Here is a 72,089-nt window from a genome sequence, read left to right on the forward strand (position 1 = left end):
AGGGAGATTTGTGTAGCCACAGTGAAGTTACAGCAGTACTTACTGCTTACTCTTTAATGAACACACCATGCTTGGTGACTCGGGGAGTCAGAAATGAGATGATGACCTCAGAAGCTGCTTCTTTGGTGCCATAACACACGGAGGGAAGTAGCTCCAGAGAAATTAAAATGGAACCATAGTGCTTAGAAGTTCTTTGAATTAATTATTAGAAGGAAGAGAAAGTCATTGGTTAACATCTGCCTTCTACTGCTTTGTGTCTCCTTATGAGAATCAGGTCAAGCTCAGCAGGAAAGTCAAACATGAGAGAGAGATTTTTTTTTTTAATAGTTCTTGGGCCTGACATGAAAATAAACTTGAGCTGATTTTGGTTTTGTATCAGCAACTGAACTGTGTGTTGTACACTAATTAGAAGCGATACGAGCACTCAGCAAATATTTACAAAACTGCTACTTGAAGGCATTGTACAAGGCACCAGTAACCCACAAGGTAATTGTGACCCTGGATTTAGGGCCTCTTGTCCCCGTCATGGCTGTGCCCATCATGTATTTCTAACTTTCTCTTTGTTCATTCTTTGTGTGTTTCACATCATGCATCTCAGTCAGTCCTTCATGTTCTAGACGGATCCTTTATGACTACTCTACCGTCATTCAAACTGAGTGGCTGCTTCCTCACCACCATGTGTCAGTCTCTTTCCCACCACTGCACTGACATTTCTGCACCATTTGCCCCGTGTCTCCGAGACACTAGTTACCTTCTAACTTCTTGTTTTCATTAACCCATTAATTATCTTCTAATATAAGTATTTTATTATTTATTTTGCCTAATTTACCCACCAAAGTTGAGTGGAAAATAATGTATTTTGGATAATTGAATAACTGAAATATCCAATTATCAGGCCACAAGATGCAAAGGTACTGTGCAGTACAATGGGACTTCTGTCCACTTCTGGTGGTGGTGTTAAATAGTGCAGCCATTGTGAAAATCTGTGTAAATATTTTATAAAAAGCATCTACACATATACATATATACGTATATATATACATATATATGAGAGAGTGACAGAGCTACCAGATGACCCAGCTGTGCCATACTTAAACACACACACACAAACACACACACGCACACACACACAGAACACACACACATACACACGTATAGGAGCCTATACTACTATATAGAAACCTGGCTCTTTATGTTTCTTATTGTTCTATTCAGTATAGTAATTAAATGGAATCAGTCCAGATGTCCATCAACATATGACAATGTAAATAAGACACATAGACAAAGTTGAATTTTATTAAACTATAAAGAAAAATGACTTCCTCCCTCCTAGCATCAACATATAAGAGATCTCCAGATACTAAGCCACCACACTTACAGAGTTCTACTATATTCCAGAACATACAGCTAAGCAGTCCCTAGACCCCCCAATTCTGTTTCAAACTTTCACAATTCTATTAACTGAGTCCCACAAGTAAGCCTCCTATGCAAACTTCCATAATCACCTTAGCTCTAGATGCAAAAATAAAATAAAATAAAATAAAAAATAAAAAGCAAAAGCTAAGATTCCTATGACTCTGAGTCCCTGGACTACACTTCTACGGTTCCCCAAACTTATGGTGTGGAGAAGTAAGTGGTTTTATATTGGGCTACCACCCCAAACTTCAACCATCTTCCCTGATCCTAATTCCAAAGGGAAAGACTTTCCTGCTGTAGGACAATGGTCTTATACCCTGTAAAGAGTTACCACTTTTATTGGTGTAATAAATTGCTGATTGGCCAGGAAGAATAGGCAGCTGACCAGAACAGGGGAATTCTGGGATGAGTAAGGGCTCAGTTTGCAGTCATCACCCAGTCACCGAGAATGTAAGTGAGAATGCCTCACTAATAAAAGGTAGCAAGCCACGTGGCTAACACAGACAAGAATTGTGGGTTAATGTAAGATGTAAGAGCTAATTAATAAGAAGCCTGAGTTAATAGGTCAATCAGTTTATAGTTAACGTAGGCCTCTGTGAGTTTGTTTGGGACTGAATTGTTTCAGGACTGAGCATGACAGAAACCTCTGTCAGCAGTTCCCAAAACTTGAACATTAAGCTCAAACTTTGTCCATCTTTAAATTTCCATCTTCATATTTCACAGAGAGGCAGTGGGTCCCTGGACCCTGATTTCTGACCCACAATTTCATATTTACTTTAGCTCTTGGAGCTATCAGGTAGCTGAAAGCAGATCCTCTCCCTCTGGAACAATTTTCTATTGTTCTCTTAGCACCTAGCAGCAACAGATAAATATTTCATGTCCTTCAGCCCTAAGTTCACCTTTCCATTCAACAATCTCTAGACACACAGTCTCAGTACAGAAGAAAAAGCCTGACAAAACTCAAAATTGACGCATAACATCTAAATATTACTATATCCTATAAAATGACAGTCAAGGACCTTCAATCATAATGACATGGGAGAACTTCCAGACAAAAATGATTAAAACTATGTTCAAAGCAACCTTTAGAAGACATGGATATATTCCAACAGAAGAAAACTAAAACAAAAATTAAATAAGGATGTCAAGACAATATATGAAAATAGAATTCAAAAAATAGAATAACTTAAGAAAAGACAAACTAAAAAAAGTTGAAATATTAAAATGTTTTATGGCAAATAAAACAATCCTTATAATCCTTATAAAGCCTCCAAAATAGAATGGACATGTCTAAAAGAGTATTGGGATGGGAAGACAAGGTAGAGGATGGAGACAACTCAATAAAAACCAATGATAATTTTTTAAATTTATAGATACAGATTGTTAGAGAAGACTTAATCTTTGGATTTTGGAAAAAAAAGAAAATACTATACAAAAGGCATGAACTATATTTTCAACATAATTATTGATAATATATTTCAAACTCAGAGAAAAATGGAAGAGACCCTCTGAACAGGTTATCTCTATGAGTTTTGTTCAGAGAAGACCTAGAGATACCCAAAACAACACAGGTTCTTGGTTGTCCACATTAATTAGATAAGACCATTGATGAAGACATTCCACACCCAAACTGTAAGATATAGAGAAATGAACCTTGAATTTATCAGAAATAATTTTCCTTGTTACCTAACACTCACTGTACTGGTAGGGATTAAATTGGTTTCTATGGGAGAAAAAGGAAGACAATGGTCTTATCTAATTCTGGACCTTGTACAGTGTGATACAGACTTGCCAAGCAAGATAGTTCCATTGCTGCAATTGTGCTAAAATGATTATGGAAGTAAGCAACAACTTTACTTAATGGAGTTGTGGTCTACTCCACAGGAGGGACTCCATGCCCAGTATTGTAAGCCAGGTCAAAACCCAAGGTTATGGAAGTCACAAGCTCTACAGGAGAGCCTGCTGATATTGTTTTGTGAAATAGTCATGTTGTCAAACTGTCAAATTCTCTTTTACATATTTATATATCCATAGATTTGTGCTGATGTCCATCTTAGTGTGACCCATTTCTCATTGTGGTGGGCATTGGTTAATATAGGGACAAATAACTAGTCAAAGTATGTAGAATGAGTGCCTATGTGTGGTATCTTTAGAATATATATATGTGTGTATATATATATATATATATATATATATATATATATATATATATATATCGCTGCTTCTTTCTACCCAGTTCACAGAGAACATGGGGGAAGAGTGGTTGGATGGACAGAATGTAAGGTTTAGGAAACAGGGAGCACTGATGTGAAATGTTGGCCTCTGGACATGTTTGATATGCTTGTTGAACACATGAACTACCTACCAAAAGCTATGTGTGCCTCACAAGATCTGTGTGGTTGTTTGATTGGTAAGTTAAATGTTTTTCCCTATTTGTTGGAACTCTGTGGGAAGGCTTAGGAGGTATGGCTTTCATTAGAAGAGGTGTGTCACTATGGGTGGTATTTGCGGTTTCTAAAGACCACACAATGCCTACTTACCTCTTTCTGCCTTGTGCTTATGGATCAGGATGTAAGTTCTCCACTACTGCTCCAGGGCCATGGCTGCTTCTCTGCTGCCATACTTTCTGCCATGATGATAATGGACTGTAATACTTTAGAACTGTGATCCCCAATATCTTTTTGTTAAATATAAGTTTTCTTGGTCATGGTATATCTTCATAGCAATATTAAAGTAACCAAGACAAATTGGGCAAAGTCAGAGTAGTTAAAAACACAGGATCCTGATGTCTGGCCCCTAACTGAAGAGCTATTGTCAGTTGATGACTGTGTTCTGAGGAAGAGTCACTTTTCCTTGGAGGAAGAGGCCATTGGTGGTTTATTCATGTCTGAGTGGATGACTGTCAAATGCATGGACAAATAGACAGTGATCATTGCACTCAATGACTTACTAAAAAGTAAACATGAATGACATTGGAAAGATTATGTATTTTGGGGCAGCTATAAAGTTGGAGGGAGGTATGGGTATGATGAATACACATTACATTCTGTATGATAGCTTCAAAGAATAAAAAACTAAAAATCTACTAATATAATTTTCAGGGAAATAATGGAACTGGAAAGTATTTCATTAAGTTAGGCCACCTCGTTTCAAAAGATAAATGCTACCTTTTTCTTGTGATTTTTAATTTTTCTGTGAATATATATATATATATATATATTCATATGTGTGTGTGTGTGTGTGTGTGACTCTGTGTAATAGCCAGAAATAAAGAAAATGGCTATGAGAAGAGCTAAAAAGGGATTTAAAGGGGGCAAGGGATGCAGGATAAGAGAATAGACATGTTAGGTTAATAAAAGGGAAGAGAGAAGCTTTTAAGAAGTGATGGGGACCAGAGAGATAGGGGAGAACAGTGAGTTAAAGCAGGGATAACTCAAACTAACTATGTATGAAATATCATAAGGAAATATGATACTTTGCAGGCTAATGGGATGTGACTCGGGTAGAGATTTTGCCAAGCATGCACAAAGACTGGATTCACTTCCAAGCAATGCCAAAAGTAGTATCAAAAAACAAATACATGAAATTTGTGGTTTTTTTTTTTTGGATTTTCAAGACGGGGTTTCTCTGTGGCTTTGGAGCCTGTCCTGGAACTAGCTCTTGTAGACCAGGCTGGTCTCGAACTCACAGAGATCCGCCTGCCTCTGCCTCCCGAGTGCTGGTGAAATTTGTGTTTTAATCATATGTGTTTTAATTATTCATGGAGACTGGAGACAGAACTGAGATGAAATTCAGGTTTGAGGCAAGTGGTGGAAGGAATCCAATGATCAATGGGAATTGCATTTTTACCTGAGGAATGCCTGCCCACAATCCAAACATTAAGGAAAAAATATTTAACTAAATATAAGAAATTGGACATTTTAATTTTTGAGAGAGTATCACCCTATATAGTCCAGGCTCGTCTCAAACTCATAACTGTTCTCCGGTGTCAGTATCACAAGGGCTGGCTTCACAGGCCTGCACCACCACAGTCAACTTCAAGCTGAGATTTCTGACATTTGCAGCAAGGACTATTACTTCCTCAGTTGTCTTTTTCATTATCATCATTGATTTGCCCTTGGGATAAAATGAGCAGACAGAATGAATGGATGCAGAATTGTGCTTTCATTTAGTCAGTCAATAAGCACACATAGAACAGCTATATATCATCACAGCCCTGAGCAACGTGAAGAAACACAGAGCTTAATAAGCTGCTAGCTTTACCCTGTACTGACATCTGTCGTGGTCTTAACACAGCTGTCTGGGCTCCCTGTCTCAGCAATATGTGTCTTGATGTGGATGTTTCGTGGCTTTCCTCGGGTACATTTTGTTTATTAATTTTAAAGTAAACTGGTGATGATGGCCATCGTTCTTGTAGCCCCACCCTCCACTTGCCCTTTCTCCTTCTGAACAGACTTAAGTGATTCCATTTTCACACCTCATTGCTGCAATCCCCCTGTCTCCAGATCTATCACAGATCCAGGTGAGACTCCTGCCTATAACAAGAATTGTCTAATTATGCCATTTTGCAGCCCAATACATTTCTATGAGCCTGTAAGTTTTCACTTTTCAGAACATTTCCTTCCACCTCGCATTGGGTAAGAAGTATAATGGTGTAACCCAGTGTGCTATTACTGTGTAGGAGAGCTTCCACTCTATTATCCGTGAAATCGGGAGCCAGGGAGAATGAAGGGGCAGTGTATGTCATCATGATGGGGCAAATAGAATAAACAGAGGATTCCCAACAATTGGGCTGAAGGGCTACTTGATTGTAAAGCAAGGAACCAGTCTTGAAAGAAAAACAACTCCCAGGAGAGAAGTCAAGGCCATGGCTGTAGTCTCACACTTGTACACTGTCTGACAGGGTGAATCAGATGACTTTCAAGGTCAGATTCCCTGGGTCAGTCTCTGTTACATTCAGAGCACTGGCAGTTAGGTTTGAAAGTGAAAAACAATCCTAGTCTTGGCACAGTGGTACACACCCAGTGTTTGGAATATTAGAAATAGGAGGATCAAGAAGTTCAAAGCTATCATCTGTTCCACAGAGAGTTTAAGGCCAGCCTGGACTACATGAAACCATGCCTCAAAAAAAAATTAAATGATCCAACAAAACCAGAGCAGAGTTATCTTGATATCCAAAGATCATACAAATGGCACAGATAAAGAGGTCCAGGGTACACCGTTAGTCTGACTTCAAAGATAAACTTGGTCATGGGCTACGCTACCACTTGACTAGAGTCAGCATGTCTGGTGGTTCCTACTCAAATAGTCCATGAAATCATGCTTATCTATATCGTAAGAAGTGAGACCTTCAAACAGCAACAGAAAGTGGACTCGGCTGTTTATTCTGTTATTTTATTCTGTTGTTGTGAATGAGGAGCTCCAATGAGTTGAATCCAGTGGATGCTATCTTTCACTGATGGTCTTGTTTTCCCACCTAGTTTTAAGGAAAAAAAATCTTTGAATTATATTTGTAAAGAACGTAAATTCATTTATAAGTGATTTTTAGACTAGCACCAACCTATACACTGCTCCTCCCATATAAGCTGTCTTCATTGGAAGCATTAGATAACTAATTCTTCAATTGATCATTCCTATGGTTCACTTTCATTACCCAGCCTCGTTATTGGTAAAGTACTTCAATCTATGCTACTTTGGTTTTGACGAGAATCATTATCAAATTTACCTCTTATGTTGGTACAACAGGAGGATGAAGGAGAAATAGAGTCTGTGTTTGAAATGGGGTGGCTTTCACCATAGCGCATGTGATTCTCATCCTCAGAAAGCCAGAGTGGTGGTAGTCTGCAGTTCAACAGAAAAGCAATCCTCTCTCCCTCCACTACTCTCGTTTCGGCCATTCCACTTTCTACCCCTTCTGTGTCTGGCTTCCTATCTCCTTATCTGTTTCTACGTATCTATATAATCTACACACATAGATAATCACATGTCTACATGCACAGGTATTTCTCCCTGTCTTCCAGAATGGGAATATTTAAGCTAGCCACGAAGTGACCAGAGCTCCATGGTCAGCTTACAAACACTAAGGGAAGGCGGCCAGGCGGTGGTGGCGCACGCCTTTAATCCCAGCACTGGGGAGGCAGAGGCAGGTGGATCTCTGTGAGTTCGAGACCAGCCTGGTCTACAAGAGCTAGATCCAGGACAGGCTCTAGAAACTACAGGGAAACCCTGTCTCGAAAAACCAAAAAACAACAACAACAACAACAACAAAAAAAAAAAAACACTAAGGGAAGAATGGATCATGCATGATGCCACAGTGATGATTTAGCACCAACCTGAGCTTTGTAAATGAAGCCCCAATTGGTCAGCAGCTTGTTCACAGGCACACAATCATCATGAAGACAGGTTCTTTACGTTCACTTTTTGTATATGCTATCTGGTGTCATGGTAGGTCTTAGCATTACCTTTTTCACTCTTAAAATACATTAATAAATGAGTCAGATTCATCTCATAGTAAGAAAGGAAAACCAGCACTGTTGCCCTGGAGTAATGTGCATTAGCAATTAGAATATTATCCAAGCAGGTCATAAAAAATAACTAGGGAGACATTAAGAGGCAGGAGTGTTATCATTAAAGAGGATGGCCCAGCGGTGGCCCATAAACATCACCCACAGCCAGAGTCCTCCAGTGCCTGATGCAATCATGAGTTCCAAGATTTTATCTCTGAAACTGTCTCTTGAGAGAAATGTTATTGAAGACTTTCTCAGCCATTAAATCCTTCGGCTGTTGGTAGTGATTAGTTTCTCCATATATACAGCCTCTCTGACACAGATAGCATGCATTTTATATATATAAATGAGAATTGGCACTCTACTTTGCAAATGATCCACGCTGTGACATCCTTCTCACGCTTCTACAACACTTCCTGTGTCAGTGCCTTTTACATTCTCTCCAGAATGCCCTGTAGTTCTCTTTGTTGTAACAGGCCAGATTAGTTACTAGAAAGTACAAGAGCTTAAAAGAATTGTCAGTCATTTGATTTTCAATAATAAATTTGTATGCAGTTCAGAAAGAATTACATCATTACAATCTTCTATAGTTAAGACAAATTTTCAAGTTAGCAATAATTTAATTTTTTTTTTGGTTTATATGTATGAAGGCCTTTCCAGCATGTATGTCTGTACATAATGTGAAGGTCTATAGTCTGCAGAGGCCAAAAAGACATCAGCACCCTTTCAAAAGGAGTTACAGAGTGTCATGAGCCACCACATGGGTCTGGAAACAGAGCTAGGGACTCCGAAAGTACATCAAATCTGCTAAATGCTAAGCCATCTCTAAGTTACCAACTTTTAAATTTGGTGAAAAATTGAGCATGATAAAAAATGGTTTTGTTGCTGTCCCCCCTCTCTCTCTTTCTCTCTCTCTCTCTGTCTGTCTCTTAGCACAGTTAACATTTTGAATGTGTGTCCTTTGCATTTATGCTCTCTTGGTGCTGATTAGCAAACTATGAATCACAGGATAAGCACCTATTGGTTCCTGCTTACCTCAGCTTTCCTCATAAGCATTCCTTAATAATCTTCATGGGCAGAATTGAGCCACAACATTCTGGCTGCTGTCTTGAAACAAGCTGATCACTTCCCTGTATCTCTTGTCTCTGCGATCAATACATGAAATGTCATTTAGCCAGAGGAGAGAATATCAGCATTTCATGATTATTCCTTCCTGACCCTGTGTGCTCCTAGGACCCGCTTACATGATGTGATTTTCAGCAGAGCTCTCAAAACTTTCCACTGGAATTTGCACTCATAATTCAAGTCCATAGAGCAATTAACAAATGCCTAGTGTTTACCTTTCTTTCAACAGGTTTAGAGTCTATTTCTATTTAGAGAAACCTGTATATTGTCCCAAACATTGACATGATTATTACTCAAAAGCCATCTGCCTGCATCCTGAATCACATATCCTAAGGCCTCTAATGAATTTTCATTAAAGACCAAGGGAAAGGTGATAATGTAGTTTTCATGATCATCTTGTGGTGTGGGAAGTCCTGTATATGTGTGGCATTTATTGGTTAATAAAGAAGCTGCTTTTGGCCAATGGAATAACAGAATATAGCCAGACTGGAAGAGATATAAATAGAAGAGAGTAGGTGGAGTCAAAGAAATTCCCTATAGCAACCAGAGGGGAAAGATGTGAGCTGTCAGCTGGACCCTTGCAGGTAGGCAATGAGATTTGTGCTAAAATATAAAATAATGGATATATGTTAATTCTAGATGTAAGAGCTAGCTAGTAATATGCTTAAGTGATTGGACAAGCAGTGATTTAAATATATAGTTTCTGTGTGATTTTTCAAGTCTAGGTGGCCAGGAATGAACTAGTGACCTCCACCAACAATCTTGTCAACATTCAATTACTCTCAGAGGTGGAGAGTATTCCCAAAATGGTGCACTAATGCAACTTTATTAGTAAGTACAAAATATTTGTTCATTGTTCATTAATACCTATGAATGATACTTATTTCACTACATTCTACAAAACCAAAGGAAAATATACTCTTCAGTCTATATTTAATGCATAAAAATCAGCATAGTTGAATTATCAGAGCTATAGATTTTTTTCTTTTTCTTTTTTTTATTAAAGATTTCCATCTCCTCCCCCTTCCCTCCCCTCCCTACCACCCATACCCCCACCACTCCACCCCTCTCCAAGACAAAGAGCCATCAGGGTTCCCTTCACTATGTTAAGTCCAAGGTCCTCCCAGCCCCCCCTAAGTCCAGGAAGGTGAGCAACCAAACTGACAAGGCTCACAGTGAGCCTGTCCATGCTGTAGAGGTCATGTTCATTGCAGAGCTATAGATTTTTAAGTCCAAGATGAATCTGACCCATGAACACAAAACTGGATGTGTATACCAACTACATACATAAAGGCGCTGATCTTTGACTCTTCTGCATGGACAGGCTCTGTGGGAGCCGTCTCAGCTTGGTTGATCACCTTCCTGGACCTGGGGGGAGTTGGGAGGACCTTGGTCTTAACATAGAGTAGGGAACCCCGATGGCTCCTTGGCCTGAAAAGGGAGGGAGGGAGGGTATGGGGGGAGGGGAGGGAAGGGAAGGGGGAGGAAGAGGGGAGGAGATGGAAATTTAAAAAAAAAAATGTTAAAAAAAAGAAAACAGCAGTACACAGGCAAATCAGATGCAAAATATAAGAAAACAGAGTACACAAAACACCACAAACATTATAGGGTCACAGGTTCTCTATTTTGAGGCTGAAGGACTGGATGAACTTTTAAGGAACTGTTTTCTCAGATAGTGTTTACTTTCCTAATATCATGCAATTTAAACCAATTTTCTTTTGGTCCTCATCATCCTGTGGCATGAATTTTTGTAGAAAGCTTTCAATTACATTCTTCCTTCAAATATTTTTTTGAAGATCAGGCTCCTGTTATTCATAAATTGTGTAATACTGTATGAAAGCTTTTCTGTTTCTGTCTGTCTTCCCCCACCTGCCCACCCATCTCTCTCTCTCTCTCTCTCTCTCTCTCTCTCTCTCTCTCTCTCTCTCTCTGTGTGTGTGTGTGTGTGTGTGTGTGTCTGTGTGTGTGTGCGTGTGCGTGTGTATGTGTGTGTGTTTAATAGGCAACGGCCACTGAATGTGGCCTTTTATTCTTTTTAAGCCATCGTATAAATGGTGAATTAACAGTGCTTAACTTGAAACATCTTGATTGAAAGAGGAAAATACGAAAGAAGAATGAAAGGGGGAAATAAAGACAACAGGAAGAATAGGAAGGGGAAAGCAGAAGGAAAGTTTAACAGAAATGGGAAAGGAAGAGAGCAGGTGCCAGCCTTTACCCTGGTCCTCCACTGCCACTCCTTCCCAGCACAGTCACTGTCCACTCTCCCTGTCCATCCTGTACATCCCAGAAAACTGTCATGGTGAGGACATCAACCGAGTTTCTTTACTACTTGCCATCTTCTGCCAATGATAAAGTGACCATTTTGTCTTCCCTCTCGTTCCTTGACATGTGACTCCCTTCCCTTGCCTTTTCATTGCATTAAGGATGTGTTCAATTCTTCTTTCCTCTGGATGCTTTCTGGATATTTCTTGGTTCTGTGCTCAGCTACACAGAGCTCAGATGTGTGTATGTGTATGCATGAGTGACTATGATCGAATCACGTAGAGCAGACCTGTCTCTCTTCAGTTACTGAGATTTAGTTTTGCGATCGTTGACTTGGAATCACATCTCAATTCTTTCTTCTCTAAGAGAGCACATCAGATATCGTATAATATTTACCCCTCTTCTCATTCCAATTTTGTCTGTATTCTGCACTTAAGGAAGTGATGGTTCTAGTTATTTGTTTTCATTTGAGAAATCATTTGACCACCATAGTACCGGCCATGCCCACATCATTTAAACAGTTGTATAACATCTTGGATATTCCTATTTCTGTTAACCTTTAAGCTAGCTTTTACTCTATATAGAATGAAATGTATTTATTTACATGAACTGTGAACAGTGTATGTAACAGCTTTTCCCAGACTTTGCAATTAGCTTGCTCGGATACATTCTAGAAAGTGATGTACCTTGCAGAGAAATGTGGCATTATGAAGATGCCTTTGGCAACCTGTGATATCCACACTGTGTGAAGTGCACATATACTGTTTTTTTTTTTTTTGTTTGTTTGTTTGTTTGCTTGTTTGTTTTGCTTTAAAAATTCGGAATTTTTTTGTAACAGATTCAGGAGAGAAAACATACCCTCTGCAAAGCAGGGTGGAGCTCTTTGACAGAACACTTGTGTTTTATACACAACATACAGGGCCCCAACCTCAGCACTGAAAGTTGAAGAACAAAGCACCATGAGAAGAGACATCTGGAACAAACCGCTCCCGACACATACTGCTGAGTGTCTAAACTATGACAAATATCACTCTTGTACTTGAGAGACAATGCAAACAAAACCATCACAAACCCTGGCATATTTTCTTCTTTTCTTCTAATGCAGTACGTTTTACTGAAAATTAAAAGGCAAGTAATCGAAAAGCTGCAACACCTTAGATGAGTTTTTGAGGACTTCTGACAGTTTGTAGCTATGCCCACCAAGCTCCAAGCTTACACATAAATGTTCCATCTTACAGCGAGAATCATTTCTTGGTGTTGCCATTATTTGTGTTTTCCAGCCAGGCTCTTAAATGCCTGGATTATAAATGGCAGCTTTTGCAATGCCTTCTGAACAGCCAGTTTTCGCTTCAGCATTCTTCTTCTTCTTGCTCAAGTCAAGGGCAACTGAGCTGAGCCTGGCTGCATGGCTGAGCAAGCAGACAGGTGGCTCCTCTGCTCCTTTATGATGAGCATCAGCGGGGAAAACAATGCAGCTGCTGGTGCGTTTCCTCTGCCAGCTTACTCAGCGCAGGAAGCAAAAAATGATCCCAGTGCGACAACTGGATAAATACGAAAGACCTTCTGGTAATGTGATGTGTCAAACTTTGAGACTCACATTTTCTTCCAGCTCTATAATTCAGCTTGAGGTCCCAGGCTAAGCTTATCAGAAATAACCATATCTAGTGGCATAAAATATAATGGAAGTATTACCTAAGTAATCCTTGGTTCTGTGCATGCACCCACACCCATGCCTGCCTTGATGAAGCAAAGAGTCGTGCTATGGCCTCACACACATCAGCATCCACAAGCGCCAGGGTGTGGGCTGCTTCCACTTGCTGCTGAAAGTGCTGGGTGACATGATTTTTCCTCTGGTTATTAACCAAGCAATGATGGTCTCTAGATGACAAGGGAATAAAAGTAAAAGCTTCAAAAAAATGTATCAGTCAGAAACTTGGCTTAAGATTTTATTTATTCTCCGCAACTTTCGTTCCTGTCCTGGAACTAGCACTTGTTGACATGCCTGGCTTCGAACTCACAGAGATCTACTTGCCTCTGCCTCCTGAGTGCTGGGATTAAAGGCATGAGCCACCACTAACTTTCAAAATTATATATTTTATTTTATGCATATGAGTCTTTTGTCTGCTTTTATGTCTGTGCATCATGGGCATGACTGATACCTGTCTAAGGCACAAAAGGGTTTCAAATCCCAAAGAACTTTATTTAGGGAAAATTGTGAGCCACTGTGTGTGTCCCAGGAATAAACCCCGATCCTGGAAAAATAAACAGTGATGTTAAAAACTGAGGCATCTCTCTACCACCTGACCTAAGAATTTTAATGCTGGACCAGGCATAGTGACACACTCCTTTAATCCCAGAACTCAAGCAGCAGAGGCAAGTGGAGATCTGTGATTTTGTGAGTTCCAAGCCTTCAAGGCATTCATAGAGAAAGTCTATCAAGAAGGAACAGAAGGAAGAAGGAAGGAGGAGAAAGAGGAAAGAAAAAGAGGAAGAGGAAGAAGAATAAATATAAGAATTTGAATGTTCCTTTCTTTAATCCATTTGAATTCAGTGAACTAGAGATTATGACCCCTTTTGTGAACTAGGAAGCTGACGGTCTCTGTCTGTAAGCAGTTTATATCAGGTAACTTGTAAGATAGCAGTGAAATTCAGAATCCAGCCTTCCGTAAAGGTCAGGCATTTCTGTGCATGGTGTGCTTGGTGTTTCCACCCTCATGCTCTAGAAGCCTCAGAAGAACATGAACATCTGGGTTCTCCATCCTAAAGTCTGTTAAGACAGACTGTGTAACACAACCATTACATTCTGTCTGAGGGTGTCAGACATGACTGATGTCCTAATGAGTGTCTTACAATACCCTGAGGGTCTTGAGCAGTACAATGCTATCCCAAGAATGGGCACAAGCCCATTAGAAAGGAAACAACTTAAAATGCCTACAGCTTCTCAAGCTCTCATGGAGGAGCCAAATCTCACATGATCATAGAATAGTCATTGAAAACTCTTTCATATATGATCCTCCCTGTTTCCTAAATTCCACCTTGAAATTGTTATGATATGATCCTATACTGTGTTTAGACTATGTTATATGATTTTGAGATTATTTACTAATTCATGTCCTTTATTTTCTATTAAGCTTTTGATGGCATAAAGCTGTGTTATGTATTTTAAAATATTTTAATTTATCAATTTATTACATTTTTATTAAATATAAAATCACTTCCCCCTTAACTTTTCTCCATGCAGACATGTTCCTATCCTCGAACCCATCCCATGTCCCTTAAACTCTCAAGCTGATAGCCTTTTGTACTAAGATTATTACTGTTTTTAATATATATATATATATATATGTACATATATGCAGATGTAGATGTGTTCAAAATTAATAAATACAGCCATCTGAGTCTATTTTTGTTGTTGTATGTATATAGCTTTAAGACTGGCAGCTTTATATTCCATAACCAGTCTGGGGATTTGTCCTCGAGAGAAGCTGATTCCTTCTCCCAGCAATCATTAGGTTGCCTTCAGTTCTCTGTCTAGGGAATGTTTTCAATCCCTTTACCTAACATAATGTGTGCTTCAGTGACAAAATGTAGGCCATAGTTTTTTGTTTTTCACAAATATATAAATTTCAAATGTTGAGCATGATTCGTTATGTATCATATGTATCTGTGTGTAGATTTGTACATAGGAGTGCCAGTGCCTATGTAGGCCAGGAGAAGTTGGGTCCTTCGGAGCTTGACTTACAGAGAGTGGTGAGCCAACTGATGAGTGTGTTGAGAATTAGACTCAGTTCCTCTGGAAGAACAGTCCATGCTCTTGTCCCTGAGCCATCTCTCCATCTCAAGTATAATTTTTATTTACTTAATTTTAGTTTGGTAGATAATTTTGTTCCTGTGGAGACAGTGGCTTGCTATCTAACTTAGCCTGACCTATTACTCACTATATGATTCTGGTTAACCTCAAATTACCCCATACCTCCTGACTCATTATCCCAAATGCTAAAATTTATAACTAAAGTTTCCAAATAACTTTTCTATCTTCATACAATTATCTAAGTGTCTATCAATTTATAGGCTTCACATTAACTCAGAGAGTGGTTATAATAGCATAAGAGGGATACATGAACTTTGTCTTGGTGCCAATTCTTACATTAATTAAGGAAGAATCATCATACTTCTCCCCCAAAAGTTTACTCAACTGAAAACAAATATTCATTAGAAATTTCAGAAGAAAATTGGAAGTCTAGAAAACAAAGCAGGCAAATACATTAAAATTATTAAAAGAAAAAATATAAAATACCATGAAGCAGCTTATAAGTCTAACTTTATTTCAACTTACTGTGAACTTAGATTCACCCTTGTGTTCTCATTACTCCAATCCACTTTCTTGCAGAAACAGTCTTGGGTGAAGGTTGGTTAAGTAGACTCAGGAATGGAGAAGAATAACTCTGATGTTTTCTTTATTCACACGGAAATCTACAGTCTGAAAAGTGTGACACAAACAGCATTTCAGATTGATTACTTCAATCTGGCAGAAAGCCACAGCAATGAAAATAATTTGTTTGACTCATAACTAGACCAGCTCAATAATGCTGAACACTGCCCTGGGTATGGCATCGGAGGCTATATTGGTTTTTCTACATCAGGGTAGTGGTGACCCCACAAGTTAATTTTGTCACTCCCCAAACAGAATAAATGTCTACAAAACACATGTGTTCTTCAACTTCTTAGAAAATTATTGATTTTTTTTCTAATTATAGATGGCAGAAATTGTTAAACTACATGGAATTTGTATTGTCTCTTTTCATATTTTTATTGTTTTTATTGAGCTAAATATTTTTCTCTGCTCCCCTCCCTTCCGATCCACTCCCCCTCTGCCCTCTCCCATGATCCCCACAGTCCCTATTTACTCAGGATATCTTGTCTTTTTCTACTTCCCATGTAAATTAGATCCATGTATGTCTCTCTTAGGGTCCTCTTTATTGTCTAGGTTCTTTGGGAATGTGAATTGCAGACTAGTTTTTCTTTGCTTTATGCCTTAAAGCCACTTATGAGTCAGTACATATTATATTTATCTTTCTAGGTGTAGGTTACCTCACTCAGTATGATACTTTCTAGATCCATCAATTTGCCCACATATTTCAAGACGTCATTATTTTTTCTGCTGTGTACTACTCCATTTTATAAATGTACCACATCTCCTCTATTCATTCTTCAGTTGTGGGGCATTTAGGTTGTTTCTGGGTTCTGATTATGAAAAATGATGCTGTTATGAACATAGTTGAGCACATGTTCTTGTGGTATGATTGAGCATCCTTTGGGTATATACCGAAAAGTGGTATTGCTGTGTCTTGTAGGTTTCTTACTACAAGAATTTTCTGAGATATCACCATACTGATTTCCAAAGTAGTTGTACATGTTTGTGCTCCCAGCAGCAATGGAGGAGTGTTCCCCTCAACCACAGCCTTTCCAGCACAGGCTATGATCAGTGATTTTGATCTTGACTATTCTTACAGGTGTAAGATGGAATCTCAGAGTTGTTTTGACTTGTATTTCTCTGATGGATAAGGATGTTGAGTATAAAGGTGAGTTATTCTTCAAAGCCTTAAAGAGCAAGCCCTGTTCTATTTAGTTTTCTTTTTAGAAAAAGTAATAGTTCATTACCTTTTTTAAAATGCAGTGTAGGAACAAATTGGATAACCTTATTTTGAAGTTCTTATTTGAATAATACTATTATTCATTAAATAATTCTGAAACTCCCTTTCCTAGTGCAATATGATTGATTCTCCCAGGGGTCAATAACATCACAGATGTCTCAGCTTCCACCACCCAATCTGGCTGCTTTTTGATCCCAAATGCACCATGATCTTGAACTTTTCCAAGTTTTCTGCTTTGTCTCACTCTCTCTCACTCTATTTTTACTTTGTAATTCACAACATTTCCTGTCACACTTGCAATTATCACACTCTGCTGGATCTTACAGGTATAAATATAGACTTGCCCTGCCTATTATATTTCTCGATGTTTATTTTACATATATCTGTGACTAAATAACATTTGCATCTGTGTCCAACTTAGCTGTCACTTTCATGCTTCTAAGTCTGCTGTTATGGCTTGTTTACACCCTGTGTGTTACAGTCCTTTAATGTAAATACCTGGCCCTTGCAGTACAAGGTCAGTCTGAACAAGAATTCCTTTTGCCTGTACATCCTTTGCTCCCAGGCTTGGACTATGTCTTTAGTTGACTGCCATTATGACCTAGGTCATGGCTGCACTCTGTCTCTGGGATCTGAGAAGGTATAGCACTATGTCACCCTCAGGTTGTAGAGGAACAACACATTGTAACACACAGTACTCTTACGGGAACCTCAGAGTCCCCTAGAAGAGCTTGCTGAATGGTCTAATGAACTTTCCTCTTATGGACAAGAGTTGAGGATCATTAGGTGTCACATGAGATCCACAACCTTTACTGTTCAGAGTCTGATTCTGAACTTCCCAACATCTGCGATCTGCATTTTGTTTCTCTTTTGTTAATATTTATTTTCTTCTATGATTTCATTAAAGGCATTTCCTGTGACTTTGACCCGAGTTTCTTTTCTTTCCTCTCTAGCTATTATTGATAATTGATAATTTTTTTAAAAAATACTTTCCCAGACATGTTGGATGCTTTGTGCCTGGGATATTTTATATTTATCATATTTTTTAACTGAGGTAGCCATTTCTTCTAGTTTGTCCCCAAGACCTGATATCCTGCTTTCTGTCTCACTCAATTAGTAGATGAGGATTTTCTCTGATTTTTTTTTTACTTTGGCTTTCTAAGTTTCTCTTTTTTCTGTATTATTATTATTAATATTAATATTATTATTATTACAAAGTTTCAGCTCTTCCCCTCCTCCCATTTCCCTCCCCCTCCCCCCATACCCCCTTCCCCTCCCTCTCCAGTCCAAAGAGCAGTCAGGGTTCCCTGCCCTGTGGGGTTGACACCATTACTTTCTCTCCTGCTGTTACTGTCAAGAAAAATTATGGCTACAATATCACTGTTGTTTCAATGTTCATTCATTGGGGAATTTTTTGACTTTTCCAATTTTTTTTCTAATTGCAGTTGAATGATTTTTATGTCGACTATGAAGTGTCTATTTTGGTAACAAAGTGTCCATTTCTTAGAATCACCTAAACTTGCCCTCCTTCTTTCTTCAACTACTCAGTAGCACTATGCTTCTCATGCTCCCTCTTGTCTCTGTGTGGTTATGTCAGGTAGTCATGGGTGTTCACTTCTGTACCTGTGCTTCCCTTCGTGTTTTTATGTAGAAGCCAGGGATGGATATTTGTGTCCCTCCTCTAGCTAGTATTTCACCTTATTTTGTCAGTTAGGGTCTCTCACTGCAGATAGAACCTGCAGTCTGGCTAGACTGTCTGGCCAGCAGGGTCACAGGACCTGCTTTTCTCTCCGCCACTCCACCATTCTGACTACAGGTGTGTGCTACTGCTCCCAACTGTTTTTTAACATGGGTGCTGGAGATAAAAACTCCTCATGCCTGAAGGAACATCACATTGCATATTGGCATCTTCCTTTATTTCTTCTTCCAAGATCCTTCACTTCCGATTTTCAAATACTGCCCTGTGTCCCCTTTGGGATATAGGTTTTTAAACTTCAATTGATGTACTAAGTCTACCTGCTAATCCTCTAATTATTTGGGCATCTACACTCTCACTTCAGGCAGAGATTATTTTGAATGAAAGCAGTGTTCCCCTGCAGTACCTGGAGCCTAAGGAGTCTCAGTGCTCTTTCTTTAAAGCCCCTGTCTATATTTTAATCTTCCATGGATTGCTGAATTTTCATCTTTGTTAACATATCTTGCCTAACTCTTAGAATCTAGGAGTTCAGCTGTGAATAATTTTTGCTGTGTTTATTTATTGCTATTTCAATATTTAGCTTTCATATTGGTTACTTGATACATCGACTGAGTGCTATACCCAGACAACTTCTTGAAGTTTGTAGCAGCCTCTAGCTCAGGGAACCTTGAAAGCATCTTTCACCAGAATGTTTAACACTTCAAGTGTCCCATGCAACTAATCATATACTTACTCAAGAGTAATCATATATATAATGTTCCCTCATCTAGTTTGCTACAAATAATAAAAAGTTGTTTTTTTTTTTTTAAAGTAACCGATGCCCTGATCCTAAATACGGGATGGCAATGGGCTAATCCTAGAACAGAAGAACTAAATTTTCCAATTAAGAAAGTCTGAATAAAACTGAGAAACCCCAAACTGAAAATCAAGCCATATATTGTAGAGCAATTCCAGTTTATGAAATCTACTCATCTTTGCAATGAATATTTCAGCCAGAATTCACCCCTTACTTTACGTAAGGATCCATCAGGTCTTGGGAGTAAAGGTCTAGCGTCACCCAGTTAAGTAACAGTCATGATGAAGCTGAAACCTATCTCTTGTGCCCATTACAATAGGCTCACCACTGCTCTAGCTTTTCATGCCAGTGCCTCACTTCTCAGTTCTGGCTGCTTTGAAAAGCCCTAAGTGTGCAGGTTTTCAATCACTATTGCTTACCTATGACAGTAGTAATGGAGACAATGCAGACCCTCACAACCTCACTTGAAAGAGAGAAACCAAGTATTTCATAGCTCTTTTGATAAGGCATGGGCTTAGTTAATTACCTTGGTGCCTGTCTTGATCACACTACCTTGGTAGAACTATTATAGGGAACCCCAGCATTGGGAATCAGGTGACCTGAGGGAAATATTTTCTCAATTTCATAGCTTTCCCCCCAAAGCTTGTCTTATTTATTCATCTAAAAGGAAAATCAAAATGACCCAACCTCTGGCCTCTTTAGCTTCATTGTTTACTTGTGTTGTGTACGACCTTTGTGTCTCCCTATGGGATTCCTAGCTCTCTCCTCTTAGCTCTAGGCCTCCTTCGTTATGATTCTTCCAGCTAGGTCTCTCCTGTCACAATGAATGGAGGCATTGAGGTTATTAGACAGGTCATTCCAGGCAGAAATATCTCTAACTACACTTGGCTGGAATAGCTATATAAGCCCTTTATCATAAGGGAAGCAGAAAGCCATTTTAAATGAAAGCACAATTAGAAACAATGTACTTCAAAGCAAGTGCATTTACATGTAGGCTAATTAAAGGAAGCTTCACGGAATTTAATGTTACATAGAATACACTAAGGCAAATGTATATTTGGGTGTATCTCCCTTTTTCCCACAAAGATAAATTGTACAATAAACGCATCTTCATTATAGAGTACTCGAGTTGTTATGGCAACGAGAATCGTGGGTCACACAGGGAATCTATTATTGCTTTCCTTCCCTAATCCTAGAGAAATTGAGTCTTAATATCTAATACAGTGTTGAGAGCTGTTGAAAAGGAGGAGGTTCGCAGCACTATCTGTGATGTTATGCCTAGCTAGCCTCACCCTGGTGAATTTGCTGGTGCCTTAAAACTTGGTTCCCTTCCTAATACAGTGAAAATAACCAACAGTTTGAGTTGAAGTTTTGTTTTTCTGCTATTTTTCAGAGAACATACCAATTCTTAACTAGTTACTGAGTTGCTGTGCGGTTTCCACCAGCAAAGACTACTTGGAGTTGGGTTCAAGTAAGTGAGTCTTAAGTCTTTATTAGCCAGCTGGTGATTATACTGTGTGTTTGGAACCTGAGTGCAGTTCTGAGCCTTTCTCACGGTGAGCTTTTAAGCACAAAAATGGCATCTTGGGTTGACATCCATCACTTAACGAGAACACTCATCCAGAAGCAGAACTACAGAGGCCCCAAAGCAAGGTTAACACATTTAGGGAATTTCACAGACCTCTGGGTTATGATGGATGAGGTCTTTGTTCGCATTTTGGTAGGCGCTGCTGCCTAAGTTCTGGGTTCCAAAGCCTGAATGGTAGTTCCATCACGGCATCAGTGGTGCTAAGGTCTGGGGATCTACTACAGAGTCATATTAGAAGGAATTGTTCACAACTTGTTTTAAGGTCTCAGGAGTGCCTCATATCAGTTGTTAGGCTGGTTTTAATGAGAGCTGTTCGCTAGAGGCTCTAGTATCTGGATGCTTGGTACCGCGGTGCTCATGGCAGGAGATAGAACTTTTGAAAGGTAGATCCGCATTGGAGGATGTAGTTGCTTTGGGTGGGTTTTGAAACTAATGTTTCACACCTCAGAATTCTACTCTCAACTTGCATTTGAAAATAGCTTGTCTGCCTGTTGCCCTGCCTCTTCATGATGGACACTATCACTATGGAATTAGGGGCCTAAATAAACTCTTCCTTGTTCATTTTTTCTTGGTCATGGCATTTTATCATAACAGCATGAAAATAGCTAATATGATTGCCATATTGAAAATATGGGTCTTATCAAACATGGCCTTGGAGGAAACTATATAAAATAAGAGAGGTATATAATGTAGGAGAAACATGTCATAAAATAGATACTTGTCAGCAGGCATCTTCACATATATTTCCCAAAGGTTTCTTTTCCTTATTCATTCAAAATAATGATGATGCATTCGATAAACACAAATACAAATAAAATGTGAAGTAATAAGACAGGTTGTTTTAAGTACTGTAGCTCACACTGAGAGAAACAATTAATAAATAGCTCCTCCTGAAACTGAGAAGCTTCTGCAAAGCAAAGAATATGGTGAACAAGACAAAGTGGCAGCCTACAGAATGGGAAAAGATATTCACCAACCCCACATTGACAGAGGGCAGATCTCTAAAACATAGAGAGAACTCAAGAAATTAGTCATCAAAAGAACAAATAATCCAATAAAAAATAGGGTACATTCCTAAGCAGAGAACTCTCAATAGATGAATCTAAAAAGGCTAAAATGACGTGTAAGGAAATGCTCAACATTCTTAGTCATTAGAGAAATGCAAATCAAAACAAATCTGAGATTCTATCTTACACCTGTAAGAATGGCCAAGAACACTGATGACAGCTTATGCTGGAGAGGTTGTGTTGTAAAAGGAACACTCCTCCATTTCAGGTGAAAGTGCAAACTGGTATAGCTGCTTTGGAAATCAGTATGGTGACTTCTCAGAATATTAGGAAACAACCTACCTCAAGACCCATTAATATCACTTTTGTGTATATATACAAAGGATGCTAAATCATACCACAAGGATATGTGCTCAACTATGTTCACTGCACATTATTTGTCATAGCCAGAACCTGGAAACAATATAGATTCCCCTCAACTGAAGAATGGATAAAGAAAATGTGGTACATTTACAATGGAGTACTATACAGCTCTAAAAAATGACATCTTGAAGTTTGCTGGTAAATGGATGGATTTAGAAAACATCATATTGAGTGACACAATCCAGTCCCAGAAAGTCAAATATAATATGTACTCACTCATAAGTGGTTTTAGACATAAAGCAAAGAAAAAATAGCCTACAATTTACAATTTTAGAGAACCCAGACAACAAAGAGGACCCTAAGAGTGACATATATGGATCTAATCTACATGGGGAATAGGAACAGACAAGATCTCCTGAGTAAACTGGGAGCGTGGATACCATGAGAAAGGACAGAAGGGGAGTGGGAAGGAAGGGAGGAGATTTAAGGAAAACATATAGCTCAATAAAAACAATTGAGAAAAAAATCGAATGAAAATGGGAGTCTTAATTTGGGGAAGCATTATCTTACATTCAATACAACCAGAGTCTGTCTGATAAGAACTTAGTGGGTAAAAGTACTTGCTGCTCAAGCATGAAGACTTGAGTTCAAACTTCAACATCCACATAGAAAATAAGTAAGAGCAAACATTTTAGTCACACTGGAAACAGCAGTGACGTAGGAAACAGGAGTAGAAGACCAGTGAGACTTGCTGGCTTCCATTCTTGTCCTAAGTTCAGTGAGAGACCTTATCTCTAACATGTACACCAGAACGAAATAGAGTGAACAGTCTCCCTCTACCTCTGCCTGTATACTCACTGACATGCTTGCTCATACAGGCAGGTGTGCATAAACCAGACCTGTACCACAATCATACGCAAAGTCATTTTAAATACAACAGCAGACTCAGCAGCCCCAAGCACCACAACGCATGACTTTCATTAATATTAAGTGAATATTTTCTCCTTTACTTGCTGGACAAGGAAATGCTGAAAATCTGGCAAGACATCTGTGTGATAAGGGTAAAACAACATTGGAAGTTTTACCTAAGCATTCACCTGGAGATAAACTCTCCAGTCAGCCACCAGTTCTTATAGATGCCTGTAGGGTGAACACTCATCCACTACACATTTAACCAGTTACCTCTCTCCTTGCTCCTTCCATTCCTATGGTACCTTGCCCTCACCGTCACATGAATTTCACATCTAGCTCTCAGGACAAACACTGGCAACAGCACTTCTTGTGATGAAGTGGAGAGAACGTCTTCACTTCTTACAAATGCAAACTAAAAACAAACGACATGATATAGCTCTCCTGTCATAGAAAGTAGCATAAGGTGAACGATCCGCTTCACACCAGGAGAAACAAAAGGAGACTTGGTGCCCTGGTCTTCCTCCTCTCCCCATCCTCTAATCATGGCAATATTAAGCATGTTACAAAAGGAGTATTTCACCAGAGGGCTTGGGATCAGGGGTTGTTAATGAGATGTCAAGGTAATAGAGATAAATATTTCAGAGAGGTCTCATTTTCATTAAATTGGTATCAGTTTAGAAGAATAAACTTAATTAGCAGGATAAATTAGCTACAATAATTTAACCTATTGGCCTTAGATATTTCTTTAATTTTAATCTTGAGTTACATTCAGTGCTGTGGACAAATAGGCATTAGCCAGAGTTTTATTACACATCACTCACTTTCAGGTTGATTGCTTTGTTTTTAAGTTACTGCTATTTAAACATTACAGAGACACGTATAGAAAATTTATTTTTGATATTTTCTAGTTCAAAATGAGTATGTTTCTATAATGATAGGTTTAACACTGATGAATGTTAACTACTTAGGAATATTAGTTTATCATTAACATGCTAAATAATATTTTATTGGGAAATGCTAAAATTTCATCTTTGTTCATTTACTAAAAGCAATGTATTTATAGTCTCAAAGAGAAGACATATTTATCTGTGTAAAACTTAGAGGTAATCAGGAAAAATATATGCTTGTCTATGGTATGAGATTGATGAGACAGCTTTTGCCTTACTACCTGGAGTAATCTGGTTTTGCTTTGGCTTATTATTCTCATGTTTCTTCCTTTCTTCTAAATAAGCAGCCAACATATTCCTTTTTATCCTCTCTGTTGAACATCGAGATCTGTGTTGGAGAAAGTAAGAGTAGAAGGTGTTTCCAGGATTACTCTAACCAATGAAACTAGCACACAGAGAAAACGTGGATCAACTGTTCTCATATCAACATGTAGCCATGCCAGTGAAAACGTGGGGATGTGAGAATGCTGTGTGAAGATGCAGTGAACCCTTCTCGGGAACTTTGTTCTTCCGTATTGAAGAAAATCTCAGATTTGTAAAGGGGACAATGTGATGTTGAGATATCAGATGAAGAATATTTGGCATAACACAAAACATTCCTATATTTTTGGATATGATAGCTATATGAATTGTCACACACACACACACACATATATATATACATATATATGTATACACACATGTATATATATACATATATATATATATATATATAGAGAGAGAGAGAGAGAGAGAGAGATTTCAGAAGTATATTACAAAGTTTCATATTCTTTAACAGGCATCAGTAGTGGTGTGGAGTGAACAGGAGCTTTGGAAAGATTAAAAATGAAAATTGCTAATCAACTTTGCAGCTTATCAATAGAACTCCCATTAATATCTCTTTTCGGAGCTTTTTATTCTGTTTTGCATGCTTGAGTATTTTGCTGACATGTGTATCTGTGTGCTGCATGCCGACCTGGTGCCTGCGGAGTTAAGAAAATGGCATTGAACCCTTCGGAACTCAAGTTCTTCTGGTCATGCATTACCATATGGATGCCAGGAATCAAGTCCTGAACCTCTGTATGAACAATTGACCTTAATCATTAAACCATCTTTCCAACTTCTGTCATTAATATTCTTGATTGTTTCCAGCATACTGTGATGAGTCAGAGAAACAATTAAAAATAATTTCAGTAACTCAGAGCAATGAGTATTTTGAAACACAACTTTGGTGGTAAGGCTATAAAGTAGGAAAAAACAGAATAGAAAGAATGAGCAGAGGTTATTCATGGGCTTATATCAGGGTCATGCAAAGGGCTCAGAGTAGTCATATTTCTAACAAGGACAATAATAAAATCAGGTGCCAGGAAAGAAGCATTGTATACATGTGACAGACACACTAATAGGAGACTGGAGCACTGGTTTCTGGTGGGGTGTCCAGGAAAGGAGAAAATAGACATATCTAAAGGTGGACCTTGTAGCAGTAGTCCTGTGTGTGCATTTGAAGACAGAGCACTCAGGCAAGTGGGTATGTCAGTGGGGAAATCAGTGCTCTCTGTTTCAGGGACATTTCTATAGTACTGAAAAGGGAAGAGAACATGGAACAGTCAATGGGACAAGTTGGATATAAGGAAATCAGATCTTGTTATGTTTTACATCTTTATCATGAAGACCACTCTCTCATTAGCATCCAACAATCATTGTATGCCAGAAAAGCAATTTGATGTTTTTATTTTGATCTCAATAAATATGGATAGGGAATTAATGTATTTCCTACTTTACTCATCTGTGATCTGTAAAGTATCTGTAGAGATAGGAAAAGGTGTGTGAACAATTGTCTTTATTTTTCAGAATGCTTCACACATTTTTAAAATATAACTCAGGATGTTCATTAAATGTATTTATAAACCACATGTAATTAAGCTAATTTTTCTAATATAGTCTAAGGAAAGAAGTCCCAAATGAAAGACAGAGGTCATGCATAGTATTGAAATACTATGGAGCATTCATGAGAATGGATCACAGAGGACAGGTATTTGAACACATCATTGTGTTCTAGAACACAATGTTCTATACATTGTTCTAAACAAGCTTTGGTGTCCAAAACAAAGTTGTTTAGAAATTGTTCTAAACCTAGACAATGTCCTAGAGCATTGCTCTAAACAAAATTCTGTCTCTGGAAGTAAGTATCAGTCAAGGGCATTCTAAGAACTGGAAACAGAGAACATTGACATCATGCTATTGAAGGAGATGGAGACAGAGGGAAGGAATGAAACAACCAACCTTACAAGAGAACCTTGGCACCAGGATGCTAATGGAGGTGGAAGAGGAACTCATGGAGTACACTCTCCCTTACAAGGCTCCTTGACTTGTTGTAAGAACATGGAAGTTCTAGAGAGTGACAAAGAAATCATTCAATAGCACATGTCTCACAACCTTTACATGTTGGGTGTACTAGAATTACACCAAGTGCTTTTGGTCCAGCTACGAAAAGCTGAAAAGACATGATTAAAATTAGGGTAAAAAATTATTTGTGCTGTCTTACCAGGTTGTCATTCTGTTATCTTCAGTGTTCTTTCCCAAGTATAAGAAAATGACAATTCTTGTTTTTATTGCTCTAATGATTTGTACCATTCAAAATCTCCTTATAACACATCTAAATAGTTAAGCTAAGCTTTCCATGAGGATACCTACTGTATTCACTTTCTGGAAATGTAAGTGCTTATTAATAGAGTGTAAATTGAATATAAAAAAGCCCATAGTGACTCATATTATCTTCTCCTCACCTGTTCCTGGGTATATGTGTCTGTCTAGTGTAAAGGCTTCCCATTTCAGGAGTGCTTCTCTTTAAAGATTTCATGGGGGTAATATTTAATGTTTACTCCTTGTTCTCATTAGAGTATTTTTACATTTGTTGCTTAATTCATTATATTTAGAAGAATCTTACAAATATATAGATATTACACAGAGATTTATATTTATGAATATATTACAAATATATATTCCAAAACTTCATTTACAATATTGTTAACTGCCATTGGACATCACGTTTCTTTTTTTTTATTTTTCTCATTTTTTTATTAAAGATTTCCATCTCCTCCCCCCCTCCTCCCCCCTCCCCCCCCCCCCCTCCCCCCCTACCCCCACTCCACCCCTCTCCAAAGACAAAGAGCCATCAGGGTTCTCTACACTTGTTAAGTCCAAGGGTCCTCCCAGCTCCCCCTAGTCCAGGAAGGTGAGCAAACCAAACTGACAAGGCTCACAGTGAGCCCGTCCATGCTGTAGAGTTCATGTTCATCGCCATTGTCCTTGGTTTCTCAGTCCTCCTCCACCATCAGCCACATTCAGAGAGTCCGGTTTGGTCCCCTGTTCCATCAGTCCCATTCCGACTGGACTTGGTGGTCTCACCGTTAGATCTATCCCACTGTCTCAATGGTAAAAGCACTCCTCGCGGTCCTGGCTTTCTGCTCATGATCTCCCTCCTTTTGCTCCTCATCAGGACCTTGAGAGCTCAGTCTGGTGCTCCTATGTGGGGCTCTGTCCATTTTCTCCATCCAATGCCAGGTGAAGGTTCTATGGTGATATGCAAGATATTCATGAGTATGACAATAGGATCTGGACATTTCTGGCACCCTCTCCTCAGCTGCCCAAGGAACTAGCTGGGGGCGTCTCCTGGACACCTGGGAACCCCTCTAGAGTCAGTCTCTGCCAACCCTAGAATGGCTCCCTTAACTAAGATATATAATTCCTTGTTCCCATATCCACCCTTCCTATATCCCAACCATCCTATTCCCCAAGCTCTTCCCATCCTCCTCTTCACACTTTTCTTCTCCCTATCCCCCCATCCCCCCATCCCACCCCACCCCCATGTTCCCATTTTTTGTCCGGCAATCTTGTCTACTTCCAATATCCAGGAGGATAACTATATGTTTTTCTTTGGGTTCACCTTCTTATATAACTTCTCTAGGATTTTTTACGAATTATAGGCTCGATGTCCTTTATTTATGGCTAGAAACCAATTATGAGTGAGTACATCCCATGTTCATCTTTTTGGGCCTGGGTTACCTCGCTTCAGGAGGGTTGTTTTCTATTTCCATACATTGCATGCAAAAATTCAAGATGTCATTGTTTTTTTACCGCCTGAGTAGTACTCTAATATGTATATATTCCACACTTTCTTCATCCATTCTTCCACTGAAGGGCATCTAGGTTGTTTCCAGGTTCTGGCTATTACAAATAATGCTGCTATAAACATAGTTGAACAAATGCTTTTGTAATATGATTGGGCATCTCTTGGGTAAATTCCCATAGTGGGATTGCTGGGCTCCGGGGGTAGGTTGATCCCAAATTTCCTGATGAAACCTCCACACTGCTTTCCAAAGCGGTTGCACAAGTTTGCATTCCCACCAGCAATGGATGAGTGTACCCCTTACTCCACATCCTCTCCAGCAAAGGCTATCATTGGTGTTTTTGATTTTAGCCATCTGACAGGTGTAAGATGGTTTATCTCAGCATTGTTTTGATTTTGCATTCCCTGATTGCTAAGGAGGTTGAGCATGCCTGAGTGCTCTGTCTTCAAATGCACATCACAGGACTACTGCTACAAGGTCCACCTTTAGATATGTCTATTTTCTCCTTTCCTGGACACCCCACCAGAAACCAGTGCTCCAGTCTCCTATTAGTGTGTCAGACTTTGTGTCACATGTATACAATGAAAAAGGGGGACATAACCACAGACACACAGGAAATTCAGAGAATCATTAGATCTTACTACAAAAGCCTGTATGGCACAAAATTGGAAAATGTAAAAGAAATGGTCACTTTTCATATATTTCATTGATTAGTTATTTTTTGCAATTGTCTTTGACCACATAAAGTACCTTGTCAACAAACTAAAGGTTGGTAGAAAATGTAGACAAAACACAAATAGAGTGTTGTTCTACAGATCTCTGGGAGCTTTATTTATGTTGAAAAACTGAAGCTTCATGCTTATTGAAGCAATTCCCATTTTCCCCCTTCTGTCTTCCCTTGGCGATTTGCCTCTGTAATTATGTGAATGTGAAGATTATGTTTTCATGGAAGTGAAACTGTATAATGCTAATCCTTTTGCAACAGTCCTGTTTCATTTGCACAATATCTTTAGAGTTCATTCATGATGTCATATCTTTTAGGGTCACCTTATTTTCTTAACTTGAACCTGATTAATATTTTAATAGATACTGAACATTCTTTTCCTCATGTGTTCACCCATTGATGAAAATTAGGGTTTTTTCCAAATCTTCTCTATTATGCATGATTGCACATGCATAATAGAGCAAACCTATCTTCTTGGTCTCTGTTGTAGAATATTTCTCTACATATATTATTTTAACTAGGTAAAGATATGTTATATTTGTTTATATTCCAGAATAGTTCTTTAAATCTGCAAAGGTGTGTTGTATTTATGTAAGCTGCATTTGTTTAACTATGTAAAGATGTGTTGCTTTTGTTTATGCTTCATTTGCTTAAATATGAACATATGTGTTGCTGTTTTAAGCAACTGATTGTTCTAATAAAAAACTGAATGGCCAATAGCTAGCCAGTAGAGAGATAGGTGGGGCTGACAGGCAGAGGGAATAAGTAAAAGGAGAAATATAGACATGAAAGGAAGAGAAGAGAAGGAGGGGGAGAGAGAGGGAGATGGGGGTTAGCCAATTAAGCAGCCACCGGCCAGCCACAGACACAGAGGAAGCAGAAAAAATGGGACATACAGAATGAAAGATAGGTTAAGATCCCTGAGGCAAAGCATAGATAAAGAGAATCAAGTTAAATTAAGTTATAAGAGCTAGAGGAACAAGCCTAAGATAAGGCCAAGCATACATAACTAATAATATCTCTCCATGTCATGATTTAGGAAGTGGTTGACAACCCAGAGAAAGCCTCCTGCAGATCTCTGTCTCAGTTATGTTGGATAATTCCTCAAAAGTAGGACTGCTAACCCATCTGGTTGCTCCTCTTCCAGATTATTTTTTTTCAGAAACTTCTAAATTGCTAAATTCATAATAGATTCATTATTTTCTATTCTCATCAACAGTAGCATCATTTTATAATTTGCTCAATACTTACTTAAAATATGCTTTAAAATATTGTTATTTTATTAGAACAATGATTGCAATTTTTAAGGAGGAGAGATGATATTTTATTGTCTTGTTATACATATGTTTGAGGATGAGTGTTAGTGCCAAATTTCTTTTTGCCTGTCTGTTTCTTTGGAGAAATATTTCTTCAAGTTCTTTAGCATTTTTTCTATCAAGGGGTTTGTTCATTTTTGATGTTTTGTTTTTCGCTTAGTTTTATGTTTGATCTGGAGTTTTCACCGTTGAGTAGTTGGGGTTCCACATGTGTTTTGGATTAAATACCTTGCCCATTATGGATTGGAACAATTTCATATGTCCTGGTAATACGAAATACACCATACACATTTTCAACATTTGTATTAATTTATAACATGTTTTTTTCTTTCAGATCTTGCAAATGAGTTCACTCATTTATAGTTTCATTATTGCTTCAGAAAACATTTATTGGATGCTTACATTAGACAGACATACTAACAGACACCTTAAGATCCAAGGATTTCTAGCTTGAAGATCAAGTAAACAAAACAGTTTTCATGGTCTCATCAGTAATGGAGAGTAAATTCAACTTAGCAGACTTAGGCAATTGTGATAGACCATGTACACAGAAGTTATAAACACAACACGCACACACATATATTGCTTCATTAATCTTAATTATACACCTTGAAAGGACTGAGTGATGCATGTGTTTGCATATGTGTGTGTCTCTATGGGGTGTGCTTCTCTTTGTTTGTGGATGTGCAGATGAGCATGTGTTTAAAAAAACAGGACACAAATACCAGATATTTTTCATCTGTAACTCTCCCCATTACTTCAGTCTCTGTTTTCTTTTTTGAATGTGTGTGTGTGTGTGCACGAACCTGTGCTTTTCCCTGACTCTCTCTCTCTCTCTCTCTCTCTCTCTCTCTCTCTCTCTCTCTCTCTCTCTCTCTCTCCTCTCCCCTCTCCTCTCCCTCTCCCTCTCCCTCCCTCTCCCTCCCCCCCCCCTCTCTCTCTCTCTCTGTGTGTGGGGTGTCATGTGTGTGTTGTGTTTTTACTGGTCTGATTCTACTAAGGTTTTGGGTGTGTATGGAGGTCAAATGACAACTTGTGGGAGTTATTTTTCTACTTTCATTATTTAGGTTATTGGAACTAAACTTAGGTCTTCAGACTAGACAGCAAGCACCCTTACATTACCCAATGAGCCATCAGCTGCCTTCCACCTTATTATTTGGGAAAATGAGTCCTTTTTTTTGTCTAGACAAGCTGTCCATAAAACACCAGGTCCCATTCCTCTGCCCTCTAATACTGTGGTAACATACTACAGTGTACCTACTTTTACATTGGAGCTATCGACTCAACCTTAGGTGTTCGTGCTTTTGAGGCAGAAACTTTACTCACTGAACCCGCCCATCCCAGGTTTTCATTTTTTAAAAATAACAATGTTTGCAGCACATCTATCCAAGACCTTCTGACTTTCATGGTTTCCATGGAGAAGTCAGGTGTAATTCTGATAGGTTTCCCTTTATATGTTACTTGACTTGCAGCTCTTAATATTTGTTCTTTATTCTGTATGTTTTGTGTTTTGATTATTATATGGCGCAGGGAAGCTTTCTTTTTATCCAGTCTATTTGGTGTTCTGTATTCTTCTTGTACCTACATAGTAATATTCTTTAGGTTGGGAAAATTTTTTTCTATAATATTGTTGAATATATTTTCTGGGCCTTTGAGCTGTAATTCTTCTCCTTCTACCAATGTAATCCATCCCATAAATAAACTGAAAAAAAAAAACATATGATCATTTCATTAGATGCTGAAAAAGCATTTGACAAAATTCAACAACACTTTATGATAAAGGTCTTGGAGAGATTAGGAATACAAGGCACGAAGCCCCTGAGATGGTGGGGCTGATCTAATGGGAGCTCACCAAGGCCAGCTGGACTGGGACTGATGGAGCATGTGATCAAACCGGTCTCTCTGAACGTGGCTGACAAGGAGGGCTGACTGAGAAGCCAAGGACAATGGCACTGGGTTTTGATCCTACTGCATGTACTGGCTTTGTGGGAGCCTAGTCTGTTTGGATGCTCATCTTCCTAGACCTGGATGGAGGGGGGAGTACCTTGGACTTCCCACAGGGCAGGGAACCCTGACTGCTCTTTGGAATGGAGAGGGAGGGGTAGGGGAGAGAGAAGGAGGAGGGAAATGGGAAGGAGGTGGAAATTTTTAATTAAAAATAAATAAATAAAAAACCAGAAAATAAAAAGAAAAAAACAATGTTTGCATTACTTTTGCTATATATAATCCCTTTGGTAATCCCGGAGAGTTATTCATATAATTTTTTCCTTAAAACTTTGAATGGCATGAAACTGACTGTTGCAAGAATTTCAGGGCATTCTTCAAGAGTCAGAAACATAGTAAGTGGTCCAACCAATCTACATTTAAGAACTTGAATTCCAAGTTTCATTGTACTATGCTTCATTTCTCAGCATGATGGATGTAGTGTGTGTATGCACATGTGTGCATGCCTACATTTGTGTGTGTTTGTATGTGGGGCGGTAGTCTCTATGAACTGTCACAAGGTGTAAACAAGAACCTGGCAGCACAGCTCCGAGAGACAGCTCCACTTTGAAGCCAGTGAACTGCTCTCCCAGTGGACCCTAGTTGAGCTCCTGATTCCTATTTCAGGTGATCACAAAGTCTTGCAACTCCAGCTATAAGAGGTGTGATGCCCTCTTCTGGCCTTCTCAAGCTCTGCACTCACAGTCACAAACCCGCATACAACTAAGATCCTGGAAATCTGTAGTTACAATTCCTATAAGGCTCTGACAAAAAGTATCCCCCCCCACCACCACGTGTGCACACACACCCGGTAGCTAGATGCAAACAGAGCAGAAGAGCAGTTTGTATCCATAGCCACTTTTCAATTCTATGTTGTTGGGAATGAAACAAAAAGCACTCAGCTCTATGGAAGAAAAGAAACAAAGCCTGTCAAAACATTTCTTAGGCCGACTGTCAGGTCTCCTTGCAGGCCATGGGGGGATAGGGAGAGAAAAGTGTGAAGTGGAGGATGGGAAGAGCTTGGGGGAATAGGATGGTTGGGATATAGGAAGGGTGGATATGGGAACAAGGAATTATATATCTTAGTTAAGGGAGCCATTCTAGGGTTGGCAGAGACTTGACTCTAGAGGGGTTCCCAGGTGTCCAGGAAGACGCCCCCAGCTAATTCCTTGGGCAGCTGAGGAGAGGGAGCCAGAAATGTCCAGATCCTATTGCCATACTCATGAATATCTTGCATATCACCATAGAACCTTCACCTGGCATTGGATGGAGAAAATGACAGAGCCCCACATAGGAGCACCAGACTGAGCTCTCAAGGTCCTGATGAGGAGCAAAAGGAGGGAGATCATGAGCAAGGAAGCCAGGACCGTGAGGAGTGCATTTACCCATTGAGACGGTGGGACAGATCTAACGGGAGACCACCAAGTCCAGTTGGAATGGGACTGATGGAACAGGGGACCAAACCGGACTCTCTGAATGTGGCTGACGGTGGAGGAGGACTGAGAAACCAAGGACAATGGCGATGAACATGAACTCTACAGCATGGACGGGCTCACTGTGAGCCTTGTCAGTTTGGTTGCTCACCTTCCTGGACTTAGGGGGAGCTGGGAGGACCTTGGACTTAACATAGTGAAGGGAACCCTGATGGCTCTTTGTCTTTGGAGAGGGGTGGAGTGGGGGTATGGGTGGAGGAGGGAAGGGGGAGGAGGAGGGGAGGAGATGGAAATCTTTAATAAAAAAAATGAGGAAAAAAAAAGAAAAAAAAACATTTCTTAGCTCTGAGTTCTTTCTTGCTGGCTTTATTTTCACCCGGCACGTAGCTCCTCTTTCGTGTTTCCTACGAATTGCATATGTGGCAAAATTTGTTTCACTTGCTTCCTTTGCTATTATCCCAGCTTCCACTTTTTGTATCTGATTGTCCTTCCTCCTCTTGTTTTCTAAATGATCTATCATAATTTTATCTGTCGAACTCATTGAGGATAAAGCATATATGGTCATAGGTTGAAGGGGCCTAGCAGCAGGCACAAGAATGACCTTCTTCTCTGTTGGTCTAGCTAGAGCCAAGGCAGTGAACCATGAGCCCTTGGGATAAATGGCTGAGGGTATAACTCAGATACCAAAGGTGAAAACAGAAATGTTGCTCTTCTTCATGGATTCATGATTGTTAGACCCGATGACCTAAATGATTATATGAACCGCTGCTCTGATGCTTCCAAGGTCACAGTAACTCTTGTGGACGTGGAGGCACGTCCTTCTCTCTCTACCTGGCTTATACTCTACATGTTGTATTTTGCATTATGAGGTCCATGTTATTGGGGATTTTGCTGCAATCATTGACATTCTTTATTCAGAGGAAGATAAGAGCAGTAAGCAGGAATTTGGAAGATTCGGTGATGGCTGATACATGAACCTTTCAGAGACATCTTCTGACAGAACTATTTTCAAGTTCCTAGACTTATGTTAACTACCTCAGGCTAGAACAGGAAGTTCCAAAAACTAAAGAAAGTACAAGAAAGCATACACAGCTCTGTTTGTTTTCTGTCACGTGTTCTTCCCATTGTCCTCTTTGAATTATACCAGATAATCCTTAACATCAATTTTAACATTAGATTTTATATGTCCTGTAATCAGTTGCTTAATAATAAAATAGTCTCTAACACACACACACACACAAAAATGGTTCCCCAACACTCACCAATGCATTGCTCGAATACAGTAAAAACCATAAACTCTATTACTCCTAAGGTTCCATTGTTTTTGGTGGCTTTTGTTTTTGGTGGGTTTTGTTTGGAGCTTTTCCTTGTGAAGAAGTGTGTTTGTTTAGTAAAGTGGCAATAATTGTTCCTCTTCTAGGATCCATGGCCTCACAGACCTTGGGAAATTGGTTTGGTTAAAGTACCGGGTATGAACTTTATCCAACGGAATGAACTTATGTCCAATAAGATGCTGTTGCTCACTCATGAGCTACAAGTGCCACTATTGTACCTTTGTGGATGTCCTGCCATTCTGATCAGTATTGCTTTTTTAGGCATTCATGCTGGGTAATGATATTGACTGCTTTACTCCCTTGGTAGCTTGTGTACCTTCTTCAGGTGCTATGACAGTTCTCATGGAGGAGGCTTGAAGGTCAAGTACAACTCAAATCTTGTAAGTCCTGTGTCTGAAGTTCATGATGTCTTCACAAAGAGGGCCTTACCCTCAATTTCTGGGAAACAGCCATGAGCAATATCAATTGCCTATATAGGCTTAGGGTCTTCTTTGAATTCCTTGAATGACAATTCAAAAGAAGGCTTCTCATTTCTGAAATTAGGGCTTCTGTTAAATAAACTGTGACTCTCAGGGGGAGCACTGTAACCCTAAGTGGCATAATTTAATTTAATATTATATTTACATAAATATTTATATATATACATACACAAGTACATATATATGTACATATAAGTATACACTGATATATGAATAATTAAAAAAAATAATAACACAGTTCCTTACGGCTTTTTCCACTATCCCTAGTATTGTTTACTCTTGAGACTCAGTCCTAGCAATGCTTGCAACCCAGGACCTTGATAGTAAATGCATAGCTAGAGAATAAGTCTCATGATCTGGCTGATTGTGAGAAATACCAACAGATTTGTAAGGTAACAAGATACCTGTTGGTTATATTCATATTAAAACTTCATGCATTCATGATTGTGACTCCTACAGTCAGCTTACATGTGACACTGTGAAGTGGTTGAATGAAAGCCATCCTGGTGGCTGTCATGTATATATGTATATATGTATATATGTATATATGTATATATTAGCTACCTGCATTATGTATTATTCACTTATAGCTGTTCTGCATGCTTTTACCATGTGATGCAGCCTAAAGGTCCCATAATATTCACGGTAGATATGAATACACTGAGGCTTCACCAAGGCCATGTCAATTGTAAGTGGTTCAGAGGAATCACAGCTCTAAACCGTTCTACCACAGAGCACTACATTTTAGTTTGTTTAATTTCCTGACCTCATTGAAAATGAAAGACCTAGCTACAGCTATATTTCAAGTGAATGTGATTAAACGTGCTCACTGAGGGCAGGGGTCACTGGGGTATCTCTCTAAATGAGGCATAAAATGTGATGAGAAGTTGAGAGCGATTTTTCTGATCATAAGAGATATTTTTAGTTGGGTTACATACGAGAGGATGCCTCGGAGAGACATGCCCTATGATTGAACGCAGACAGGGTGTTTTTTTCACAGAGTGCTCATTAATCCATCATGGAAGTGGTCCCGCTTGGTAAATCAATTGAGGCTGTCGTGAATGGACCCGTGAAAGTGGTGAGAAATTTGAAGAAGAAGAAACTGAAATAAATGTCGGGGGTCATAATTCTCTAGAATTCCTGCATTGTACAATCTAGGATTTTCTTTGTACATTAAGTAAGTGAATCTCAGATTATGCTTGGCCTTAAGTAGGAAAGAAAGCACAGAGAGTGCACATTCCCTTAACAATGCCCAGTTGTGCCACATATTACATCAGCATACTGTATTCACTCAAAAAGCAAGATTTCTTTTTAAGGTGATCAGAGACAGTAGACAAGAACACAGGTGAACTGGTGAACATGGGGAATCAAAAGACACTTTTAGAATAAAAGCATTAAATGTGACACAGTTCTTGACTTTTGATAATTATTCTCAGCCACAGTCAATCACAGAACAGGAAGTTAATTCTTTATACAAACAGGCTAGTGCCTCAGAACTGTCTTTTCTGCCTTTAAAACAACTCATATTTTCTGTTTTCATCTGAGTGCAAAAATGTGCTCAAAACCTTCTCCCTCTCCCTCTCTCTTTCTCTCTGTTTCTCTCTCCCTATATCTCTCTCTGTAACACACACATACACACATACTATGTGCAAACACATTTTCTCTTTTTTGTGATCGCAGATCACATTGAACAGTTTCCAAACATCTGGAATGAAAAACACATCTTAGTATCTTAGTATCCATCTTCAAACTACACATATAAAGATTTAGAAAAATCAATGGTCAATATTAACTATGTTTCTAAACTCAGACCCTTCTCTTTCTGTCTTATTATCTGAGGAATCAAATCTGAGAATTTATCATCTCATGCAAAACTACAGCATAGTCTTCCAAAGATAAGATCTTTCTTTAAAAATTTCACTACAGTGGCATTTTGACATCTCAAAAGCAGAAATTCTAGTCCTGCTGTGTATTCAGGCAGTGCTCACATTCTTTCTGTGAATGGTGCCGGGTGTTGGGTGTGTGTTTGAGTTCTTGCTTTTAAGGGTCTGAATTCTGAATGTATGTTTCCCTCTAAAATTTAGATACTGAAATCCTTTCCAAATCTATTTGAATATTTTGATAGTCAGAGGTAAGATTTCCAGAGGGCAACAAGAGTGTGAAGACCAAGCCCACAATGTATGGATGAATGACATTTAAAGATATCTGGTTTCCAGTACTAAGTTTGATTTGTTTCCTGTTGAGTCAGTCTTAAAACTAATTAGAGTACTGATAGTAAGCATCATGACATGTTTGCCACTATTGCTCCATATAGTTGTTGTACCGTGCTGGTCATTGTTGTGGTTAATAGGTATCATCGCTGAGTAGGACCAGTTGCTTGCAAATGCCTCACTAACAAGACAGCCTGAATATAAGTTGAATAAGAACAACAATAACAAACATGCTAACATGAATTGGGGGAAAGTCCATGAGTCCTCAATCCTACACAAAGAATTACAAGCAACTAAGGAGCAACAGCAGGAGAAGAGCGCATGGATATGGAGAGGTTATCTTGTACCAAATGGCCAACCTTTAAAACCTACATACAAGTCATATGATAAAGGCTGATCAAGTTGCGATTATGTGTTTTGGAATATATAAGTGTATTCATATACATATATGAATGTAACAACCGTTAGTGAAAATAAGAGGCCATGAAAGAGATAAAGTAGCAGCATCTGGAAGGCTTTGGAGAGTGGAAAAATAAAGGGAAATGATGTAATTATATTAATCTCAAAAATAAAAAAACAATTAATGAAAACGATGCTTGAAGAAGCTACCTGCTGTCTCTTCCATGTGGGGATCCAGCAACAAGGAACCAAATATGATATAGTCGTAGAGACAGTCCCTCTAAATAGACACCAAATCTGTTTTGTCTTTATTCTAGGCTTCTGTCCATAAGTGCTATGACGCAAGTTACTCAGTCTGAGTTAGTCTATCATATGAGAATAAATGTACCTCTGCTTATGGATGTGTGTATAGTCAGATACATGCATACTAAAAGAATATAGAACTCAATCCTGTATGTAAATTGGAATCGTTTTGTGCATATTATAAATCGATTAAGCAACTTTTAATTGCTTAATTAATGAGCTTGCTACTTACGTCACTTACTTAGTGGTAATGTCATTATTGTTTCCTTGCCAAGTAACAGTGCCCGGATTGGTGTTCTTGCTCCCATCATTCTTCAATACCTGATTCTTCATCAAGCAGCCTGGACATCAGAATATAGTCCTCATAACCACTATTTTCTGTCCAGCCCATACACAGATGCTCTGATTATACTTATAGCAAAGATCAGCCCTCTAGTGTACAACGGGAGTCCTGCCCTTTCCTGCCTTCCTTCACTTGGCTGTAGCAACTTTAGTGATTTGTTCCAACTGTGAATGTGCCAGGTTTTTGATATCACTAATCCCACTGTTGAAGTGCGCGGCCTGATACAAGCATGACTGCTCACTTTCTATTGCTGAAATCACCACTTGAGTGTCGTAGCTCAGAGAGGGCCTCAGAGAAAGTGAGTGGCAGATGTAATGCTACTCACTGACCAATGGGAAGACATGCCAGTGTCTTCCACATTATCTGAATTGCAGTCATGGAGGTAAATACTAGCAATCATTTGAGCCTAAAAGCTATCTTAATATTTCATATATATTTTAAATGGTAGAGGGAGGTGGTAGTGGTGATTGTGTGTGTATGTATGTGTTTATGTCTTTATGTGTGTGTTCTTGCTGTTACAAGTCTGAATTCTGAATGTATCTGTCCTTCCAAATATCATGAGCTGAAATCGATTTTAAATCTAACTTCTAATGTTTTGGGCACTGACCAAATTTTGAAAATAAAGAAAAGCCAATGCATGGAAAAGCAACCCTATAAAAAAATATTTCAGCACAAAGCATGATTTTCCTGGTGCTAAGTGAGTCTCAACACCACATATATTTTGTATAATTTTAACACAGGTGTTAATTTTATCGAGAAAATTTCAAATTTTTTCAAAGCCAAGTCATGAACTGCGTACAGTGGCTGATAGAATCTACTAGTTCAAGAGCTCTTTGATCAGCTGTCTGAGTTACAGGTATATTGTACAAAAACATACCACAGGAGGTTCCTAATTCTTATTAGCTAATTATATTGATACAGACTCGCGAAACAGGATTCCCAAAGAACCGTTTCTAAATATGACTATTTAACTCTTCATATTGTCAATAGTGTTGGCATCTGATGTGTGCCTTAAAAGCATATAATGTAATAAGAAGAATTTCTAGTTTGAACTACATATTAAAATCATTTACTTAGTTCTGATTATCTGCTATTTTCAATGATTCTTTGTTGCTCACTCCAGAAGATTAATTCAAGATTTCTTGTATAAGTAAACTTCTTTTTCCCAGTGCTTCTCTCTTTGAATCTTCTCTCCATTTCCCCCTTTTCATAAAGAGTGTGATCTCCATGATATTTTATAAGAAATGTCTTGACCTGTGGCTGGACTTCAACAAACCATGATGATGACGATCAAAGCAAGTAGATTCCTGGTGAAAACATTTTGGCTTTAGACACAGGACAACTCATTAGTTCTCAGAAACCTTAAATCCAAAGGGAGGATCTGCGGGACAGTGGCTGTGTATGACTCAACAACACTGTAAACAAAATCCATTATATTGTTACCAGTCTCTCATAATGCAGGGCCAGGCTGTCATCTTGAGGACAAAGCCAGGAACCATCACAAGCCATGAAATGTGGTAACACCCTTCTACCATATCTTCGTGGGAGGAATCCAGGAAACAATCTGTACTGACTGTATCCTCTTGGATCTGTGGCTTTGCATGGAAATATGATGAACATGGATTTAAAAAGAAAAGAAGAGGACACAAAGTTGATTGAATAGGGAAGGCAAGATGTAGAAGGAGCTGGGGAATGGGTGAGAACAATCAAAATAAACTGTATAAAATGTGCAAAATATTATTTAAAGATTGAGAGAGAAAAAAATGAAGTGAAAGATTGGCTATAAACTCATTAAAAAGTTGTAGCAGCCATGAAGGATACATGGCTAATGGGTCAACTTTCCCCAACTAGAAGTAAGCCCCTGCATCTAAAGGGACTGTGGAAGTAGATAGCCTAGAATCTGTAGCCAGTGACTTGTTTGGCCTTTGTATCTGCCTCTCTGTTGTATGTGCTTTACTCCTATGTGGGATTGAGAACACTGAACCCAGTCCCGCAGATTGACTTCTGTGTCCCAGACCCAGTATCCGGTGAGCTGGGATCAGAAAAGATTCAGATCAGACTGCAGATTGCTAGATATTGTTATATCTTCCTTCCCGGGCACAGTTCTATGTGCTTCCTGCTCTCCTGAATTCCTGACACTTTGGAACTTTACCCACAGACTAAAATTTTGTTACCTTCAGATGCACAGTCTGAGAGGCCTTTAAGCAAGTGGGCCCTTCAAGCATATAGACCTGAGTTTCATCTCCAGAAATCATGTTTAAAAAATATTCAGGCATGGTAGCAAGTGATTGTGACCCTGGCTCTGGAAAGGCAGAGTCAGAGGGATCCCTGGGACTCACTGACCAGCTCAGAAGAGTTCCAGTAGAGCCTTTCTCTCAAGAAAAATAATATGCAACACCCTAAAAAACAAACTAGGGGTTTTCTCTGGCCTTCATATGGATGCACACATATACATATACACATAAACAGAAGCATAAACACACACACAGTGGTCTTCTGACAGAGGTATACATGTTTATGCTGAGGTTTAAGTCCAGTGAATATCACATAAGTCTACCATGCATAGAAAGTCCTGAATTTAATCATCAGCAAAGAGAGAGAGAGATGGAAGAAAGAGAGGGGAGAGAGGGAGGGAGAGAGGGAGAAATGGAGGGAGGGAGGGAGAGACAGCAAGAGAGGGGGGAGAGACCAGAAAGTGAGACAGAGAGAAAAAGAATAACCATTATCCAACAAATATGCATTAAATGATACCCCACAAGTAGACATTGTATACTGTAAATGTATAGAATATATAAAAAGATATTGAAGAAAATTTAAGCACACACACATGTCTATTGGTCTGTAACAAAGTAAGGTTATAGAGATGCCTAATGGCAAGGGAAGTCGGTGTCAAGTGAAGCTTTCAGATGCAAGAGAAAGTATGCTGCACTGCATACCTCCCACCCTGAGAGATTCATAGGATCGTTTCCTGCTGAATTTGTTGTGCAACTCGACCTCTGTTTCCTTAACTTCTTTCTCTCTTTGGAGAGTTTTCTTTTTTTTGCCTCAAGTGTAACAAGTATTAAATGGTCCCTAGGTTTCATTTATGACATAAAACTCACAATCTCTTGTAGCCACAGTTATGGAACCCCAGGCTTGAGGAAATATTGGGAGTTTTATGGACAAAGTCTCCTGGACGTGTTTTCTTAGTCTTTTTTTTTTTTTTCCTTCCTATACTCAATGTCTCTTTTCCCGTGCACATGACGGCTCTTGACTGACCTTAGGGCTTTTTGTACTGGCTTCTCTAAGAAATCATGAGCTAACATACAGGCTTTCATGTGAGCCATTTCATTTAAGATGTGTTATAGAGTAGAGTTAGCAGATTACAAATATCCGTGAAAGAAGAACTTTACAAAAATGAACTTCTGTTGTGGTCAAGGTGGGCTCAATATACGTTATAAAGTCCAGTAGAGTAAATCTTCAAGTCATCTACCCAAATAAGGAGGGAGAGGGGACATTTATCTTAAGAATGTTATTGGGCAAGGATTCCTTGTGGACATGGACTTTCTTATCCTAAGTTCATTCAGCTGTGTAAGATTAAAGAGTACTACAGTTGTAACTTTGGAGAATCTATGGGCAGGAGGCAGAAGATAAAAAAAGCGGCAAGGAGCCATCAGTGTTCAGCTCTACGGAGAGAATCGTAACAGGGAGTCAGAGAGGAGGAGAGTGGGACTGAAAGGAGGACCACACAATGCTCAGATAAAATAATACTTCACCAGCAAGGCTTTCCCCACCTTCCCACCTAGGCACTTTGAATGAGAAATTTCCCCCATAGGCCCATGCATCTGAATATTTGATCACCAGTTGATGGAGCTGTGGGCAAGATTATGGAACATTTAAGGATGTAGCCTTGCTGGAGGAAGTATCTCGCTCAGGGAAAATTATGAGATTTCATAGCTATGCCTTATTTCTGTTTTCTCTCTTTGCTTCATTTGTATGGATGAAAATGTGACCAGCCAGTTTCCTGTTCTTATTGCTTGCTGCTGTGCCTCTCCTTCCATGATGGGCTCTATCATTTAGAACCCATCATTATCAGTTCTCCAAATTGCTTTGGATTATGATGTTTCATCACAGCAGCAAAAAGCAAGCAATACAAAAGCCTAAAGTGCTATCAGTCACTCAAGTGTTCTCATTGCAAATGCCCTCTCTGGAATTCTATTAATTTTTTGTTTACTTATTTTCTTCCTGTTTTCTATGAGAAGTAGCCCAGTCCTATCATCTTCAGAACCTTGGTCACATGACAAGGTGTAGGCTACAGAGTACACAGTTAGCCATTCACTGAATAAGTGTTCATGCCAAGACAGACCCTTCTGCAAATATGGAAGACATCGTCCCGCAATGGCACTTTTTATGCAACCTCTCATAATAAGGGGCATTGGATTAAATAATATCTTTGGGCTGATAGTTTCCAGGAAGCACAGGTACCCCTGGGGAACTCGTTTTCACTCCCATGGCTGAACAAATCATGTTATATCTCTGCCTCACCCAAATTAAGAACTTATCCTATGTCATGGTATATTGCATTCCCATGTATTTCCCCATTCCCCCAAATTATGAAATCTTTTCCTTCCAATAACTTATTAGCCTTTCTTCCTTTGTCACATAGGACAAAATTTGAGATTTATTTCCTCTTTACTGTAGTGTATGTGCTGTTGGCCTCTAGAGATGTTTAAAGGCTTAGATGCATAGTATAAGTAGTGGTCACCTTGAGATCTTCCTGGTCCACACATGACAAATTCCAGGCAATAAAGGATTACACAGAAAGCCTATATCAATATCAAAAAGTAGAGAGAACAGGCAAGAAAAGAGTGTGAGAGTGAGTGAGAGAGAGAGAGAGAGAGAGAGCAAGAAAGAGAGACAGAGACAGAGACAGAGAGACAGAGTTATGGAAGTAGAAGGAGGAAGAGGAGGAGAGAGGAAGGCATGCCAACTGCATTTTACATGAAATTGGGTTTTTATTGTCAAAATGCTTAGGTGTAGAGTGTGTGGGTATTTTCCTGGAGTTTCTAGAACATTTTAATGTAAATAATGAGGCATCTACAAACCGAAGTCAAAATTCAATGCTCAATTTTTGTTTTATACACAACTAACACACACAACTAGGAAATGATTGTATTCAATGTTAGGCAGTACATAATAGTGCTCTGTGTGTATGCCCTTAGAGTCCTGGTGTGGGATTTCTCCACTTCTCGTATCAAGTCAATATTTAAAATGCTCTGGATTTGTGGAGCATTATACATGCCAAGATACCGACAGTAAGAGCCTTCATTAGAAGCTTTAAAATGTGCATTGCACAGTGGGTGGCTTGTCACATTATCTCATTTATTTCTGATCAGGGACAGTCAACCTGTGAAATGTATAAGAGAATTAATTAACCTCCATGCATTTGATCTTGAAAAATATTGGAATGCCTTGTGTTTTCTGCTTGTTTTGCCTTTGTTTCTGTTTTCAAGTATGTTATAAAAAACACACACACAAAGACACACTCATATCCTCAGCTATAAGTAGAATAGTGGTCAGATATTAAGAGTCCCTGTCTCTTTTGTATATGTAAGACTGTATATATTCTTAAATACTACGTATGTAATAACCAAAAGAGAACGTTTACAGTTACCTTAAAACCTCCTTTCGTTGCCTTTCCTGTTACAGCTTCCATACACCTAGTTGATTATTACCCCAAATTCCATCATCTGAAATTAGGTTTTCTTTTCCTTGTACATCGTATAAATGGAATCATAAATTTTTGTTTGTTGATGGCGGCCTTCTTTGTTCGATATTCAGTTTACAGATTTCCCCATGTTTATACCTGTAGCAATCGCTTCTTTCCGTTGTTGCTGGCTGCTATTTTGCTCTGTGAATAGATCACAATTTATTCACCTATTCTATCACTGATTCATTCCTTCCAGTTTGGGTCTATTATAAATAAGGCTTCTGTGGACATTCTTGTCCAAGCTTTGCAGGAGCATATGCATTCATTGCTCTTGGCTGTATATCTAAGAATGCACTTGCCGTGCCAGAGGGCAGATATATATGCTCAGATTTAGCACTTTTCTGCCACTTCCCACAAGTGAAGCTAACACATTTCATCCCCTTTGGCAATGCTAGAGGATCCCAGGGGCTCCTGGTCTTGAGAGCAAGGGATTTGCATTCTATTTCTGATGTCATTCATCATGCATCCCATATGCTTCCCTTAGCAGGTGCTCACTAAATATTTGTGGAAGAGCACATCAGGCTCCCCCCTCTGTGTAAAAAAGTATTTAACCACATGGGAAGTTTAGTCTCTACCACATCCAGAGGAGCCTTAGAGTAACACTCATGTGACAGCTTCCAAACGGTGTCTCGTTTCATGTTGCATTCCAAATGCTTCCCTCCTAACAAATTATCATTACTTCAACAATCCATCCTATCCTGAATAATTAAGTTGATAAAATCAATAAACACATACATGGCCTGTTCTTTCAGGAGTTCACAAAGGCCTGTAGCAGCCATTGTTGAAAGGTATGTCTTGGCTCCTCATTCGCAGGCCTTATTCTTTTACCTAGGTAGACAAGAGCAAGTGCCCTTGTTCAAGGGCTTGGATGGTTGAGGCAATGCTTGTGCATGGAAGGATGCAAAAATGACAATCAAGTACAGAAAAATGCAATGAGGTTTGAATACTGCTTATGCAATATGGTAAACTTTGTGAGGGTTTTACACATTCAAATTAACAAAAATGTTTACTCCTGAGTTGTTTTTAAAAATTAGATAAAATTTTGAAGGATAATAAAGAACCAAACCACTAGCAGTGATGACAGAAATAGAACCTGGACACAGCAAGCGATATCACGAGAGACCTAAAAAAGCCACCATGCTCAGTTGGAGGCCCTTCTCAGTATTTCCGTTTATCCTTTTGAAAACAAAAGTAGCAGAGTAAGGCCTAGTATTCAGCTGAGAGACAGACACTTGGACAAAAGAGGACAGACAGTATGGTTATGGCCCTTCTACTGCCTATCTTGATTAATATTCATCATCTCCTGTTGGAACTCTCAAATGACTTGGATGAAAGCCCTGACTGCTACATGATTATACCACCTGTGTCTAATATTTAGAGCACAGCTGAAAAATGAGCAGGAAAACCTAGAGGAGTGACTATTATGTACCAATTAGCTTGATAAAATGGCTCTGCCTTCAAGGGACAAGTAACTACAACATAAAATAACTCTTCCTAGAGAAAGTGGCATGCCATTGGGCGTGGAGAGATGAGCAGGCACATTTTAAGCAGGAACAACCATTCCTTTAAAACGAGATATGAAGAGACACACCTCATCCTGGTAATTTTATCAAGGAAATAAAGGTGCAGGAATGAATTGAGAGTGGGAGGCTCAGAAGTCCGGAGGAAACATGCAGTTTAAAGGGAACTGAATTAGGATCTCAGGAAAAGCCTAGCGATTCTAGGACTGGCACTCCTACTCACTGATGGGTGGCTTGTCTGGCAGAAAAAGCCAAAAATCAGTGCATAACCTGCTTTTCAGATGGTGAAATACGAATTGAGCTCTGCTGTTACTCATCAGAGTGTTTGGTGTGGGCCCCACCTGATTTGTGCGAGGACAGGATGGATGTGGTGTTTAGACAGTAAGGCTTTAATTCTCTGCACACAGTTAGCATGGGAGATTGCTCCCTCTGACATTATTATGAGCCATGAAGTTCTCAGATTTTACTGCTTCAAGTGAATCAAGCCATTTTCCAAAATGAATTATGGATCATAAACCCTTGGGGTGGCTATAGTGTTGCATTTTTGCGAAATCCATATTCAGGGTGGACATTTATTGAGCATATAACTATTATGAAGTGTTAGCCACAAAGTAAGTCTGGCTCGCATTTGATTCAGCAGCACAGGAGTTTAACATGTTCCTGCCTGAGAGTTGGCTACCCATCTGCTTTCAAATCTGATAAACAGGGACTGTTACTTTAACTAGCACTCCAGGATAGGACCAAGGCCCAGGTAATGGTTCTTTGTATAATTCCTGGGCTAAAATCTTGTATCAGATTGAATTACATGAATTTTTAAAAAGTAGTTTTAAAAATATAATTATATTTGTGTGTGAATGTGTGTGTGTGCATGAATATATAAGTCTCTATGCAGGGCCAGAAGAGGGTATCAGACCCCATGGATATGGAGTTACAGGAAATTTGAGCTATCAAATCAGGTCTTCTGCAAGAGAAGATTGTGCTCTTAACCACGAGCCTTCTCTATATCCACAAGAACTACATCAATTTTTTTTTAAAAAAACTGTGTTATAAAATGAAATGAGCATCTTTTTTTTCTGTGAAAAAAACCCTATATCTTCCTTCTGTCTTGCTTGCATAGAAAGTAACGGTAGAAAGACAGTGACACAGAGATGGCAGAGCAATCAGAAAGAATGAGATCCAGAGAAGGGAAAGACAGTGAGAGAATCTCGCTCTCCCCCCCCCCCTCTCTCTCTCTGTGTGTGTGTCTGTCTGCATTATGATGAGGTTTAAAGTGATAATATAAACAAGGACTAAGAGAAAGGAAGGAGAAAGAGAATCGGAGAGATAAGTAGCTGAGGCTCTTAGAACATGAATGGACAATGCTTGACCTATTCAGCCCAAGAACCCCAGCATATCCTCCCAATTGCCCCAATACTCCTAAGGTTTTTAGTCACGTTGGTGTTCCTATCTGCCCTGGCTCAATGATGGCATCTGAACTTAGACCCTCCCACCCAGCGCTAACCCAGCTATATACTTTCTCTTCTAAAGCAGGGATTCAACTTGTTGCATTTATTTGCTCTTTCAGACTACTGACTGGTAATGAGTATCAAGTGTGCAGAGCATAGTAGATATCAATCTTGGACGCTCTGAGGAAACCTGGATCAGGGAGGATGAAATCCAACAAGACAGAATGAATTCTGAAAGACACTGCCCAAATGAGAAGAGCAATCCTTTGTTAGAACTTAGGGGATAGTGTGAGTCGGGGATGGCCTCTGCCCAGAACGGTGACTTCAAAGGACAGGAAAATAAAATGAGAGTGTAAGGAAGAATACCCAAACTAGTAACATACCTGGAGAGAAAGTCAGCTTAGCATAGGTCAGGGTATTGAGCTATTAAAACAAAGAAAACATTTCTTTTAAAATTATATTTACACTGTGTGTTTCAGTGTGTCTCCTCACCGATTGGTAGACAGTCAACACTCCTGAAAGACTGTTCACATTTGAACTTATATTTACTTGAAAAACCAGGCATGGTGATTCACGTCTTTATTCTCAGATCACAGGAGACAGACACAGGCAGATCTCCGTGAGCTTAAGGCCAGCTTGGTCTACATAGTGAGTTCTAGGACAGTAGTTAACAGCCAGAGCTCTGAAAAGACACCCTGTCTCATGCCAGATATATATATATGAATGAGCTATCCAGAGAGGTGTTTTGATAGGCATAGAGATCTTTTTTGTTATTTTTGGTTTTTTGAGACAGGGTTTCTCTGTGTAGCTTTGGAGCCTGTCCTAGAACTCACTTTGTAGACCAGGCTGGCCTCAACCTCACAGAGATCCACCTGCCTCTGCCTCCAATTTGCTCTTTCAGACTACTGACTGGTAATGAGTATCAAGTGTGCAGAGCAATTAAAGGTTTGAGCCACCACCATCCAGCCACAGAAATCTTTCAATGGTTATTTCTATCTTCCCAATCAACTTGTTCCTTTCTTAAACCCTGTCATATTTGTTAGTGTGATGAGGAAACTTACTGTCCAATTTACTCTGAAATATCAAATATGCAATGCAATGCAATTTATCATAGTCAGGTTTCACTGTAACCTCCGGAATGTATCTGTTCTGCAGAACTAAAAGTGTGTTCTTTGGTCAGTTTCTCAGTTTATCCTTAATCCCATCTTCTAGAAGCCAGAATTCCATCTTAGAGCACTGATTTCTCTCAAAATGCTTTCATTTCAGTGTATGTAGCATACAGGGTTTTGCTTTTTTTGTTGTTGTTGTTTGAAGTGTGACATATACTATGTTTTTTTTTAAGTACTCACCTTCACTGGGTGGTTGTAGTAATCTTACATGCATTTCATAGGTTGCGGCAATTCTGAGTAATGCCTCAGTAAAAACGTCAGTTTGAGAAATTATTTTTATTTCCATTGAACTTCTTATGATTTGTTTATGAGGTGATCCACCTCCTTCACATATTAAGGTTTGTGAATTAATTAATTAATTAATGGTTAGATCTAACCATTGAGAACTGGTTGGATCCTGCCCTTTCTGACACAGTCTACATGGGTTCATAGCAGAATGGCATTAATAAAATATAAGGTTTGATTTGAGGAAGCTGATCTTCTTTTATTGGAGGAGGCCGGAAAGATATTCCTCACCCCTAGTTTCATCCTTTTCCTTCTCTCTCTGCTTTTTGTCTGTCATGTTGTAAATCCCTACTTCCTCACATCTTCTTCCAGATGGTAGGCTATACCACTAAGTCCAGAACAAAAGAATAAACTTTAAAAACAAAACTTTAAAATTATCAACCAACATAAATCTTTGCTCCATTTTATCCTCTCCTTCCATTCTAGGTATTTGTCAAAGCACTGGAAATCTAACCAAGCGTGATGTGGAACTCCTGGATCCTATGGCTGCCCTGTTTTTAGTTTCATGGTAAACCTGCATGTAACATTCTATAATGAATGCACTGATTATCATTTCCATGTCCAGTGTACTGTGTTCCTTTTCCTCTTCGTCCTCACCAGCATTTCCTGGGGTGTGATCATCATCATCCTAACACCTGGCTACAGTTTTTATTCATATCCCACCTCCTTGAAACAAGTGTCAAAACATAATACCTGAACAAGAATATGGAAGATAGAACCCAGTGGGAGGGACTTAATTTTATTTGTTTTTATTATAACTGTGTATGTTTGTATGTATTTGTGTGATGGATGTGTAGATGTGTGTATACTACTGCATATTTGGAGACAGGGCACAACTTTTGGAGCTGTTTTTCTCCCTTGTGTGGATCCTGGAGATGGAATTCACATTCTCGGGTTTGCTTGGCAAAACCTTTTACCCAATGAGTCATTTGGCTGCCTATGAGGAGGTGTTTGTACAGTGACAGGTCCATCTTTATGCATGGAGTAGTACCTTTTGTAGTAGACACTAAGCCTGGGAGTTTGAGCTTCATATTTTGCCCATGCTATATACCAACCCCTCAACTTTCGAGCTAAGAAAGCTGGAAGCCCCTCACTAGTTGCTGTCAATTGTAGTACTATAAATATGTATTCCTGCTTTATAGGTTATCTGCGGATATGCTGTTACAGTATCACATACTGGAATAAGTCACAGCTGCAAAGCAACAAAGCATGGATTTGTACTTTCCTGATAATAATTGACATTAAACATTGATTTCATGTTAAACATTGATTTCATATTAAACATTTTTTTTGTTTTCCGAGAAATTTCTAGTCAGATTTTCTTCTACACATTTTTAACTGAGTTACTTGCTTTCCAACTATATTTATACAAAATTTTTGTTTATTTTGTATACTCATTGTTAATTTGACATATAGTTTGCAACTCTTTTACAAAACTTACACACTCCTTGTTTTCTGTTTAGACATAGTAGCTCCAGGGAAGCCTACAACAATTCCCAGGATCTCCCCATCCCCACGGATCCTCTATATGTACTAAATACAATGTACTATAGTACGTTACATACCGTTTGAAATTTTAACCATATTCTCATTGCAAGGAATCAGATGACAAATATATAGAGTTAAAAATGAAGTTCTACCTATTCTAGTTTCTACTTGCCCACAGGGGTAAATTTTCTATAAAATGTAGAATGAAGTCTCAGTGTTGGCTATCATGGGGGCTCATCTTGTCCTATCTTATTATTGAGTGACATTTTTGGTGCATGTGATTAAGAAACATAATCCCAACCGAGAAAAATTTTCTGCAAAAGTATATTAGAAAGAAAGCAATCGTACTGCTAGGCAAACTTTTACTGTCCTATAATGTACATCCTCAAGAACCTGATACCTGAAAGAAATTGACATTCCACATTGGTAAGCAGTCTGTCAGATACATATTTCAAAGGTAAGCATTGACTAGAAGTCAAGAATGGGGGCCGGATCATACCTCTTTCATTCATATTCTTACTCACATTTGAGTTGCCTGGGAGTTGGGGAGGGCCCCTGTGGAGTTTCATGGGTTTTATGCAAAGGGGAAATAAGAGACTCAAAACTTGACAGAAGTCTCTAACCCTGACCGTGGCAGTTTTACTTGAATTACACACATGTGTCTCAAAGAAACATAGATATCTACATGAGTTCTTTTGTGGTAATTGACTTTCAAAGTGTCTCTTCCTAGGTCCTGGGAAAAAACAACACCGAGCTGCAAACCTGACAAGAGTTTTGCTTCCCTTATGGGTAAACAGAGGAAGAGACTATAATTATAGCCATATACTTTATAAATAAATATTTTAAGAAAAGGAAGGAGAAAGTTTCTTTTTTTATAACAAAATTAAAATTTTGGTTGGTTTTGGCACTTAATCAGATTTTACCTTAATTATTGTCATTTTTGATCAATTATTATCTCAATTTCACCTCTGTAAACTGGACACATTAATTTTAGAGAGTACATTCAAATAACTTAGAATAGGCATCTAAAAAATAGTCTATAGTATATACTACTGCTAACCATCCCTTCCACTGCATTGGATTGCCATGGCTTTGGTTTTTGTGTTCTGCCTTTATTTGTTTGGTTTTTTTTTGTTTTTATTTGTTTATATAGCAATCAGATGATTATCATTTTCATTTTATTCCATTTTGACTCAATTGTTTTATGTCTGGTCTGCTCATACTTCACTATGCAGATGAAAGACCCAATTATTCAGAGAGTCTGACAAGGCGAGGGTTCCTGTGAATTTACAAAATGGAAGAGTTAAAAAGATTAAAACGAGGTAATAAATGTGATATTTGCTTACAAATCCTGAATCCAGAGTGAAATCAAAACATGCTGAAAGTTCATGACAGAAAGGAAGAGTAGAGAATAAGTGGGAACCTTAAATTTGAAGATATTTTCAAGGAAGCTGATGGTAATAACATGTGGATGAGGCTAGGCATGTGTTAAAGTTCCAGTAAGGCAGGTAGCAGGATTGCACAATGAATCACAGATCAAAAGCTCCTCTTTAGAAGCCAAAGCATTGGCGCAATTGGTGACAAACTACCCAATTCCCTAAACAACTAAAACTACAGAAGGAGCATCATGATGAAACTCAGTTCTCCCAGGAGTTAAAAACATGTCTTTAGAATTGAAATGGTTTCATGTATGGACCACTGACTACAAGAAGACAACTAGAATGTAAAAATGATTCCAAACTCCATCTTCTCAGGGGAGAAGGGGGCTAGATGGTGAAATTGCTCACCTGCCTTTCCAGCAGTGGCCATCTAAAGCCAGGCTTTATCCTTTTAAACGCTAAAGAGAGCATGGACAGTAAATGGCTGGTTACAGATAGAACAGCACTGCACTCTAGGGAACTCTTTTGGGAATAGAGTGAATATAGCACATGTATTTAATGGGAATGCCCATCTAGGTATCGGTAAAATGACTGAATGGATGAGTGAAACCACACAGTACCACCATACCCCTCAGTCATTCCCTCTTAGAATGAGCTTCGCCTCTTACACAGGAGTGCTTTGCAAATGTGACAGACAGGAGAGCATGGGCGACTTTGATTCTATCTTCTGTTCAGTGCAGCATCTTGACTCAGGATTTAACTGTTCCACCTGGGGCCAGGAAAAAGCTTTCTCCCGGTTAATTACCACATGCTAACTCTGAAGTAGGATCCTCTCAAGAGCTCTCCTTCCACTGCTGAGTGCAGTCATTACCCCCAATATCACCATAATCATAGCCTCCCTCCCTGGCCTTCTGCCTTTAAGCTTGGATTTAGAGTCTCAATTGCTTTGGATAAAATTTAATGTGGCACAGAATGCCACAGGAGAAAAATGACACTATAAAATGCACTTTAGGTCATGAGTCATTTTAGCTCTGGGCAGTATTTCCTTGGAGACAGCTCATTAACAGCTGGCTTCACCTAGGCTCTTATTCTGCTGATAGCTCAAAGTAGATGTGGATGTAGGCATGGTATGTAAAGATCTTCAGCATCTGCCAAGAAGTAGTTGCCTTAGACCTACGTATTTACTAAGCAGGCATTGAGTATGCAATATGTTCTGGACTGAATGTTCATGCAAATTCATATATAAATGAGAGATGATTATATTACATACATTAGCTTGGTATGTAGACTGAAGATTTTAATAATGAAAGCAATAGTAATTACCAAACAAATAGCACCATGTCGTTCACTGAATGCTTACTCTGTGCTAGACTCTGGGCTGAGAATTCGTACACGAAATGTTAGTATGTCACCCCTGACTCCACAATGTTGGTTTGTAATCTTATTTTTCCCTCCCAGTTCCTGGGGTTGAACATGGGACCTTATTTTTGCTTGGCAAATGAGATACTGTAAGCCCTACAAGATTAGTGTCCTAGTTAGGTTTCTATTGTGATGCATCCCATGACTGAAAGCAATTTGTAGAAGGAAAGGCTTCTTTCAGCTTAGGCGAGTATTCCATCATGCAGGTGGAACAGGAACTCAAGGGAGGAATTTGAAAGCAAGAACTGATTCAGAGACCATGGAGGAGTTCTGCTTACTTAACTGTTTCCCATGACTTATCACTTTGTTTTCTTATACCACCTAGAACCATCTACTCACGTGTAGCGCTATCCTCAATGGGTTGAACTCTTGCACAACCATCATTAATTAAGGAAATATTTGACAAGTTTGCCTAAAGGTCAGTCTGATAGAGGCATTGTCTCAAATTGATGTCTCTGCCCAGATGACTCTAGCTTGTTTCAACCAGACAGAACCAAAAACCAGACAAACAAAACAGCAACCATAAAAGGAAAATGGTGCAATTGATTCATTTCTTGTAGGGAATCAACTTTGCGTTCCTCCTGGACTGGGATAGTAACTTGATTCTAGGGTGCCATTAAATTATGATAATGTAATGGTTAGTGGCATGGGCTGGAAGAACATATGAAAGTGATTCTTTTGCTAAAAGAAATGCCATTCATCTTTGTCTTACTTTGTCTTAAACTCACTATGCAAAGGAGCTGCCACACTCATTCTGCTTCAGTCTTGGCTGTGCTCCCTCTGCCTTCCAATCTGGGCTCTTCCCAGCTTCATTTCTCTGAATAGCCTTATTTGTATTCTTAGATCTCTGTCCCAAGTTGCATTTTGTAACACAGACTTGGATGGTTTAACTCGCCTCACAGATGTTTCCTTTTCTTATCCAACAAAACTTACACAATCCAGAAAAGAACTTTGTGGATTTCTCAATTGCATGCCCTACATGTTAATTCATACTAAAATATACGTTTTAGTTTGATTTTCTTTTATTTTTTGCATATTATCTCATTTGCATTGTTCAGCACATCTGTGTAACATACTGAGACTAAGGTCAGTTTAATAAAGCAACCGCTTTATTATAATCATAGATTCTACGGGCCGGAAACTGAGATGTCGATTGAAGTGCAGTCTTCTCTTTTCTCTATGATGTCCATGACCTGATTTGGAGAGATTCTGTGTGTGTTTGGTAAAAGAGGAGGTGACAAAATTGCAGGTGGCTAGAATCTGCCGGAGGCGTTTTCACTCACATCTCCTGACAGTGCCTCAGTTGTTTTGGGGCTTCAGTTACAGTGTCCTGTCCCCCGAAACACCTACACCTGGATTCTGTATGGGATCACTTTAAGTAGAGAAACTGAACTTGCCCTGTCTTACTGCATGCATTTTAATAGCAAAAGGTAACATCCAAGGAGACCCAAGAAGAACTGCATTATCCTTCATCAACAACCCTGTTAATTTTATAGTCATGCTCAGTTTAGTCATCACATACTCAAGCTGAAGATAAAGGTACCCACAGCATGGTTTTTCATGGGAAGAGATTCCTATTGTTATCAGAAGATCCTCAAATGACATGAGGGGTGTCCATGCCACCGTTTTCAGAAAACACAGCTTACTCTTCCTACCCTCTAATTTCTCTAGGCATCTCTATATTAGTTGCTTAAAGCAACACGAGTAAGCAAATATATGTCACAGAAGTTCAGACCCTGAGAACCCATTTAAACCCAGGTAGGTGTGATAGCCCATCAGAATTTTTATCTACAAAATAGAAATGAAAGATTCTAGGAGCAAGCTGGCTAGCTAGGCAAGTCAAATAGGTGAATTGAGCCTTGAGTTGAAAGACATTGCCTTGATGAATAATGTAAGGAGTAATGATGGAGGATTCTCATTGGCTAATAAACAAACTGCTTTGGCCAGCCCTTAGGTGGGTGGAGTAGACAGAACAGGAAGAAGGAAGTGAGGTAGATGGCTCAGTCAGATGCCATGCCTCTCCTAAGTGAGATAGACCACCGTGCCTCTCCTCAGGGAGACAGACCCGATGAAGCTCCAGCCCAAGATGGACGTACACTAGAATCTTTCCTGTAAGACACTACTTCGTGGTGCTACACAGATTATTAGAAATGGGTTAAAGCAAGATATGAGTAAGAGGCTGAAAATAATGGGCCAGGCAGTGTTTAAAAGAATACAGTTTGTGTGTTGTTATTTCCGGGGCATAAGCTAGCCGGTGGCCAGGAGCTGGGCGGCAAGAAGCCGGCCCGCAGCTCCCCACTACAGAGTAATCCAGGAAGATACCGAGTATCAAACTCTGGCCTCCACCTATACATGGAAACGCATGTCTAGGGACCTGCACACAAAGGTTTTTCTATACAAATAAAAACGTGTATAAACACATACAAAGTACACTGTAGTATAAGTAGTGTATCTCATTCTTGGAACTTCAAAAAATTAAAGTAGGTCTGTCAGAACTAAAATTAAGGCATTAGATAAATACTTTCTCCCTGAGAATGAGGGATGATTATGCATTTCCCAACTATAGGATGTCCACATTCCTGGGAATATGACATTGCACCAGTGTTTCCATCTCCCACAGCACTCTATTCAATTTTCCTTCGAGGAGATGGTCAAAGAGTCATAGTTCCTTGGTGAGATCAAGGCAAATCACTCTTATAGTGATAATTCATTTGTATTTTAATAAATAAAGCTTACCTGAAGATCAAAGAGTAAAACAGCCACATTAGTCAACTATACAGATGAGGAAGTAGTGGCACACACCTTTAATCCCAGTAGCTACAGTAGTTTGCCATAGAAACCAGTGGTAGTGGTGCAGGACTTTAATCCCAGCACTAGAGAGGAAGATAAGGTGGGATGAGACAGGAACTTGCTCTCTTTCAGTCTGAGGATTAGAGGTAAGACCTCTTTAGTAGTTTGGCTACTTTACTCTTTTGATCTTCAGGTTGAACCCCAATATCTATCTCTGGGATTTTTGTGTTTGTTTTTGTTTTTGGTTTTTTGAGACAAGGTTTCTCTGTAGCTTTGAAATCTGTTTTGGAACTAACTCTTGTAGACCAAGCTGGACTCAGACTCACAGAGATCTGCCTGCCTCTCTTTCCTGAGTACTGGGATTAAACATGGGCACCACCACCACTAAGTTTTGTCTCTGGATTTTTATTATTTGTGTTACACACTCTAATTTTCTTCTCATGTATATTTTGGGGAGCTACATCACTGATTTATCCCTTAATTATAAATATTCCCAGAGTGTTCCTTCATCTTAATATGTTGTTTCACCTGCATATAATGGATGTTTTCTTTAAAAGAACCTAAAAGTGGACATTGATTTCTGTCTGTTCGGTTTACTAATAACTCAAAGTGTGCACAAACAGATTTTAATAATAATGCATTGCCATAGTTGTCAAATGTTTTGTGGAAAGCCAAACAGAATAAACAAGACTAAGTCAAGAGTATAAGATGACTTTTCCTAAGCTAATCATTGAATTTTGTTTTAAGGTTTGTATAATTTTCCCAAATCCTGACATCAAGTATTGTTACTCTCAATAGAAGTATAGTATGTTTAAAAACAAATTAAAATAAATCAGAAGTTGTTTGCTTTATTTGTATGTATCTATATTTAAGTTATAAATGTGCACCTTAACAAGAAATATATTAAGAGTTTTTAATTCATTAGTAATCAATTTTAGATAATGAGAATGATCTATCAATACTATAGTCAATGAAAAAGGGTGAAAAAGAAAAAAAAAGAAATGCAAAGGAGTTTTAGGTGAGGTTACTGTAGAATATATTTTCTTTGAGTTATGGATGTAGAGTTGAACAAGTCAATGTGAAGAAAATATAACTCAAAACTTTGAAACATCTAACTTTAAATTTTAGATGTACACTTAATAAAAATCTCATGAAAGAACACTTAAAAACCTTCTCTAATCCTTGTAGGGAGAAAGTGTCATTGCAGAAGATGGGACAGAGAGCTCTTAAGGATAGATTGGGCATGTCTGTGACAACATATTATTACTGCAGGGATATGACATAGCCATTGCACACCTGGACGCACTGGGGCTGACTCAAGAGTACAAGTCCTGCTCAAGATCAAGTCAGTCAGCCCAAATCCCAGCAAGGTCAATGGACAGCCTCACAAAGTCACAGCTATAGCTGAGAATCTATTGACTATTGACAGCTTCTGGGAAAGAGTCAGTTTTCCTCATGGATGCAATCCGTGAGTAACGATCCATGTTCCAGTAGCTGGTCACACTCCTGTGCACATATAAGCAAGAGAGAAGAGAGGGAGAGAGAGCTGCTGATGATAGGGAAAATAAATAAAAAGGGTGGTGGGACAGGCACTGGAATGGGAAAATGGGGTGAATTATACTAAAATGCATATGCAAGTATCAAATAAACAACTGAAATGTATCCTAAATATATTTAAATAGATATTAAATACCCATTATCAGCAAATGTTTATCCTAGGACATGTTTACGGTCCCTGTAAAAATAAGAAATACAATATGTGTGACCCTTTACTGATTGAAGATTTCCATATGAGGTAGGAAATGTAAGTACAAAATTATATCTGGATACACAGAATTGTGCATGTCGGGCAGGGCACGGAAAGTCAGTCCTTTCTGGAGTCAATGGAAGTAAATTCACAAGTTTTGTTTTCTTCTTTTACTCTCTGGCCTAATCAATTCATCACCAACAGCTTCTTAGTCGACTAATCATTGCTTTCATGGAGACTCACAAAACATATAAAATGTTGCAGAGTACCATTCAAAAGTAGGGCAGTTTGACACACAAGATAGGGCTCCAAATTTAAGTACACCAGAAAGCTGCATAAACAATGACTAGGGGTGAAAAAAATAAGGACAGAGTGAGACTGGAAAAAACAAAATAAAATAAAAACACATTTTTTTTTTTTTTTGGATAAGGGAGAAGGCAGAATTTCGATATCCAGGCTTGGAGTCGCTGCTGCTGCTTCAGGATGAGGAAGGGAACAGGGGAATTTACACCTCAGTGCTGGAATGCCATGCCTCCAAGCTTGAGAAACAGTATCAAAAGCTGATTTCCTTCGATTATTCAACCAACTCAACTCAAGCGGGAGAGAGGGGCAAGAGGTGCGCACAGATTTTGACAGACATAGAGTATAACGCCACATGATCAGAGACAAATACTTCAAAGTTCCAAAACAGCTCCAAAGGTGGAGCACCCTCACTTATTTGTCACAAAACAATTTTTTTAAAAAGAAAACTTTGATGGCACTGATGACTTCATTATCCTCACAATCTCAAAACAGCATCTGTGAAAGATGGGTAGGAAGGAAAAGTCACGGGGAAGATATTTTCAACTTGTGTTAACAATAGACCAAATTTGCCAAGGAAGAGAGAGGAGACAACACCAAGATGAACACCTAGATACTGGGTAATCAGTGGACTTGGATGTATTTTTCACTCTATCAGCAATACCATGCTTTGATCCTACTTTGACCAAGAAAGAGTAATGTTGGAAGAGAATTTGAATTAAAAAAAAAAAAACTAAGGAAATTTGTAAACCTATCTTGATACAAACTGATTATGAGACAAATGATTATTACTATTTGTTAGCTTTCTCTTGTTATTTAGTTACTTAAGATCTCATCATTGACCTTAATATCATTAAGAAGTTTATTAAAGAAGAATTTTATAACTTGTGTAATTTCGGTAGCGATATTAATAAATTCTGTCACTAATGCTACCACTGCCTTATCTTTATCCTGCCTTGGTTTATGGGAGATACATTAATAATGTATTAGTACCATTAGTTATACTGCCAGGCATGTTGTTCTGGGTGTATATTTTCATTCTATTTCTTGTCTGCAATCAGTTCTGAGAGTTTATCAGGTTGTGTACTTCCATGAAATTCTACACAAACTGCTCTCCTTCCAAAATTCCTTCCCACATACTACCTGCTCTTGTCTGTTGCGTCTTACCCAATCACACTCAGTTCAGAAGTCGCCACTCCAGCCTTTCTTTTTCCTCCAACCTTCCATTTATCGGCATGCTCCTAGGAGACTTTGAGCCTGATTTTAAGGCTAGATGAGATATACACGCTCACTTACAAGCTTTGAGGATAGGACTTTGACTCACAGCGAAGTTTCTCACATCATTGTAATGGTTGATGCACATGCTCAGACTAAGATGGCGTTATAGAAGTTGGAGAAAACTAATATAATCCTGTAAAGAAATAGGCCTAGCCTAAGCTGGAGAGACATGTCTGAACATGATGAGGACAATGCCTCCATTTGCATCTTAAGAAATACTCATCTCTGCTCTTTAGTGAAAACCATGCGTACAACAAACTGACAACCAGAACACTCCATGTCAATCATTTCTCTCTCTCTCTCACCACCAGCGAGGCAGAGCCGTTGGAGAAAATGCTTATTTATATCTGTGCCTCGACACTTGACACAGCATCATCTAGGTTGTTCCATAAATATTTGTCAAACAAGAGAATAAAGATCAGTCTTATCAGGAATGTAGCTATAGAGTACTCTATGATATCTACTGTAATAGTTTCAGGTGACTGACAGGTTATAAATGTGGCAGCAGACTGAGTCTTTCATTTTTAAAATAATTTCTCCAGTTGCATTCTATTGTATCTTCTGCACACACACACACACACACACACACACACACACACACACACACACACACATTCATACACACACCATACACACATGCACACTTCTACTCACAGTGTTTCCTTTACCTGCTGCCTTTTCCTTGGTCTTTTCAGAAAACTTTCTGAAAAGCTCCGTTCAAATAGCCAATTTGCCAAGTACTTCAGGATGCAACTCCTTCTAGACCTTGGGAGACATCCCTTTATCTCAACTGTAAAAGCAGATGTCATTTTATTTATTTCATTATGTAAGAATCATTTATTTTCAAATCCACTTGTGCCATCCCCAGAGGTTTTCTATTAAAGGAATACCTTTTCAATTCAGATACACGTTCTCAGCTTCTGCCAGCTATGGGCAATTAATACTCAACAAGTAGTTGAAAAGAAATCATTCTCGAAATAGTTTTTCCCAAGTCCAAATTGAATACATTACACAGGACGTATTATTCTATTACTTTTATAGGTGAGATGTGGTACTATTTTCATTTTGAAAAAAAAAAGGGTTTTCTTGAGTATAGCAGTGTATCCTCAAATAGCCCATTTCTTGGCAGAAAATAAAAAAGCTTATACATAAACACAGATAGATAAATCATACTAATTTCAATGTATTAAATTCTCATGGCTCATCTCATGAAACAATCATTTTATTTCCCCCATCGGCCAGATTCAACTTGAAATCTTCATAAAATAGAAGACACTGTCTTTTGAACTCTGCAATCTATACCTTTCAGGTGAATATTTTCTATGAGGAAGTAATTGTGTTAGGAACTTTGATAATTTGTATCGTCATCCTCAACGCTATTCTCTGAAATGTACCTTAGAGCAGTGGTGTAACTTGCCAATAGACCACTTGCTTAGAAAGCACAAATGTGTGGGAAGAATTTCTGGCTATGATAGATAGATAGATAGATAGATAGATAGATAGATAGATAGATAGATAGATAGATAGATAGTTCTATGTATGAAAGAACATAGATTTGAAATTTAGTCCCTAACTTCTAAATTTTTAAAATGAATGAAATTCAATTTAATTATTTGTGAGCCCATAGACAGTATCAAAGTTTCTGCAAAAAAAAAAAAAATCAGAGCAATAAACATGAGTAAGGGTTAAACAAGGTCTGTGTTCAATTGAGCAAAGCTTTTGAGAGAGTCATGCAAAGTAATGACCTTCCTTAATTAGCTCTGCCAATCCTTGCCAATACACTACAGCAACGACTTAAAGTAGCTACTTAAATAGCAATTATTCAGAAATAGAAAGCAAACAAGAGGGAAAAGGCAAATGTCCAGTTTAACTTACCATAGCACGGAGAAGTATTTGTTAATGGAGACAGAGATTGGAACTGGCTCCCTCAGTCAAATCTGGCTAACTAACTGAAATGTACTTACTTGTTACTTGTTTCTCCTTTCAATCTAAATATGCTTTTTAGCTCTTCTTTTCATGTCCATCTTACAAATACAAAATTTCAGTACATTGATAGTATTTAATTACTTCTAAATTTGCATTTCTTTGTCCACTCGTTCAGTGGAATTTGTCCTTTCTTTTCATTATGTTGATTGTTTTTCTTGATGTGAGACCCTTGAAGGATCATGTATAACAAAATCAAAATTAAGAACAAACAGAAAAATTGAGAAGGAATATAGTAACAAAAACCCAAAGAGGAAATAAAAAAAGAAATACAAAATCAAATAATGATGGAGGAGTGTCTATGTGTTAATTTCATTGGCTAATAAAGAAACTGCCTCGGCCCTTTAATAAGATAGAAAATAAGGTAGGCGGAGTATACAGAACAGAATTGTCGGAAGAAGGAGTGGGCAGACGATTCAGGCAGTCGCCATAAGCAGTCGCCATGCTTCTCCTCTCCGAGATGGACGCAGGTTAAGATCTCTCCTGGTAAGTGATCCACCTCGTGGTGCTACACGGATTACTAAACATGGGTTAAAGCAAGATGTGAGAATTAGATAATAAGAGGCTGAAATTAATGGGCCAGGCAGTGTTTAAAAGAATACAGTTTCTGTGTAATTATTTTGGGTAAAGCTAGCCGGGTGGCGGGACACAGCCCCGCCACTCCCATCAACAAAATAAAAGCTAAAATAAATGCAAAAAATAAATAAAATTGAAAGATGGACTGGGGGTGGTGTGGAAATCTCCAGTTCCTCCTCTCTGTTGTGCTTGAAGCTCAAGTAAACATACTTGACCACAGACTGTGCGGATTGAGCTAGACTGCCCATGATTTTTAAGGTGGCAACGAGTAAAGTATAGGGGTAGTCCTGGAACTCTGATGCCCCTTGTGAGTATTCCCCTCCCCTGTAGAGCTACACGGGTTAGAAGCAGATGCAGGTGGAGCAGTTTGTTTCTCACCAAATTATTTGAGGCAGAAAAATGGGCAAACTTGTGTTTTCTCTGCAGATGATTTGGTTCTGCACATGAGGAGTGTGGCAAATGCTAGCAGTCCTGTGTGCTCTTCTCATGTGCTGACACTCTGTGCATTTTGCATTCTGGTGCTTTTCCAGTCTGTGTGCCTAGTCTTAAAGAAGATGCCAAAGATGTAGAAATGGGAGGAAGATCCTGAGCATGGGATAGAATTCTCTTACCACACACTCCAGCAGAATAGGATTTACAGGAACTTGGAATTCCACTTCCCTTTATCCTCTTACCTTCAGAGCCTCTGTGAAACCAAATGTGGCAAGTGTTGCTCAAAGCCACAGAGGCCTGATTTGCTGAACTGCCAAACCTGGAGGCAATGCCCTCTATTCAACCTTCTGCTTCTATTTGTTTGAAAGTCTCAGTGAGCTTATATCATATATTCTTTCTGGGGTCAGAATTGTCTCCCATCTCTGTTCAATGCACCAGGGCATACAAAGAGATTCTCTAATATTCTTAGGCCATGGATCTGACTCCTAGAGTAACAGGGACTCAGACAACATTCCACCCCCCACTATCTCTTCAGACTGTAGCACTCAGTGCTTCCACAGAGATGCAATGAGCTCCTTATCTTGGGATAGCTTTTATGCAGACCCTGTGACTCTGATTTCAAGTCTGTGGGCAGCAGCCTTCTTTGCAGTGTTGAGATTCTCTTTCTTAAGTTTTCCTCCTTCGAAGAATGATTGCTCTTTCCCAGAACATATGCCAAGCACCAGCTTCTGGAATATTCCTTTTATTTCTTGCTTTGTAATTCACCAAAATCCCTGCATTTTATGAAGTTTATTTTCCAGTGTTTACCCACATTCACCTCTGTACACACTACCCATGAATTGCTTTGCAAGTACCTCATGGAAGAGCAGACTGACGCTATGTGACTCTATTCTACCATTTTATCATCTCTTGGTATTATCTTTAAGCTTATTTTACCCATGTGAAGCACATGGAAAAAACGAGGCATCCCAAGAGTAGGAATTCAACCTTATCCTGCTATCCAATTCAAGATTGTTCTTATGAGGTACTGGTGAACTAGAATCCAGGTGTTGAAAGACCAAGGAGGCATTTAGTATAATGTAGAACAAGTCTAAAGCAAGCATGCCTCATCTGGGATAACTGAGGCCAAAAGGCACTAAAGGCCACATCATGCTCTCAAACTGATCTTTTTTAGTAAATAACCAGTAATTTCCATTATAATCTTTTTCCTACATATTATTTCCTGTGTCAGACTATCACTTAGGCCAGATCATGGTATATCTAAAAGGAAATTACAGCTTAAATCATTGTCCCTTTGTTTTCCTTTTCCTGTCCTGAGGCTTCAGATAGAGTGTGGAAGGTGCCCATACAAATATAATAAAAATTACTAGAGTTTACTTTATGCCTTTAGTCTGATCTAATAAGATGGGAAAAACATGTATCCATTAGTTATCAAATATAAGTAGATGGTTTTGCAAATTAAATGTTCTGATTTTTTTACATATAAGAGTAAACAATTGGCCTTGAGAGGGAGGGGAGGAGGTTATGGTTGCGTGATGGGTGGAAGGGTGTAGCGGAGGGCGGAGAGAAGAGAAGGGAGACAAGTTGATAAGGCGGGAGGAGGGAGGGGTGGAGGGAGGGCGGGACAGGCGATGGAAATTTTTAAATATAAAAAAAATAAACCATGAGAAAAAAAAAAAAGAGAAAAAAAAAAAGAGTAAACAATATCATTCATACTAATAATTATTTTTTTCTTTACCTAAAATCATGCTATATCTAAGTAAAAACTACCATATCAAAAGAGATATGGAAGGGACAGAAAGTGGGATTTCATTTCCCTATCTCAAAGATCTCTCTGGGTGCATTTTATAGTTACTGTACGGCACAACTGTAGAGCCAAGATTATTAGATGGCAAACTGCATGGGGCTTGTTCCTTAAGTTGGGTATGGTCCCATTGAGTGATAAATACACCAAAGCTCCATTCAAGCACAGTGCAGTGAGCTCATCTTACTCTGCTTTTAGAGAAAATGATTCAAACACTAATTTTAACCGGAGACTCAGGAAAACTTTCGGAAGCAGATTGCATAGTTGCAGCCTTCCAACATTGGTGGGATTTTAAGATGCAAGAAAAAAATTGGTGATAATTGGGTATGGGAAAATAGAGTGGGAAGAAAAAAAGCAAAAGACATGTAAATGCATTCATTACAGAATCCAGAGCATGAGGAGGAGGAAAGGCCTTTGTGGTCAACAGCATAGCAAACACACTTTCGTTCCTGAACAATCCATCTGTTATTTCTAGAGTAAAGGAAGACCTCTGGTGTTGTGAGTGTCTCAGTCCCCTCTCACCCCTGGCCAATTGACCTTATTTCAGACACCACCTGAGCTAGGTAAACAGTTGCTTATAAGAGGGGCCATAGGAGGACCTCACTGCCTTGTACCCATTTGCTCCTTCACCCGTCTGCGCCTTCACCCATTCTAAACATCTTTACATCCACCAGCAAGACTTCCAGTACTCAGCAGTCAATGGGCAGGTGGGAGCTCAATTCCATTTGACCTGGGAAACAGATGAGTGATGATGTCACCGGGAGGAACTCTTGGTCCATGGAGAAGAGGGCATGCTGTATGGACTCCCTAATTCCTGCTTGTCTACACATAACACAAGGTTCAGGGTAAGAGCTCCAAGTGTGGAGTTCAACTGCTTTGAGATCACATGAAGTATCTATATTCATCTATGCAGTGTAGCTGCTGCTTTGATCTTCTAGTACGTGCCTAAATCTTAGCATGGTGTCTGTTGTCTACAGTCTTGCTTTAGCATGGCTGACATTGCCTTTTCTCCTTTCTTTCATAAGCTAAAGTTCTCCTCTATTCTCTCTCTGTCTCCCACTTTCTCCACTGCATTATGAATAATATTCCATCAGATATTTATGTATTTATTTCAGTTTTGAGGATAACATCAAAATGCTCCAAGCTTTTTATACCCCCCTAGCTTAGGATAATTTTGACCCTGCTTCTTTTTGTTCATCACACCTAATAACAACGGTTCATTCTGGTTTTAGTGCTTATCTTTCAAAATCTATCATCAGTGCACACAAAGTAGAATTTTCTATGTTGTTGTCATAGAAATACTCTGTAGCCATTTGATATCTCTACTCTCTGCACCCACAGCCTCATATTGCATAAGATTTTACTGGTGTTAGACAGATCTATGAATTTTTTGCCAACAACTGTATCAAGCAAACTTCGCCTTCCTAGACAGGATTCTCATGGTGAAAGCCTTTCCATATTATTCTCCCAGCCATATGTTCTTCAACATAGGCCCTACTTTACCTCAGACAATTGAGAGGCTAGACACCACTGCTTGAAGTTGCATTTAGTCAGTCAAATAATGACAGGGAAGTTATTACTTTTATAATCTTTTTTCAATTATCTTTTGAAAGTATTTAAGCTGGAAATTAGAATGAAATTCCATCTATTCATTATACACTGCAGAGATGTATAAATTATAAATCTACTTGGTGGAGATTTCAAACATTTTTTATTATTTGTCACGTTCTCTTTCTGTATAACTATCTCACATGATACAAATTAATAGGCTTCATTTATATGCCTTTGTATCAGTTCAGATAGTTTGAATGAGATTTACAATTCACTTAAACCTGAATTTATTTTGTTCATTAAAATGTGGGATGGATTTTTTTTTCCTTCCCCACGTGTTCTTTCCTTAGGTACAGGTAGGAATCACTACAAGGACTGTAAAGGATTAGATTCCCACTCTCGGGGCGGTTTTCTCTGGGTGTAGGGTATGGACATTTACACATTCACATTGTACTTAAGTTCCAGGCAGCTCAGATTTGAAGCAATGATCCCAAATCTCCCTGCTCTTCTTCCAGCTTGCCCTTGCCAGCAGCATTGCCATCTGTACCTGCTCTCTGGTGGCATCCTCAGCTGCATGACACACCTGTGATGGAACAGGCAGTTGAGCATCTGACATGATACTTTTCATTATTCATTTTTTGTTCCTGTTCTCCCCAGACTCACACACTTCAAAGGCATCAGTGATTCTGAGATTGGCAAGATGAAAACTGTTTCTCCATTTTCATATCAGACTAGCCGTGTGTGCTTTCTGGTTTCCCTGTAAGTCTCATATATACAAATTAAGTAACTGGTCCTCAGAATAAGAAAACAAAGCTGCCACATTGCTCCCAACTAATTCTCAGTTCCCAAATCAAAGCATGGAAACACCTCTCCTCGGGATCTAAGGGGATCTGTGTGCCATGAGAATCACTGTTCTGGAATTTAGCCAGGGAGGTAGAAGTGAGAAAGTGGCTATTATTTTAGGGTCTAATTACTGAATGAAACATCTAAAACTATAACCAGCTAAGCAGCTAAACACTCCCCCTAGTCCATCTTTGTGTCATTCTTTCAGAATGTAAAATATGGCCCAGAAAGAAATTAGCCCCACTGAAGTGACAGATCTTATGGTATCTGTTCACCTGACTCCATGGTTGGTAACTGTTAATGTCACAGTCATAACGTGTAGACTTGAAACTTGCCTGTAAAATCCAAGAAGCAGTTTCTATTTCTTTTACACTCAGATTTTAGAAGAATAACAAATCATACAGAGAGGAGTAACTGGACACTCTTTGAAGCACCAATTATTCTATTTATTACATGATAACATCATCATGAAGATGTGCAATAAAGAAAAGAGAAAAGAATTAGTATTTGTAACTTAGGTTTTAAATTCTTAGAGTAACTTCTGAAAAAAAACTCAAGAAACTGAAATTATAAAGTTCTTTTTTCTTAACTTTTTTCATTTATTTTACATACCAAACATAGTTTTCCCTCCCTCCTCTCCTCCCGTTCACTCCACCCACCTCCCCTTTCAATCCCCCATCCACTCCTTCTCTACCTCCATTCAGAAAGGGGCATCCCCCCCCCACCATGAGCATCAACAAAGCATGGCACATCAAGTTGAGGCGGGACTAATCTCCTCCCTCTTTATCGAGGTTGGTCAAAGCACTGGGAATGGGTTCTGAAGGGCCATCTCAAGTGCTAGGGACAGGTATTGGTCCTATTGCTAGGAGTACAACAAACAGACCAAGCTACACAACTGTTACACACATTCACAAGGCCTAGGTTGGTCCCATGTAGGCTCCCTAGCTGTCCATCCAAAGTGAGTCACCTTCTAGGAGCTCATGTTAGCTGTCTCTGTGGGTTTCCCTGTCATGACTTTGACCCTCCCTGCCTCATACAATCCTTCTTCTCTTCACCAGGACTCTTGGAGCTCAGCCCAGGGCTTGGCTGTGGATCTCTACCTTGACTTCCATCAGTTACTGGATGAATGCTCTCTGATCACAATTAGAGTTATCACCAATCTGTACAGGAGAAGACCGGGTCAGGCACACTCTCTACTATTGCTACGAGTCTTGGCTGTGGTTTTCTACAACTTCTCTATTCTCTCTCTATTGAAATTTCCTGGGTGACTCTTTGCTTATGACCTATTCAAGAGCATACATCCAGTACAGGCAGAGCTGAAGAGTGGTTACATGGCACACTGAATGGGGGAATGTGAGTTCTTGGTAAGCTGTGCAAATTTGCATGAGCACAGCATTTTAATCAATATGAATGGGCTCTCTGGTCCCTGTGTGTCCTCAGTGAGTCAAAGTGAGCGACCTTTGGCCAGACAGTCTGTTTCCTTGAACATCATTTTTGGAGATACTGAATCAGGAGGTCAAAGAATGAGACAATTTAATTGTTTCTAAAGGACACTCTTATCTGGAGGCTTTTGTTTTGCTGTATTACATACCAGATTTAAAAGATAAGATGGTATTGGCCCTGAGCAATAGCTTAGTCAGTGTGCACGCGCTGTGTACTATGTGCACACACCCGTGGAAGCTATAAGACAGCCTTGGGTATTATTCCTTGTGAACTTCTTTACTTTTTTTGGGGGGGGGGGGCCTCTCATTGGACCGGAAAGGACTCATTCAGCATGCTATGCTGGCTAGTTACTGAGCCACAAGAGACAATACACTTCCTTTATCCCCCTTTTCAGAATTCTGTTAAGTTAGAACCCATCACAGTGTGTTTCAGGGACCCTGGAGTTACTTCTTGTAGGTCAGGAAAAATCTCTACACTTTGTTTCTATACTCAATGTCCAAAAAGTGTTCAGTGTATCTATGTGGTAGACTAATTCCTCTGTTTGTCATCACACAAAACAAAGAGAGTTACTGGCTAGAGAAATCTCATTACAGTATTTTTTCCTGAGAGTAGTGAAATAGACTAGCAGTTAAGACCACAAGAACACCTATTTTCCTAGTGGACCTGAGATTGGTTCGAAGTATCCATGTCAGCTGGTTAACAACTGCCTTTAATTTCAGTTCCCTGAAAACACATGACTCCTGGGAAACAGGAATGGCCATCCTATATACATAAACACATACATATGCCTATGAACCACACACACACCAGAACATACATGCAAACATCACACACACACGTATACACATGTACATAGGCACACACATACAAACAGACACACACTATTAAAAGACAATTCAAATATATTTTTAAAAATTTTATTAATTAAATTTATTCATTTGTTTTACATTCTGACCGACCAAAGTTTTCCCTCCCTCCTCTCCTCTCATTCTCTCACTCACCTCTCTTATGCCCAACCCCCAATACACACCTCATCTGTTCAGAAAGGGACATGCCTCTCATGAATGTCAACAAAGAATGACAAAGCAAGTTGAGATAAGACTAAGCTCTTCCCTTTGTATTAATGCTCTGTAAGTCAACCCAGCACGAAGAATAGTTTCCCAAAAGCCAGCCAAAGCGTCCAGGGACAGGCCCTGCTTTCACTGCTAGGAGTTTCACAAGTAGACCAAGCTACACAACTGTCATACATATGGAGAGTCTAGGTCTGTCCCATGCAGGTTCCCTAGCTGTCAATCCAGTATCTGTAAGCTCCTCTGAGCCCAGGTTAGTTATCTCTGTGGGTTGTCTTGTGATGAACCTTGAACCCTGGTGTAATCCAACCCTGGTACAATCCTTCCTCCTTCTCTTCAACAGGATCCCTGGAGCTTGGTTATTTATCTTTACATCTGCTTCCATCTGACACTGGACAAAGGCTCTCTGATGACAATTAGGGTAGTCATTATTCTGACTGCAGGAATTCAGGATACCTATCTACTATTGCTAGGAGTCTTACTTGGATTGATAATTGTAAATTCATGGGAGTTTTCCCTTGCACCATGCTTTTACCTGAAACTCATCCACACCCCCCATCAAGACTTCTCTTCCATTACTCTCTCCGTCCATCCCATTCCCACCCTGATCCTTCATGTTTCCATCCTCACCCACACCCAGTTGACCCAAGAGATCTCTTCTATTTCCCTTTCCAAGAAAAATTCATGCATCTCTCTTTAGACCCTCATTTTTACCACCCTCTCTGGGGATGTGTATTGTAGCCTGGTTCTCCTTTCCTTTACAGCTAAAATCTACTTATGACTGACTACATACCATGTTTGTCTTTCTGTGACCGAGTTACCTCAGACAGAGTGATTTTTTTCTAGTTCCACCTATTTCCGTCAAATTTCCTGTTGTCATTGTGTTTAACAGTTGAGCCAAACTCCATTGTGTAAATGTACCATATTTTCTCTATCCATTCTTGAGGGACATCTATGTTGTTTCCAGGTTCTTGGCTATTAGGATTTAATGCTGTTATGAACATTGTTTAGCAAGTGTCTTTGTGGTATCAAATATCTCTTTAAGAAAAAAAAAAAGGAGAAGAAACTGACATGCAGCTGGCCGTTAGTGTGCCAAGTCTTAACTTGGCAGCCCCACGCCTAGGCCAGCACCCCAGCTGCATGTCAGTTTCTTCTCTTCTCAAGTCATCTGTTGGTTTTCATACTAGATCAAATAGTCTGTTTTTCTTTCCTAGACTGGTAGCTGCAGGATCTTGACCCACAGTTATGTATCCTGACATCCTCATCCCCATTCCTGCTCCCACATAAATTTTTTCTTGTTTTAGTAATCTGTAGTGCCGGGAACCAGGAGGAAAGGGAAAGATGTCATTCTAGGCATGGACTCCCTCCTTTCCCTTTGTTAGCATCCTGGGTTCCCATGAACTCAGGGATTTGTTGGCTGAAGATTCTCTACACATGTGTGTGTGTGTGTGTGTGTGTATATATATATATATATATATATATATATATATATATATATATATATATATATTTATATACACATATATATTGTACAGAATAAAATTTTTGTTTTTGTTTTTGTTTTTCGAGACAGGGTTTCTTTGCAGCTTTTTTAGAGCCTGTCCTGGAACTAGCTCTTGTAGACCAGGCTGGCCTCGAACTCACAGAGATCCGCCTGCCTCTGCCTCCCGAGTGCTGGGATTAAAGGCATGCGCCACCACTGCCCAGCTAAAAAATGTTTTATTGGAAAAAAAAGAAAAAAAAAAGGAAAGATTTCTTTAAAAACCTTTGATGTGTTCAATTTGAACTCAGGTCCTGAAGCATAATAATATGCTAGACAAACTGATCCATCACCGATATATGGCCCCAGCCCTCCAAATACTGTGTCAACCCATGTTACAGTGATGTAAGCTATAGACTTAATACCAGTGATTGCATAACTAAATTTAAGAATTTCTTTTCTCAAGTCACCTAACAACCAGGGACATGGCTGTGACTACGTGCTCCAACCTTCAACATCCTGACCCAGTTTCTCTCTCCTCCTAGAATTCCTTTCCCATCCCATTCCTGCTTTGACAGCTCAGCGCTCTAAGTGCATCTGCTCTGCACTTTCTAACTTTATTCCTCATTCTTACACCCCGATGCTAGCCATAATTATCCCTAATAGACCTTGTGGAGCTCCAACATTGAAAATATCCATTTCTCATTAATAGATTAAGCAAAAGTTGCTAAATAATGATGATGGCCATAATTATATAAAGAGTCTAAATACAAAATAAATTTTGAATCAGATTAGAATGCAGAGGAAAATTCAATTTTCCAATTTCCACTGCCAAGAAGAGAAACTACTGCCGGGTGGAATTCGATACAGGTCTGCTTGCAACTGAGCAGTGAGCCCAGTGTGCTATAACTAAAAATGAAAGCAATACGGATGACCACCAAGGAACTAGGCGCTCATTTTCCAGCCCCGTATACTCCTTGGCTCCGTAGCATCAATGAATTACCTTCCTCTTATGATTGCACGAGCATATTACATAGGCTTTTGTACAATTCTGGATTATTCCAATCCTGCAGCCTCTTAACTTAAAGAATCCCTTATTGACTGTGCATTTACTACGTGATAAAAACACTTCCTCCCTATTGTGGCATCGTGGTCTCAGACATTATCTCCATTTCCTCCTTTACATGTCCTGCTGTTGTATTCTGTAGGCCAATAACACTGGACACCTTCCCGAAAAGCCAGCTTACCATGAGAGTCTTGAGAGGTGCAGGGAAGATATAACTAAGATTCATCTTTTATTATGCCCACGGTAGTTCTGATTGATAGGAATGGCACACAAAGAACACAGGGGAAAAGACTAACTCAGCAGTTAAACTGTAGACTGGTAACCACCCTCCCCAAATCCAGAGCTTCATTCCTCTGCCATGCTTTCT

Source organism: Arvicola amphibius, chromosome 9, assembly GCF_903992535.2.
Source record: "Arvicola amphibius chromosome 9, mArvAmp1.2, whole genome shotgun sequence".
Taxonomy (NCBI): domain Eukaryota; kingdom Metazoa; phylum Chordata; class Mammalia; order Rodentia; family Cricetidae; genus Arvicola; species Arvicola amphibius.